Source organism: Engraulis encrasicolus, chromosome 24 (genome assembly GCF_034702125.1).
Source record: "Engraulis encrasicolus isolate BLACKSEA-1 chromosome 24, IST_EnEncr_1.0, whole genome shotgun sequence".
Lineage (NCBI taxonomy): Eukaryota > Metazoa > Chordata > Actinopteri > Clupeiformes > Engraulidae > Engraulis > Engraulis encrasicolus.
In genome coordinates this window covers 47,776,836-47,836,095 of record NC_085880.1, presented here as the reverse complement: position 1 = coordinate 47,836,095, position 59,260 = coordinate 47,776,836, and the positions used below count along the sequence as shown (strand labels likewise).

The 59,260-nt window shown below is 41.7% G+C and overlaps 2 protein-coding genes across 2 annotated transcripts in view; both read right to left on the bottom strand.

Moving 5' to 3' along the window:
* LOC134441462 (cerebellin-3-like) overlaps positions 1-2,483 on the bottom strand; it is an 8,046-nt gene extending 5,563 nt beyond the window's left edge. The window contains exons 1-2 of the mRNA XM_063191791.1: positions 2,364-2,483; positions 1,951-2,062 (exon numbers count right to left, since the gene is read on the bottom strand). Coding sequence (XP_063047861.1) covers positions 1,951-2,062; positions 2,364-2,483 — 232 coding nt within the window. The remainder of the gene's footprint in view (positions 1-1,950; positions 2,063-2,363) is intronic.
* A 5,983-nt stretch (positions 2,484-8,466) lies between these two features.
* LOC134441135 (uncharacterized) lies at positions 8,467-47,255 on the bottom strand. Its single transcript, XM_063191322.1, has 20 exons — positions 47,112-47,255; positions 45,623-45,659; positions 45,448-45,525; positions 44,764-44,890; positions 39,560-39,613; positions 38,971-39,179; positions 38,320-38,498; positions 37,655-38,049; positions 36,438-36,685; positions 26,282-26,662; positions 24,527-24,565; positions 24,101-24,127; positions 23,290-23,400; positions 23,029-23,109; positions 15,194-15,344; positions 14,739-14,947; positions 14,454-14,632; positions 13,799-14,193; positions 12,964-13,214; positions 8,467-8,682 (listed from the first exon to the last, which is right to left on the bottom strand). The coding sequence occupies exons 1-20, from the start codon at positions 47,253-47,255 to the stop codon at positions 8,603-8,605; spliced, it is 3,375 nt and encodes a 1,124-aa protein (XP_063047392.1). The 3' UTR covers positions 8,467-8,602.
* Between the last annotated feature and the right edge of the window lie 12,005 nt (positions 47,256-59,260).

Below are 59,260 nucleotides of genomic sequence, written 5' to 3'. Positions count from 1 at the left end.
TGGCCCGTATTGACTTCAAATCATCAAACGCTTGGTATCATTGAAATCCTTGGGTCAAGCCGAATCCAACGCATATTATGATGTCATATTTATCATCATGAATTTCCCGCCATTTTGACATATTCAAAAATCAATAAAAATGAAGCTCCGCCCACATTTTTTGTCTGTTCGTCCTACAATTTTTATCAGACCACCATTGGACTATTCTGCCCCTATGCTGAAGTTTACAGAGCAATAGCCGAAAGCATCAGCGCACAGCAGCCAATCAAAATTGACAACAAAGGCAAACTTACCGTCGAAACAGGAAGTTAACTCATATCTCAGCAACACTTTGACAGATCTGAACTAAATTTCTCACACATGATCTCCCGTACACCCAGAGGGTACGTACCGAATTTAGTGCAATACGGCCACTGGGGGGCGCTACAGTTAATGAAAATGTGTTTTTGCCAATATGATACATACCAAACAGGAAGTTAGCTCATATCTAGATGGTTAACTGTATGTTGTGCATGCATGAAGGGAAGCATGTGCGTTAAGAGCAAGTCATGCATGAAAGGCAAGGCATGCATGAAGGGCAACGAATGCAAGACGGGCAAGCATACTCCAGCATTTTCTGTGAGGAAATGCAATCTAGTTATTTTTAATTTTCATCTTCTGTCTACGAACGGTTCGTTTTGAAGAACCGCTCAAGATAGAAAGTCCGTTCAAAGACCGAAACGTTCGGCTTGATAAGACGACCAGGATTTGTATTTTTCACAGGGGTACCTCAAACTCTGTAGCGCCACCAGCAGGTCAAAGTTGCAAGTACATTACATACTGTAACTTTTGAACCGTTGGTCAGAATTTCATAAACTTGGTATCCCTGGAATCCTTGGGCCAAGCCGAATCCAATGCACCCTATGACGTCATTTTCCGCCTGGAAAGTTTTTCCGCCATTTTGAATTTTGTAAAAATCAATAAAAAAAATGCCCTGCCCACAATTTTCGTCCGATCGTCACGAATATTTTATGAGTGCATCTTTGGACTAAGATACATCTAAACTTAAAGTTCCTGGAACGATTGATTAAACCGTTTTTACACAGGAGCCAATCAAAGTTGGCGGCGGAGACCCCAAACAGGAAGTGAGCTCATATCTCGGCAACGGCTACTTGTATCACAACCTAATTTTATACACATATTCGGCACTATCCCCAGAGGACATGTTACGACTTTTGCGTAAATGCGCCACTAGGGGGCGCTACAATAAGCAAAAATGGTTTTTTGCCCATTTTGGCCCGTATTGACCTCAATTCATCAAACGCTTGGTATCGCTGAAATCCTTGGGTGAAGCCGAATCCAACGCATACTATGATGTCATATTTACAATCATGAATTTCCCGCCATTTTGACATATTCAAAAATCAATAAAAATGATGCTCCGCCCACATTTTTTGTCTGGTTGTCCTACAATTGTTATCACACCACCATTGGACTATTCTGCACCTATGCTGAAATTTACAGAGCAATAGCTGAAAGCATCGGCGCACAGCAGCCAATCAAAATTGACAACAAAGACAAACGCACCGTCCAAACAGGAAGTTAGCTTATATCTCGGCAACACCTTGACAGATCTTAACGAAATTTCTCACACATGATCTCCAGGACACCCAGAGGGTACCTACCAAATTCAGTGCAATACGGTCAATGGGGGGCGCTAACGTTAGTGAAAATGTGTTTTTGCCAATATGATACATACCAAACAGGAAGTTAGCTCATGTATAGATGGTTAACTGTATGCAGTGTACGCATGAAGGGCAGCATATGCATGAAGGGCAGCATATACATGAAGGGCAATTCATGCATGAAAGGCAAGGCATGCATGAAGGGCAACGAATGCAAGGCGGGCAAGCATACTCCAGCATTTTCTGTGAGGAAATGCAATCTAGTTTTGAATTGAAATCTTTTTACGTTTAGGAGGTTTCTTCAGCTGCTGAACGTCGCTCTGCAGTATCTTGACGGCGTTTTCATTTGCACGTGTCTTCTTCTCGCTGGTTTGCAGTCGTTTCTCAAAGTCCTGCACCTGAGATTAGGGATGCACCGATACACATTTTTTCACTTCCGATCCGATCCCGATATCTAAATTTGGATGTCTGCCAATACCGATACTACTCCGATCCAAGACCAAAATCACATATATGCATGGGTTTCAATTTGAGATAGGCCCAAGCAGACTATTTGGTCAGAAAAGGGAGTCAGAAGAACAGGAAACCAATTAATAAGCAAAGAGTAACACGTAAAAAAAAGTAACAATCCCATCCTGAAAACAAATATGCAAGTGTTATTGTTATCGTGATAAAAAGTAATCCATATCCCATCCCTACCTGAGATCTGATGTACTTGAGCTCCAGCTGGTCGATGTCATCCGCCTTTGCTGAGGCCAGCAGCAGCAGCAGACCCAGACCCATCAGCAGCAGCAGCACAGCCCCGGGAGTCTTCATCATCACCTCTTTATCACACGAATGTCCTCCTTGCTCTGGTTACACACACACACACACTAATGTCGAATGTCTTCCTTGCTCTGGTTACACACACACACACACTAATGTCCCTCTGGTCTAGCTAAACGCACTCAAAGGGTGGCATTTAAACCTCACAGATCCTTGAACGTTTTGGCACCACAACTACTTCCAAGAAAAATGTCCGTCGTCACAGTTGCTGCTGATTGGGTTCTTGGTAGCAAGAGATTGCGTACATTACAACACGCTGCAAAGCCGCTGCGGAGAGATAGAGATAGAGATAGTATGTCACCATACTGCAAAATCACCATGACTCTCTCTCTCTCGCTCACTCACTCACTCACGCAGGCACATATGCATGCACACAAATAAACGCATTTAATCTAAACCTAATGATGAAATTGATTCTACATCTACCATTAAAACATACATTTCCACCTTTAGACTGCTTATAAATGACATTTCAAGCCTTAGATATGTCAAAATCTCCAAAAGGTGGCAATTTTGGAGACCATCTTGAATTCCTCAGAGAGCCCAATTGGGATTCCTGGGGACTTTTGATTCCTAAAGGTATTCTAAACATATCCTGACATTTTCAGCTTGTTACTAATTTGTTCAATCCACCCACTGAATTGTTATTGAGCTAAAACATGAAAAATCATCAATTTTGGATCCCATCTGGGCCACCAGTTGCTGCTGTTTGGGTTCTTGGTAGCAAGAGATTGCGTACAACTCAACATACTGCAAAGCTGCTGCAGAGAGATCGAGGAGGCTGTAATTCACCATAATGCAGAATCACCATGACTCTCTCTCACTCACTCACACACACACACATGCACGAACGCGCACACGCACACGCACACGCACACGCACACACACACACATATGCATGCACACAAATAAACGCAAATCAAAATTTTAATTAAAAAAAAAAAACAGTGCATCTATTTCCTGTGAAGATTAAGATGCGTTGATACTAGAGCCCAAATAATCTTTTGTTTAATATGTTTCCATCTGTGATCCAGAGTGTTGTGCTTTACTGTAGTAAAGATTGGTAAAGTACCCTCTGTTAAACATAAAGTTTCTAGATTCAATTACTTCCGTGTTCATTTCCAGAGCAAATTAACTTGAACTTAATTGATAGCACTGCAAAGCATTGAAAATTTCAGGACTAATACACACAACAGCCATTAAAATGTTGTTCAGTATCTTACTGCTTGTATTGCCTCACGACTTGCTAGGCAGTTTGATAGAGTGACCATCACTAGGGTTGACGGTGTGTTCTGATTGTCATGCCAACGAGCCTGGCTCTTTGGTGTAGCGGTCAGAGCCCCAGTTTAGTACCCGGAAATATTCAAGTCCTGGCAACTCTACTCTCCTTCGCTACAATTGGTGTCAGACGTGGGATGGCTACTATGAGGCCTTCGGAACCGTACCCATTATATGTGAGCCGTAATTCCATGTGAGGGACCCCCAGGATTGGAGAAGCATTGATTATGGTGCACATTGCATGGGAGAAGCATGATGGGCAGTTGCATGATGGACACCATGAGTGTGTGAAGCGTACAGGTGCAACCACTATGCGAAAGCAAGCTATGGTCAATTGCTGACAGAAAGAATGCAGCTGAAAATGTTGCAAGAAATCAAACGTGTCTATTGTGTAAACTGAATTTGTCAAAACGGCACAAAATCCTCTGACCGCTCTCCTCACCCGCTGCACTAACTACCATATACAGTATCTGTGGCGCTATGAAGAAATGACAGAAAAACAACACAGCACCACGCACTGATGAAGGCTTGATAGCCGAAACACGTTTGCTTTTGGACATGGTGGTAATCTATAAATAAATTATGAGACTTAGTTTGTGAGTGCGGATTTTTCTTCTTTCAGTTGATACCTTTTATGGCGCACCCAAAGACATTCATTTTTTCCAAGAAGTTGAGCACGTCCTCCGACAAAACCAGAAAAAAACAAGACAGGCCATAGTATCACACGAGAACAAGAGTCTACAAAACTGAATTTCACAATAGCCTTGATGAAAGACGGGCAGTTTGACAGAGCTCATGGTGATTCATGTGTTCTGCTGACGTGCAACCTGCTATGGAGCAAGTGTGTGTGTGTGTGTGTGTGTGTGTGTGTGTGTGTGTGTGTGTGTGTGTGTGTGTGTGTGTGTGTGTGTGTGTGTGTGTGTGTGTCCGTGGGTGGGTGTGCGTGCAGTGTCAGTGTGTGCATGTCGGTGTGTGTGTGTGTGTATAGTGTCATGATGATTCAGCAGTATGCTGATGCACAGTACTACTACCTTGTAAGTGTGTGTGTGTGTGTGTGTGTGTGTGTGTGTGTGTGTGTGTGTGTGTGTGTGTGTGTGTGTGTGTGTGTGTGTGTGTGTGTGTGTGTGTGTGTGTGTGTGTGTGTGTGTGAACATTGGAGCTCTGCAGACTATTCTAAATATTTATAAATATTAAAAACTGTTCATCAGACATAAAAGCAAAAATCTAAATTAAAAAATAAAATATTTTATAGGTATAGTGTGTTGGCTTAACCTCTTCAAAAGATGCAACAAGGCAGAAGGGACATGCATATATTTTGGGACTGTAGACTAAAAAAATATTGGTGCTCAATCCACTCATTTATTGAAGTAGTCTTGGATAATAAACAGTTCGAAATGAACAGAAGTCTATATTTACTCCATGATACAAAGCCTTTAATGTTGGATCAGTCTAAACAAAGAATATTCATTTTGATTTTGCAAAGAGATGCATACTTTCATTTTGGGGGAAGAATGAGTTGTCCCCATCTTTCAAGAGATGTGTGGATCAATTATCTTCTTTATTGCCTTTGGAAAAATGGCTTTGGAGCGGTGGTTTACTCTACTTTTTTGTGGTGGGTGTACTGTATATTTGAGCATTTTTGGAAGTGGGTATACTGTATATATTTGTGATATTCTAAATAATGGATCAATCAATTTTAAGTGGGTATACTGAAACCCCAGAAATTTCGAAGTGGGTATACTCTGTATACCTGCGTTCTGCATAGACTACACCACTGCTTTGGATAAATATAACAAAGGTCTTTTAATTAACTTTGCTGACTTATAATTTCAGGTTTGATCATTTTAAACAAGTAGACGAATACATCTAGACATGATGTTGGTAAAATATGTGTACATACTGTATTGAGGTTAAAAGAAATTCTAGTTGGTTCAGGTTAGGACTCTGTGCAGGCCATGTAGGATACTAAAACATTTTGGACGATTCCATGCTCCCAAATCCAACGTTGTGGGGCCAGTTTGGAGCACGCACCTTATGTACAATTGCACAAAGCAAGGTCTTTATAGACATGGATGAGAGTACTGTAGGGATTAAATTGACTGGCATGCACAGAGTCTTAATCTGATGAGATCAAGGTGGAATTTTCTCAGCATTATTCCAGTCTCTGACGGAGGAGTGGGAACTTTATCATAGAAGAAATATAAAAGAAGAAAAGCTTGGTTTTCAGCTGTATAGAACACACCTAAGTACAGTAGTAGGCCTTTTCCCATGACTTTTCCAGAGATTTTCTTTCCATCACTTTATCAAGTCATTAGGCTTACATTATCAAGTCACCTAGAACTCCTGCCAATTTCAACATGCAGTTATTTTTGTGACGCTGTTGTTGTTTTTTTGTTTTTTTTTCAGGTTGCTTGTTTCAGGCTTTTTGGTTTGGTTAACCCCTGTGCTGTTTTCCCCAACTAGAAAAGGATGACATCTGGTGGAGGTGTAAGGTGCAGGATTCCATTCAAAGGGATTTGACAAGACAATGTTTTTCCTTTTTGGTTTTCCTCTATTTTTTTCTTTTTATTACAGTTCAGTTCAGTTCCAGTTCAGTGAAACGGATTTGGCACAAGAGAACAATCAAGGGCAATCAAGGCTCCAAGATGACATGTATGCCATTGACTTGTCAGTTTCTCATGCATTAACTGTTCGAACCCTTTCTGCGATCCTGTGGACCGTCACTGACAGATGAAGGAGAGGATTGTGCACATCTCAGGGAAAGGTGCAGGACGAAGGGCAACTGTAGTTTTCAGAGTGAGAAGATTCCTTTTTGTGGTATTTAATTTTTTCATGGCAGGATAACGTTTCGACCTCCAGTCTTCTTCAGATTCTTAGGTATCTGAAGAACACTGTTGAGGTCGAAACGTTATCCTGCCATGAAAAAATTAAATACAACAAAAAGGATTCCAAGTGTGCGGACTTCTCACTCTGAAAACTACCGTCACTGACAGAACCACCTCCACCTCCTATTTCCCGCCCCAACACACAGTACCTCTGTCATATGACTTATGCCTCTTTTCCACTGCCGTTTTTCTGGTAGGCCTAAAGCTTGACACAGCGCGACTCGGATGACACTTTTTTGCTTTGTGATTCGGCACGTCACAGCTCAATCGAAGGACAAAAAGTGGCGGCCGAGTCGCACTGTGTCGAGCTGTAGGCCTCCCCTTTAACCCATTGTGTCCTGGAGACACATATACGCTGCATTCATGATTTTGAGATTTGAGCTGTTTTATTAAATATATGGGTATGTTAGAGCTGAATGAACACATTATAATGCAAGAGGAGGGTCTTGGCTTTTAAATGTAACTCATTTCATGTTTGTAAGTTCTTCGGAGGCTGAGATATTTCGGATAGGGCACCCTTTCCCAAAAAGGGCTTAGGACAAAATGGGTTAAATAAACAGCTTTCATGTTCAGTGATTTAGTGGATTTTTCTTTTTATTAAAGTTCAGTGGAAAAGTTCCAGTTCAGTGAAACGGATTTGGCACAAGAGAACAATCAAGGCTCCAAGATGACATGTATGCCATTGACTTGTCAGTTTCTGATGCATTAACTGTTCAACCCTTTCTGCGATCCTGTGGCCCGTCACTGACAGAACCACCTCAACCTCCACCTCCCATTTCCAGCCCCAATATACAGTTCCTCTGTCATATGACTTACCTGCAGACACACCGCGGGCGTTGAACGTGTGGAAAGATGCGGAAGTAATTGACTTTGTATGGGAGAGCAGGCGGAGAACGAGGCAAATGCGTCGGGAGCGCTTCTAGAGGCGAGGGAGTCGAAAGTATCAAAAGCCGAGGGCGGCAGAAGTTGAACTTCATCTAAAAATATGTAATGAGCTCGGCACCAGCAGGGCGTCAGCCAATGGAATGTTCACATTTTTCTTAACACGAGCTTTGGTTGGTCGAGATTCCTGGCCGAACGCTTCAGGTTGAATCGTTTGCCTCGTTCAACGCCCCTGGCCAGTGCTTTCCAGGCAGGAGTCAGCAGCATTGTGGCTCTTTCAACGCCGGTGGTGTGATCACGGCATTATGCCTCTTTTCTACTGCCGTTTTTCTGGTAGGCCTAAAGCTTGACAGAGCGCGACTCAGATGACACTTTTTTGCTTTGTGATTCGACACGGCACAGCTCAATCGAAGGACAAAAAGTGGTGGCCGAGTCGCAGCTGTAGGCCTACCAGAAAACTGGCAGTGGAAACGAGGCATTAGGTACCGCACTATGCCATACTTCAGTGGAAACGAGGCATTATGTACCGCACTATGCCATACTTCAGTGGAAACGAGGCATTAGGTACTACCCTATGCCATACTTCAGTGGAAACGAGGCTTTAGGTACTGCACTATGCCATACTTCAGTGGAAACAAGGCTTTAGGTACTGCACATACTTCAGTGGAAACAAGGCTTTAGGTACTGCACATACTTCAGTGGAAACGAGGCATTAGGTACTGCACTATGCCATACTTCAGTGGAAGCAAGGCATTAGGTACTGCACTATGCCATACTTCAGTGGAAACGAGGCATTAGGTACTGCACATACTTCAGTGACTGCTTAGCGTTTAGACATCCCCTTTAAATAAACAGATTTCATTTTAAATGATTTAGTGGCTCACCAACTCTGAGAGAGGATACACACAATCAGCTTGTTGCTTTTGGAAAACTTTAATAATCATTTTAAAGTACATAGAAGGAAAAAAGCACAATATATTAATTTCATTAGAGTGTCTTTGAGTGTGATACGGCGCCTCTGTGTCAGACATGATTGGTAGATAGTTGAGGAGGAGAAGAGATGATTGATTAGTTGATGACATCATCAGTGGATTCTTCTGCCTTTGCCACCAAGTCCTCCAGCTGTTCCGCCACAGGCTTCTTAGGATCTGAACACACACACACACACACACACACACACACACACACACACACACACACACACACACACACACACACACACACACACACACACACACACACACACACACCAGGGGTGGAACTTATTTTTTTCCCCAGATTTTAAAATCTACCAGTCACTAGCTATTTTTACCACTCAAAGTGACTGGTGGTGGGTTGAAAGATGTACCCGACAGCCCTATACTTTTCCCGTCCTTGGCGCTTATATCCAACCCTGACACACACACAAATTTAATGTGTCAAGACAGTATAGTCCAGTCGTGATCCCCATAGGTCCCTATACTGAACCCAGAAATGTTGAGTACCCTAAAGTTTTATTGCAGAAATGTCATCTATAGGTCAAATGAAGGGGATTTAGCTTGGTTGCCCGAAGTTGCACTTTGGGCAATTTGCATAATTAGCATAAATATATTGTTAAGGTAAGACTATATAGGTGAATAGGCAAAAAAACGTAAATCATAGATATCACCTTGAAACTTTCTCAGTTGATTACTGATGATAAGAGAAGAAAAAAATGTATTGGATGTTTTTTTGTATTTTGATGTTAAGATATGCAAATGAGGGCATGAATCACCAATTATGCACTAATTTGCATACACATGAAATCAGCTTTGCATGGTAAAACCAGACTCAAAATTATTTTGCTGTGGATAAAATATGTATATTTCAGGGTTGAGTTAGTGAAAACCTTTTCAAGACCCTGGTCAAGAGACAGTTTTGACATGTACCGTAGATGGATGAATTAGGTGTTTCATGCTAAACAGCTGTAGCCTACATGTAGGCCTACATACAGTGAACAAATTCAAAAGACCTACGTATACAAACATCATACAATAGTATCAATTAATCGTTTATCAATTAATTGTGATGACACAAATCAATAATTTGCATCCCTCACCACACCATTTAAAAAGTGTTGGGGGGGGGACCTTATCTTACTACACAACAAAAATAAACCATTCATAGTTCATAAGGATGAATACCAAGAAGATAATGAGGCTGAAGAGAGTGTCAAAACAGAATATGGAGATGGTGAAGGCTATGTGGTCATCAAGACTATACTGTACTGTACTGTACTGTACTGTAGTATACTCTACTGTACTGCAATGTACTCTGCTGCACGGTACTGTACTGTACTGTACTGTAATATACTCTACTCTAGTGTACCATACTGTACTATACTGTACTCTACTGTAGTGCACTCTACTGTGCTGTACTGTACTGTACTGTACTCTAGTGTACTGTACTGTACTATACTGTACTCTAGTGTACTATACTCTACTGTACTCTACTCTAACTGCACTGTACTGTATTGTACTGTACTGTACTTTACTATAATATACTGTACTCTATGATACTGTACTCTACTGTACTGTACTGTTCTATACTGAACTGTATTGTACTCTATTGTAACATACTATACTCTACTGTACTGTGCTTCACTGTACTGTATGCTACTGTACTATTGTACAACTACATATGACTGAAACATGTAGAGCATTCTGAGGTCAAGTACAATATGATGCAAAAAGGTGGGGTGGGAATGAGTAATGTTACTGTTACCACTAAAAATCTTGAAGGTTAAAAAAGTCCTGTGGCATTTTGTTGGGGGGGGGGGGGGGGGTTGACCATCCTTCTTCCTGGACTATGTGTGTGCCTTGCATATCAAGAAAACAAGTAATGGTTCACCTTTATAATATGAAGAGTTCAGATGCAAAACCCCCTAAGTGCCTTTTCAGAAAATAATCTTAATTCATTTTTATTTAATACAAAGATATCAAAATTGCATATTTTTAAATTGTATTAATGTAATATAACTATTTATATATATTATCGAGTACATGAATGTAAACCAAACCAACAACTGGGTTCTCTAAAAATATAGAAGTGCAGGTCTTCAGAAATGGAGTTAGGGGGTTTTGCATCTGAACTCTTCGTATATTCCATATGAGAATTGTTGCTTTATATTGATATTTCTCGCTGTTTACTTACTGAACACCTACTTAGAAATAATTTTCAACAGAAAGTATACATTGAGTAATTTATAATGCCATTCTTAAGAATGACTGAAATGCACTCACTAGGCCTATATGCGCAACACTACCTGTGAAGATGTAGAATTTGATGATGTTATGAGTTATTCACACACATGGAGAGATCTTGTCCCTTACTCTATCTCGTGCAAATAAAAATATCTGTTATGGAAATTAGAAGATGGAGAAGCTGCTACCTTGGACACCTTGTTGCACTGACACCTCCCCATTCAGTATGCTGCTGAGTGAGCATTCGCAGCAGTCTATTCTCACCTTAGTTTCAGGGTGGAAAATAGTCATTTTAATACAGGCGAAGTATGAATCTTCTCAAATTGTTCACAATGTTACATTTGCTGTCAAGCATGTAAGCACAGACTCACTCATATAACATGTTAGAAAGTTTTTTTCAGAGGGCTCCTAGGCTAGAATTACAACACATACCCTAAGAAACACCATGCAAAGTCTGGTGCTTTTGTCACTTCCGTAAAGGTAAAACCCTTAACAGAATCCACGATAATCTATCCATGTCAAAACATCTTCTTGACCAGGTTCCTCAGAGGGTTTTCACCAATTCAACCCTGAAATATACACATTTTACCCACAGCAAAATAATTTTGAGTCTGGTTTTACCATGCAAAGCTGATTTCGTGTGTATGCAAATTAGTGCATAATTAATGATGCATGCCCTCATTTGCATATCTAAACATCAAAATACAAAAAACATCCAATACATTTTTTTCTTCTCTTATCGTCGGTAATCAACTGAGAAAGTTTCAAGGTGATATCTACAATTTAATTTTTCAAGCCTATTCACCAGTAGTAGTCCTTACCTTAACAATATATTTATGCTAATTATGCAAATTGCCCAAAGTGCAACTTCGGGCAACCAAGCTAAATCCCTTTCATTTGACCTATAGATGACATTTCTGCAATAAAACTTTAGGGTACTCAACCTTTCTGGGTTCATGAAATCACGACTAGACTAGTACCCCTTTTATTAGCCTTTTGTGATTAGAAAAGCAAATGACCAAGCCGTACTGTATTACTAAAAACTGTGTAGTGTAGTAGTGTAGCACTGAGCTTTATTTTATTATTTTTAAAAATATATGTTTTTAGGGGCTTTTATGCCTTTATTTGACAGGACAGTTGAGGATAGTGACAGGAAGCAAATGGGACAGAGAGACAGGGGAGGACTGGGAAATGACCCCGGCCGAATTCGATCCGGGATCCCCGTGGGTTGGCATGCAAGCCCAAATGTGGGGGGCTTAGCGCGCTATGCCACAGCGCCCCCACAGCACTGAGCTTTTTCAAAGAATAGTAGGGCACTCCACTGATGGAATGGTGAGCATTGTGAAGCTAAGAACCAAGAACCAGAGCCATACAGGAGGAGAGTCGGGCAATCTCCACTGTGTCCTAGGGCCGACTTCCGCATTAGCAAAATTAGCTGTTTAGTGTCTCAGAACGGCAATAGCGTTGTGAATGTTAGTGCCTAGAAGTGGGCGTAGCACACAGCAAATGCAATGTGATGCAATGCAGGGAATATGACAAGACTTGCTGTTCGTAGTAATAACTTCAGATAAACATCACAGATGGTAAAACAGTTGTGATTATCATTACCGAGACCGTTGATAGTTTACATATTTGTGGTGATTACCCCACAGTATAGTTCGTTAGTCCTTATTTTTGGATTTTTATGTGGTGGTTCTATGTTGAGTCTATGAAAAGACAGCCGCTTTAAGCACGACCTCGATCTCGTTGAAAGGCGGGGCTGCAATATATTTCCTGGTCCTCCATTTGCGTAACTCTCCTCCTGTATGGCTCTGCCAAGAACCAATCAGAATGGGGGATGTGTATGGATCTTACTCTCCAGTCATTAACTTCTGTATAATTTCTTTTATAGTCTGTGTCAGTTGGAACTTTCTTATCACCAGGTGAAAAAAAACCCCACAGTTTTCCCATAGTTACAGTTGTCTGTGTTTAGCAGGGAATACATAACTTCAGAGGTTATAAAATGCTTTGTGTAAAAGTAGTAAACGTGTTAGTATGTAGATTAAAAAAAAAACAGCTGGCATTTCACATCTGAGCTTGATGGGCCAGGGTGTCTGTCTGGTGTCCAGAGGAGGCCAGGCTTCAAGCCTCGTTATTCATGCATGTATGCTACTGGACACCTTAATTTCCCCTCGAGATGAATAAATTATACTCTACTCTCTTCTCTACCTCTGAGCTTGATGGGTCCCAGGACCAAAGTGTCTGTGTGGTGTCCGGTGGAGGCCAGGCTTCGGGTCTTGCGTCTCTGGCAGCCCTGGCGACAGCGGGACTTGTTATCGTCGTTGGCAGGGCAGATGAGGACCTTGCACTGCAAGTACACGGTGTTATGGGTCCGCAGGAACTTGAAGGCTTGGAAGGAGAACCTTGCGTAAGGCTGGGTGCCATTTGTGTAGACACGGTATGTGGCATCTCTGGGACACCTGGAAGGGTGAAACAGCAACAGCACATTTACTCATCAAAGACACGTCACCTGCTCAACTACCAATTAGACATTACATTTTTATTTTATTTTACCTTTATTTAACCAGGGAAATAAAATCACATTGAGAATAAAATTCTCTTTTACAAGTGACCCCTGGCCAAGGCGGCAGCACACATCACAATTACATTTACAGACCGGACACAGACAAAACAGAACAAATCGTGTTTCCATTTTACAACACAGTACACTGTAAACAGTTGAAGGCTCCACATAGAACCCTCAGTTTTATTGTGGGGGAACCTAAACCATTTCTGAGGAACCATAAAAGATCTCTGAAAAACCGTAAGATTTCTGGGAAGGAGGCCAAGGTTCCTTAGAGAACAGCAAAGGGGTTCTTTCTCAGTGTCAGTCAAAAGGGTTCCTAAAAATATTTTTTTCCTGTTTTCGTTGTTTCAAGAACCAATTTGCCACAAATAAGTTCCTCGGAAGATGCTTAGGTTCCTCAGGAGCAACCTCAAGATTCTTTGGGGAAATTTGAACTTTTACAGTGCAGTGAATAGATGAATAGAAAGTGGGTCTTACCCGTTCACGACGATGTCATAGGAGCGGTGATCGGCATGGTCGTGTGGATTTGGGGAGGCCACACAGGTATCCAGGAAGAGGACAAGACTGCTGTCAGGTCTCCTCAAACTCACCTGCACATACGCTTTCTCATTGAGTTTAACATAGTAGGGTCTGTCATGGACTTGCTGGCGGAAGCTGGACGAAGCGTAGAAAGTCATAGTGGTGTTGTAATGCCCTGTTCCAGTGATGGTGAAATTAGGTTTCTCATGGGCTATATACTTTGTCTGTGACACAGAGTCGGAATCCATGTGGCAGACGGCAGACAGCATGAATGTTGATTGACGTGTGATCTCCCCAGCGTTGGCTCGATACGCCCGCACTGCGTTATGGTAGATCACCTGACCACCTTTGACCTGAACAGAGAAGGGAGTGGATTTGTCATACTACTCATAACATGCATGTTCATAATCCCAACCCTAAATCACTACCATTTGCATATTTCATTGTAAAGATGGCCAGGGAGTATAGTAGAATGTCTTTCATTTCCACTATTCAGATGTATAAGTTATACAACAATCATGCGCAATGAGGTAGAGAAGAGAGAACATCTTCTACCTCTCTAGCAATAGTAGTTCAGCAATAGTAGTTATCAGGTTATGATAAAGTCCCAAACCTTTCTGACAGTTCCACATCGGTTGAGGGGGAAGTTGAAGATGACTTGGTTGCTGGTTTTGGAAGGTCTACAGTGTTCATCATTGACGTACAGGTCATAGTCATTGTCATATCCCTGAGAGCGCAGGAAAGCTCTCGAGATGACAATGTTCATGTTGTCGCCTGAACACTGAATTTCACCTAAAGACGGTATTGAAGAGTTATTATGTATAAGTTGGACTTTAAGTTCAACAAAAGCGATGTTATGGAACAGGACCCCTCAGGGTGGCTATGCAGTGTTACTGACCGTTGTCAGAGGACAGAGAGCTGATGAACTCAGCCTGGAAGCCACGACTGACTCCAGATTTGTCACTTCTGAAGACCACAGTCAGGTGGTTAGAGGAGGAGTGGAAGGCAGCCTGGGAGGAGTTGTGGCAGATTTTCACCAGCTGTCTGGAGCCTGTGGACGGGCCGTCGTGGACAGTGATGTAATCACAGGAACAGCAGCGATCCAACCTGAACACAGAAGCAATTGAAGCACTGGTTAGACCATGGAGCTGTAAAGACATACTGCAACAATAATGCCTTTCTCAGAGTCTGAATAGAGAAGAGCGTGACAAGCTTTCGATAACATTGTTTGGGATAATGCAAGTAATGGTACAACAATCCGAGAAATAGGGAAGATGGACTGTAATGGTCAGTCACTTTCCACACCATCCAGTCAGTGAAAGACGTTATTGTGAATTTGTTCCTGTGACTTACTCCAGGTCTGTAAAAGTCAGCAGAACCCTCTGGCCAGAGGGAGCAGACAGCCTCCACACACAGTAGGCGTTGCCATGGTAATAGTTTGGGTAGTAGGGGCTGGAGAAGGTTCCAGATCCACTGAGGTCCCCTCCACATGGCGGATGAGACTCTGGAAGAGTTATTTTGAAGTGTACAGCATATACTTAAAAAACGTAAATACATGTATAATTCACACATCTAAAGACCGATTCGGATGGGACTTTTATTACCTATGGACCCCCGGTAATTCGGCATAATAACGGAGACTGTCTGAGTTCTTAGTCCTGTGTGAATGTGCAATGTCGATTTGTGAGGTAATAATTCCGCCGCAAATTACCTACTGTATTTCGGCGAAACACAGACGTTCTGGGGTAATTTCACATAGGTGCGCCGTCTGCACCCCCTTATAATGTCTGTGAATTGAGTAAATAACAGACGTTTATTTATCCCGTCCGAATGTGCCCTGAAATCACGGAAGTCCGGGGGTAATTGCGAATTACCAGGGGTCCATAGGTAATATTTATCCCGTGCAAATCGGGCTTAAGTCATCTATATTTTGGTCACAGTTGGCATTTGAAATCAATGTTACTAAAATTCTGTACAACCCATTCACTAAATATTCCATTGCACTTTCAATGTCTCCAATGTTTTTCTATGTCATTCTCTGTTCATTTATTTATGTATCCCCTGTTTTTCTTCCATACACCCCGCCCCTTAGCTTTGTGTCTTTAGTTGTGTTGTTCTATGTGTGAGCACACCAAAAACATTTCCAACAACTGTACTTTTTATAAATGAACTTGAACTTGAAGATTATACATCTGCAAATGTAACTGTACTGGACACACTTAGTTTGTTGTGACAGACATCATTGAAACATCATTGAAAAATCCGCACTCACAAACTTAAGTCTCATTATTTATTTATAAATTACCATCATGTCCAAAAGCAAACGCGTTTCGGCTATCAAGCCTTCATCAGTGCGCACCAGGGTTGGAAATAAGCACCCGTCCACCCGCCAAGGACGGGTACATTTCATGGCTGAAGGCGGGTACATTTTTCAACCCATCAGTCACTTTGAATGGTACAAATGGCTAGTGACTGTAGATTTTAAAATCTACCTGCCACAGTGACTGGTGGGGAAAATGTTTAAGTTCCACCCCTGGCTCCATTACAATGGGTCGACACTCGTAGGCATGTAGCCAGTTAATAAAGTTCACAAAGGCTTTTTAACTTTAGTAAGGAGTGCCTCAAATAGTGTTTTTTTTAATCTGTTCATGGATATTTATGAAGTGTTTGACATTGACCATGTTTAGGATGCATGCATGACATTGACCATGTTTAGGATGCCTGCATGACTGTGTTACACTGTTATGTACGTTATATGTATGACGCCGTTGTCAACTCAAGATTGTTACTGAAAGATTGATTCTGTTTGTCAGTGTGCTGTTAACCTCACTGTCACCAAAATTGTAATGTCTATGTCTTAATCTGTTACTTAAGGCTTTCGGCACTGTCATAGCAATGTTGTTATGATGTAGTTGAGTATTTTCAGCAAATAGTGAATAGGCCCACCGGCGACCCCTTCTGCAGTAAGAGGCTACTATTCAGTGATGTGAAGTGAAACGTGCATCAAAATCTACCAAGTGCCACGCACTTGATTCATAACATTTCCAAGGCTACACTCGCCGAGACAAAATACCTAGGATTCTTCACGTCTCCACACAAGTGCTAGGCTTTCTTTATTACAGGTGTGGGAAAGCCATGCATGTTTAAGCCCAATATATGGTATGTTGCTATTTCCTAGATGTGAATAGCTTAAAATAACTCAACACAACTTGGTCATTGTTTGTGCCCATTACGCTTGTGTTGCATTTCACAGCTTTTGGTGTGACGTCCCCCTGTGCCCCCTTCAGGCTAGTGTGTGCCAGTGCACGGGCATGACTATGCTTGATGGGGGTTACCCTAATTATTTAGTGGTTGCACCTGTGGGGGAGGTATAAAGTCCTCCTCTCCTCTTCCGATGGCAGGCACTCTGACCTCGACCTCACCTCGACCTCACCTCTGGCTGCTTTCATTTCTTGCTCTCCTCTCACTTCTTTACCCTCACCCTTTTGATTCTTTCTTTACAGCTCACATTGATACTGACACATGCATTGCATACACCATTCACTCTCACACACCCATTCATTCATCCCCAGACACCTGTTTGAATTTATTATTGTAGTTCAATAAAAATACCATTGAACTTTCAATCTTTGTGTGGTCTCCTTTTCATGTTGCGCCCCTAAAACGAGCTGGGGTCGTAACATTGGCTACAGACAATTTGTGCTCTATTATGAATTGACATCAACATTCTCATAATTTTATTTCTATTTTCATATATATATATATATATATATATATTATTTTTCTTTTCTAATATCCCCACTACAGAAATACAGTCAACCGATACTGCTATGACGTTCACTTCTACGCTTCAAATATGTTCCATTCATAATCTTTTGCGAAGCTAGTGCGCAACTTGAAGGCTGTGGCATTGCCAAGGCAAGCATGCTAGACTGTGAGATATGGCAAGTGGGTATAGTTGAACTTGGGATTGGATATGGGATTCAAATCCTTTACCTTCTACCATTGCTACAACAAATCCCTAACAGCTTCCCCACATCAACTACATATGTAGGCTACATATACATACAGTATATACATTTTAAAGATATATAGATATGATATGTGTATATACTGTGGCACTGTGTACTGACGTTACAAAACCACTAAGATATCCTCCACATTCAGGGTGTTGTACATGATCAAGGAGATCAAGAAAATGTCCAGTTATTCTGAATATGAACTACTATCATTGTTTCTATCAAAACCTTTGAGGGCAGTTTACTCAGTTTATTCCATTAGAGTCTATACTGTACAAGCTGTTCATTGTGTTCTGTACATTTTTTGTCAATCTCAATTTAAGAGGCCCCAATTTGGTTGGTGCCCTAAGCACTCTGCGTACTCTGCTTATGTCTAGCGGCAGCCCTGTTAGTAGTGTTTAAAAGCATTCTGATGACAGTGTGTAATACCTGTTGTTGTTGAGCGTGGAGTTGTAGTTGTAGTTGTAGTTGTAGTTGTAGTTGAGGTTGGAGTTGAGGTTGAGTGTTGAGGTTGGAGTTGTAGTTGTAGTTGTAGTTGTAGTTGTAGTTGAGGTTGTAGTAGTTGAGGTTGGATGGCAGTAATCTGCAAAGAATGAAACAAAATAAATGATTAATGAGTTTCAAAATAACATCATCTGGCTGGTCAGTTGAGTGAGGGTAGTAATCTATAACAGATGGAATCAAAACAATGAAAACTTTTTTAAAAAGCACTCATAATCTCTTCATCTTTCCAGTGCTACACTCTAAAAAAGTACTGTGTCAGAAATGACACAAAATGTGTGTGGTCAGGGACAACACATTTGAATGTGTGTGCTCCGGGACAACACATTATGTGTCATTTGTAGATGTGTGTAACAAAGGGGTAGAAAAAGTGTAAGAACAAGGAATCAAATAAATAAAAACTATTTTTGTGTAATATTCAAACCAATTTGGCCACGTTGTAAATTTAAAATACATTTAGGATAAGAATTATTAATGTGTGTTTTTTTACACCAAATGTGTCAAACACATTTTAACTGAATAATACACATGTTGTGTCATATTCCACACATTATGTGTTAAAATCACCTTAACACATTACATGTGTCAAAAAGGACACATTCCTTCTTAGAGTGTAGGCAATCTGAAATGAATTTATTACCGTCGTAGTCAAAACAGCAGTTTCCCCGTTCTCGACAGCGGTCTGAGCAAGAGCACATGGCGTAGTCATAGCCGCAACCGTGTTGGCAGGTGTAATCATGGGTGGCACCAGCTGGGGAAGACATCATACCTTAACATTTTGGGGACAAAGTGGTTGGTGGCCCAAGCACTGATTGGTGCCCTAAAGCACTCTGCGTACTCTGCTTATGTCTAGCAGCGGCCCTGCTAATAGTGTTTAAAAGCATTCTGATGACAGTGAAATACCTGTTGTTGTTGAGGGTGGAGTTGGAGTTGTAGTTGAGGTTGTAGTTGTAGTTGAGGTTGGAGTTGAGGTTGTAGTTGAGGTTGGAGTTGAGGTTGGAGTTGAGGTTGAGGTTGAGGTTGGAGTTGAGGTTGAGGTTGAGGTTGAGGTTGTAGTTGAGGTTGTAGTTGAGGTTGAGGTTGAGGTTGAGGTTGGAGTTGAGGTTGGAGTTGTAGTTGAGGTTGGAGTTGTAGTTGGAGTTGTAGTTGAGGTTGGAGTTGAGGTTGGAGTTGAGGTTGGAGTTGTAGTTGAGGTTGGAGTTGAGGTTGTAGTTGAGGTTGGAGTTGTAGTTGAGGTTGCAGTAGTTGTAGTTGGAGTTGAGGTTGTAGTTGAGATTGGAGTAATTGAGGGTGGAGTTGCAGTTGTTGTTGAGGGTGGAGTTGTAGTTGTTGAGGGTGGAGTTGTAGTTGAGATTGGAGTAGTTGAGGGTGGAGTTGTAGTTGTTGTTGTAGTTGTAATTGAGGGTGGAGTTGTAGTTGTAGTTGAGGGTGGAGTTGTAGTAGTTGAGGTTGGAGGTGAGGTTGAGGTTGAGGTTGTAGTAGTTGAGGTTGGATGGCAGTAATCTACAAAGCATGAAACAAAAAATGATTAATGAGTTTCAAAATAACATCATCTGGCCGGTCAGTTGAGTGATGGCAGTAATCTATAATGGGTGGGATCAAAATAATGAATACTTTTAAAAAGAGTGCTCATAATCTATTCAGCTTTCAAGTGCCAGGCAATCTGAAGTGAAGTAATTACCGTCGTAGTCAAAACAACAGTTTCCCCGACAGTGGTATGAGCAAGAGCACATGGCGTAGTCATAGCCGCAGCCGTGTTGGCAGGTGTACTCAAAGGTGACACCAGCTGGAGAAGACATCATCACAAAGGTTACAGTATAACGACAACAACAACAGCAACAACAACAACAACAACAACAACAACAACAACAACAACAAGCCTACACACCACCACCAATCCCCAAAATAAAGAAATAGGCTGTAAAAATAATAAATGCTTGCGTTTATGAAATGTCAATATTAGAATATACTAACTACAACTTACTTTCTGGATGATCTGTGTTCGGCCTGTCTGTGGTCCACCACCAGACTGCGGATGAAATTAGCTGTCATGGTTACCATGGTTACCATCATATACTGTACTGAGAGTGGTGATGTGACGTGAGTTTTCTTTCTAAGGAAATGGCCATTTATTTGACTTTTTAGTCAAGTAAGGGATAACGGCCGACGAGGTGACTGGTTATACGAAATTAATGGCAAGGCGGCGGCTCCGAACTTTGGCGCCGCGCCCAGCGAGGAGACAAAGTTGCCTCCGCCAAGCCATTAATTTCTATAACCGGTCGACCTCGAAGGCCACTATCCCGCTCATCTGCCGTTATGGTGGGGTACTTTTTTAATCTATTATTGTCTGTAAAGTTGTAGGAACCATGTTCTATCAAGATAGAATGTTGCTGTGCGGGCGTCCAACTTGACGCGCCTAGAATCTTCGTTTGGTAGCCTGCCGACGCTGTGATTATTTAATTTTCCTTTGCCCATACCACGTCGGGATGAAAGTTTAAAAACAAAAACTTGCGAAGCATTTCTACATACTGAATCGACACATGTCGCATCACGCCTCAATTTCCCCCTGCTGATCATCACAGGCCACCTGTCAACTTCGTGGCTCTTGGCTTGACAACCAAATGCGATAGAATTAACGACTGACTCTTGACTTGATAAACAAATGCGACAGAACTAACGACTGGCTTTTGGCCATAGCAACCTGCAGTTTAGAATTAGTAACGGCAGTTCGCCTAACTTAGTCGCACGTTTGACGCCTGACAGGTTATAGGGAATTAGTCGGAACCCCATCAGCCAATCAGAAAAGAGGATTCAGTTGCGTAGGCAGACAATCTCAATTTAAAGTGATACTGTCCCATTTTTGGAAATAAGCTTATTTTACACCTCCCATAGAGTTAAATAGTAGGATTTTGCCATTCTCCTGTACTTTCAACCGTTCTCTGGGCAGTGCAAATTTTACCTCCAAGCTAGCAGTTAACATTGAGTCCTACACAGTAAATTGTGTAGTGTTAAAATAACACTTAAAGAGTTAAAATTAACACTGTTCTAGTGTCTATTTGGTCCTGCTCCAGATCAGTGTTAAACACTGGTGTTAGATTTATAGTGTTAAGCTAACACTATAAAGAGTAAAGCAGTTTCGGGGAGCACCCTACTAACAATTTTTAGTTCTAAGCAGGTTCCTGCCCCACTATCTCTCACCATAGTTGAGGTACCCTGATCAAGGTAATTAAGCACCTCCCATCCTCCACCATGACTGAAACACCCTGCGCCTGGCATCAGTTTGCCACACTGCTCTCTTAAGTTAATGTTGAAAGTTGCTGAAAACGTATAAAATGTCTATATTTTATATCACTCTATGCTGTACTGCACCACAATGTGAGAGAAACATCAACTGAGCATGTGTAAACACAATCTAGTGGGAACTAATACCAATTGTTTTCCTTCATGAAGTTCAAAATATAACCATACCATCTACATCAAGTGCACAATGGAGCAAGCAATGTAACATGTGCTGTTACTGACTAGCTCACAAAGCAAGGCACAAGATGTAGCTAACAAATGCCATAAGCCAAAAGCGCCTTTAGCTTACTTGCAAAGCAGGTAAACAAGCGCTATGCTGTGCCATGCTGACCAGCCAGCAGGCAGGCAGGCAGGCAAATATTTAAAGCACTGTGACAGTCCAGGTTTATATACAGGCTCAAGAGTACCATGTGACCAGATTGATTGGGGTTTTTCAGGTGCAAGCAATTGAGTCATGATATACCAGCCCTTAGTAATTAGGTTTGGCCAGGCGCTGATGGACAGATTGGTTGTGAGGGGCCTGCTTGTTACCGACAAAGGTGTAACAAGTTCTCAAGTTATTTCTTTCACTCAACACATCTTTTGTGTGATGTTGTGTGCACAGCCAAACCTTAGATCAACCCAACCAAGTTGAGTTAAATGAATGAAATGGAATAAATAAAAAAAAGATTGTGTACATGATTAAATCTGGAGGAAATAATGTTACTAATATGTAGACGTATATGATTTAATCGGGTGGACAGTCATGACGTGACCAGACCTATAATGTAACCATCAAGGTTATGGGAACCATATGAGAACGATGAGGGAACAAACATGAAAAGCAATAAAGGTACGGTGAGAGAATGGCGAGGGAATGGAATGGGAACCACACATATATCGTTCTGGGAACTTAAATTAAACTTTCCTGGCAACCCAGTGAGAACCGAAACAGAACCAAAAATGACGTATCCGAAACGTATCCAGAACCGAACCAGAAGCAATGGCTGCTTGGTTTTTACTGTAACCAAAGGGAACGTTTGTAAGTGGTAGATTTTGGTTTGGTAATAACCCCAACCTTTAGAGAACCAAAAGTCAAATGTTTTCTTTATGTTCTCTGTTACTAGGGCATACAATGGCGCAGACAAACTCCATCACCTCGAGGAGGCGGGGGCTCTCTGGAGTACTTCTAACTCCACACAATTTAACAACTTCATTTGTCACTGACACTGGAGAGCATCTCACTCCATTTGGTGTTGGAATTACTCCAATAGTGTTAATAAGCCTTAACACTGCAAAATTAACACTGGCAAATTTACTGTGTATGAGACCATTTAGCCGCCAGCTGCTAATAGTGTTTAAAAGCATTCTGATGACAGTGTGTAATACCTGCTGTTGTTGAGGGTGGAGTTGTAGTTGTAGCTGAGGTTGAGGTTGAGGTTGTAGTAGTTGAGGTTGGATGGCAATAATCTACAAAGCATGAAACAAAAAAAAAGATTAATGAGTTTCAAAATAACATCATCTGGCTGGTCAGTTGGGTGACGGCAGTGATCTATAACGGATAGAATCAAAATAATGAAAACTTTTAAAAACAGCACTCATAATCTATTCAGCTTTCCAGTGCCAGGCAATCTGAAGTGAATTCATTACCGTCATAGTCAAAACAGCAGTTTCCCTGTTCTCGACAGCGGTATGAGCAAGAGCACATGGCGTAGTCATAGCCACAGCCGTGTTGGCAGGTGTAATCATGGGTGACACCAGCTGGGGAAGACATCATCACAAAGGTTACAGTATAACGACAACAACAACAACAACAACAATAGGCGGTAACACTTTATTTTAGGGATACATCTATTAGCACTAAAACATACAATGTTAATGCCTGCACAAGTAACTTGTAAGGCATGTATTAAGCAAGTGCTAAGGCCTACTAGGTCCTTACTATGGTTAAATTCTTAATAAATCCCTTATTGTGCATGAACAAGACATTTGCGAATACATGTCTAACAAATGTTTTTTGATTTTGCTTTGTACATGCCTTACAAGTTACTTATACAGGGACATTGTATGTCTTAGTGATAATAGATCTATCCCTAAAATAAAGTGTTACCCAATAGGCCTACACACTACCACCCACCCCCACAATAAATGAATAGCTAATTAATAAAGCCTTGCTTTTATGAAACATTAACATTAAAATATACTACACCAGGCTGCGGATGAAATTAACTGTCATGGTTCACAGGACAAATGTAGCTTTACAATTGTACTAGTTTAACAGTCATGCGTAAGCGGTTAGAGCGCCAGACTTGTATCCCAATGGCTGCCAGTTCGACTCCCAACTCGCCAGGTTGATGGGGGGAGTAATTAAACAGTGCTCTCCTCCATGAGGAGTTTTAAACCAGTCCTAAATTATCTACAAGCTGTACGTGTAGCTGTACGTGTATGTGGTGCTTAGTACCTGTTGTTGTGGTTGGATCTGTAGTAACTGTGGAAATGAAAGACATGAGTAAGTGACATACTGGAGCCTGTTTCACTAAGATAGACTGTGACTATATGACTATAACTTAGACAGAGGGTATAGTCGGACTTGGTGATATGGGATTCTAATCTGCTACCTTCCGATTACTAGAACAAATCTTGATTATTCCTTTTATGTTCTTTGTTATATTCACCCCTGATGAACAGCACAGCTATGACCTTTTGCCATTAACATACAACATAATGACACAATCATTGAGACAATAACCTACTTTGTTTTTAGAAAGGAGCAAAGGATTTTTAGCAAGATACAAGCTTTTGACGTTTTGTTATTTGTATAAATTGTTTCATATAAATGTGCTAAATATTTTGTGAATTGCATGAAAAATATTTGAGAAATACTTACCTGGAGTTGTTGGTAGAGTGGTTGGAGCACTGGGCACATCTGTAGGAAACATTCAGAGAGGATATTACAAATGACAACACATTTATTATGATTATTATAAAGTGAAAATGGAAACCATGCTGTGCTACACTTGCTTAAAAAATATGGTAACACTTTATTTTAGGGACACATCTATTAGCACTAATACATAAAATATTAATGCATGTGTAAGTAACTTGTAAGGCATGTACTAAGCAAAATAAGATAGTTGTTAAGCATGTATTCACAAATGTCTTGTTCATGCACAATAAGGGATTTATTACCAATATAACCTTAGTAAGGACCTAGTAGACCTAGATTTCTATTTATGTGTAAGCAGTAAGGGCCAGAATACAATGTGTATAAGCTCCTGGTACACTGTGTGAACAAACCCTGAACAGTGTGAAAACAGATGTGGAATAAGGGTCCCTATTCTAAAGTGATGCATTGCTCAGCCCAGATGGCTTAGGGCCCCCGCACTACCTAGGGCCCCACCTCTATGTCCCCCGCCCCGGGAAGCAAAGTGTAAGAACATGTCAGATTCTACATTAGTCTCACTAGGTATGAAGATCTCATTTATACTACTCATTATGTCAATGAGTTATTGGAAGCATTATATAGCAAGGATTGGACGTAAAGTTATCAATGACGGTGGGTGGTGAGATGTCATTTTTTTCATACACCAATTAGTTTTAATTGTAAAAACCCTGCAATAAATGCAGAATATAACGATGAGTAATAGTTTGGAAGCGAAACGAAGCTATTCCTTTCTGATAAATAAGTTAATGTTTGAGAAACTTAGCTACAAGAAGTGCAGTGCATGATGGGTACGCCCTTAGTCAGAAATGCAATGCATGGCCAATGCAGCAATGATAATATTTCTGTTGTTACGTACATGGCAAATTGTTTGGATAGCAACTAAATTTCACAAGTGAGGGGAGGAGCTAAGGACGTAGGCTCAGAGCTGGGTAGGTTGTCTGTTGGCCTAGATTGCGTACCCATCATGCACTGCACTTCTTGAAGCTAATGTTCTCAAAAATTCACTTAATTATCACAAAAGAGTAGTTTAGTTTTGCTTCAAAACTATTATTCTAATGTTCTGCATTTATTTTGGGTTTTTTTTACAATTAAAACTCAGTGGTACATGAAAAAAAATTACATCTCACCAACCCACCGCCATTGACAAGTGTACGTTCAATCCTTGCTATATATAGGCTCTTGTTACCTCCCTCTCATTGATATGAACAAGACAAAACTAGATGACTCGGTTGGGTAAGCATTAATTATTTGATATACCCTTTCACTTTGTAGATCGGGGGGGCTAGGTAGTGCAGGCCTGGGTGGTGTGGGGGCCCTAGGAGGACTTTGGTAGTGCAGAGGCCCTGAGCCATCTGGGCTGACCAATGCATCACTTTAGAATAGGGACCCTTATTCTGCATCTGTTTTCACACTGTTCAGGGTTTGTTCACACAGTGTGTCGGGAGCTTATACACATTGTATTCTGCCACTTACTACTTACTAATAAATAGAAATATAGGCTTACTGGTCCTTACTAAGGTTATATTAGTAATAAATCCCTAATTGGGCATGAACAAGACATTTGTGAATACATGCTTAACAAATGTCTGATTTTGCTTAGTACACACCTTACAATTTACTTACACAGGCATTAATATTGTATGTATTAGTGCTAATAGATGTTTCCCTAAAATAAATTGTTACCAAAAATATATATACCTGCACAGTATGCAACATAGCAACCGTACGGGCTCACTAGTTCATAAACGGCGTAGTTTCCAGGACACATTTTCACCCGGATGGGTGTGGATTGGAATTGGCAACAGCCAAGGTCCCAACTTCCACACACCCTCCTGGTCACGATGCCATCCTCTGGTTTGGGGTGTGTGCCATTCAGCCACAGGGGGGCATGAGTTCCACATCGTCTTTTTGGCACACAGCTGTCTGGCATGCGGACACTCTGCCCCTCATAGAACATGCGGTACCAGCCGTGGAACTGGATGGAACCGTCACACTTGAGGACTGATTGGTCCTGGTTGGTGGTGGACCTCCAGGTGTCATTCAGCACAGTGTAGTGGTCACAAGGATCTGGCTCTTCAGCTGGTATGGTGTACAGGAGAATGGAGAACTTATTATGGGACATCAGATGTAAACTAGATCACATTGTAGCGAAGGGGAGTAAAGTTGCCCAGCTGGGACTCGAACCCAGACCTTCTGGGGTAGTAAACCAGGACTCTGACCGCTGCACCAAAGAGGCTCGTAGATGAGACAGTCAGAACACACCCACAACCCTAGCGATGGTCACTCCATCACAAACATACACACATGCACATCCAGGTGTCATTCAGGACAGTATAGTGGTCACATGGGTCTGGCTCTTGACCTGGCAAGGTGTACAGGAGAATGGAGAACTTATTGTTAGAGATGCACCAGATCCTGATTTTTAGGAACCTGCCGGATACCGGATCCACTGCTTAAGATCCTGCCGGATCCGGAACCGGATACAGGATCCTACGAAAGGGTTGAAACACATAGCCTACTCGCACACGTGGGCCCTTTTTAATACGCCGTCTCAAACAATTTTTTTAAAGACTTATTGGCTTACTGCCACACTGCCTGCAATGGCCGCTTCCAAAGGGCTTTCACTCCATGCAGCGGTTGGAGTGAAAGACAGACTGAAAAGTCTAGGATACGTAAAAAACTAGAGATACACCAGATCCTGATTTTTAGGATCCTACCGGATACCGGATCTACTGCTTAAGATCCTGCCGGACCCGGATCCTGTAAAAAACCCTATTATCCTGCCGGATCCGGACCCGGATCTTGGATCCGGTGCATCTCTACTTATTATGGGACATCAGATGTAAACTATGTAGGTCACATACACACATGAACATCCAGGTGTCATTCAGGACAGTATAGTGGTGGCAAGGGACTGGCATGCTGGAATGGTGTACAGGGACATGATTGGACATCAGAGAGATGCAGACTGTAGCACACAGACAAATGCACAGCTTTATACAGAAACACGACTGTATAACACACCTACATTTATTTTGAGGCTTACATAAGCCATCCTGCATATCAGAACTTATATATTATATAAGTTATTTTGCAAACCAACAAACATACAAATGAACAGACTGGTGAGACCTGTAAACCTACAGTAACGGCCTTGTTGGATAATAACAAGACCACTGTAATGGTTCATGTGCATACACAGTTCACGTGGGGGGGATGGTGACAGTGCGAGAGCGATAAGTTCAGTTGACGTTTTCACACTAGACAGCTTGCACGAGCATTCTATCCGCAGGAATCAGTCTTCAGTACTAGTGCAGTCTTATCTGGTCAGTGTTATATTTAAAGTCGAATTTAAAACATTCAATCTTAACAATATTTTGTTTCAGAAAAGACCCTCAGAAATGTGATAGTCAATTGACAACATTAAAAATCCATTTGACTATCTTGTCCACACTATGACACAATGACTAACCATTCTGATATCGCTGACACATTCATTGACATAAAAACTTGCTTTTGAGAGACAAAGTAAGAATATTGAGCAAGAGCCTGGGTTTTGCAGGTCATCTGTGGTGTTTGCCATGTGTTAAAACTGTTTTGAGAATGAATATTGTTTTTGGCAAATGACGAGAGAGATTCGAGAAATACACCAATTGAAAAAAAGTGTGTTCTATTTTGCACTGAGAATGCTTGTCAATAAATTAGTTATACTCTAAATGTATATCTAGTCGAGTCTTATCTGATCTATGTTACACAAAGTCGAATTATCAACATTTTTCATCAAATCTAAACAACATGTGGCATCGGAAAAGACCCTCAGAAGTGTACTAGTCAATTGACAACATGACAAATCAATTTGACCATTTTGTCCGTACTCTATGGCTAAAGCTGTTTTGGGAATGAATAATGTATTTTACAAATTGTGAGAGAGATTAGAGAAATGCACCAAACCAATTTCGAAAAGCTGCAATATATTGGTTCTGCTACATTGGAATAGGAATAGGGTAAGTCTCCTAAGTCGCCTAAAATTTGACTGGGTTGTAATGGTCTGGTCAAACCTATTTTCCGATTCAGCTCACATTCCCCCCTCACATTCACACATATGCTGTACCTCAGAATTAATGATAACCAATGGTGTGATTGTCGGCTTCACTTGTCAAGCGATTTTTGAGTTGTGTGAGTGCAAATTTTAATTTATTTGGACTGCACAACAGAAGTTGCATGTCTGACAGTGTTGCCAGATGTGTCTGACCAAATCCCGCCCAAAAGCTTCTCAAAAAACGCCAAAATGCTCTAAAGTCTGCCTAAAATTAAACAAATTACATTGACTTCTATGGGCCCAAAATGGCCAAATGGCCAATTTTTTCGATTTTTACCAGCAGACACTCATCCCAAGTAGCCCAATATGGCAACACTGATGTCTGATGTGCAGCCACTTCACCCTTGCTTCATGCTATCACCTGACTTTGCAGAAAAAGAATGAACAAAATCAACAGTCCCCTCCCCCTATGGAACAGTCTGTAACTTGGGAAGCATACAACTTCAATTTAAAGGAGATTTCAATCTTTTCTCTTGTCTGAGGAACGCACAGTAATATTTTCAGAATATTATGTGACACAAGTGTGTAGAGATTTGTTAGCAATTTTTGCTTCTGATTCTTAAGCAAAATGGCATCACAAAGCTTCAAGTTCATACAATGCAGTGCTGCTTTGTATTTATTTGGCAGTGCTAAAAGAACTTCCAAAACCACCATGTGTGGTGCCTTGAGGGTTTGCTGTATTGGAAAATAATCCAGTATTAAAACTGCAAGAAACTGATCCGGGAGTGTGGCTGTATGGGAAAATAACCCAGTATTAAAACTGCAAGAAATTGATCGTGTGCGGCTTTTTTACTACACAAGGGAAAATGAATAAAAACCACCCTGCCTACATCCTCTGTAAAGACGCTGAAGAAGGCTTAGTCCGAAAGGTCTGCTGTCTGCTACACTAACCCAGTAATAAAACTGCAAGAAACTGATCCAGGAGTGCGGCCTTTTTACGACACATGGGAAAATGAATAGTTATAAAATGGTGCATACTCGACTTATCAAAAGTAATACAAAGGTTACTCTAGATCAGTGGTCCCCAACCTATGGGTTGGGACCCAACGTATGGGTTGCCAAAGATCCACAGAGGTTTAATTTTAATACCATATATAGCCCATGTTAAATAAATGACAAAGCATTTCAACTATTTCAAATGAAGCAACAAAATGTAAGTGATAGGCCTACATTTAACATTTATTCTATCTTTGAGGAATAAAATGATAACTAAGGAGTTTTCACAGGAAACAGAGTGTCATGTGAATCCCTCTCATGCGATTGGGTCACCAAAGCTTACAATGCTAAAAATATGGGTCCCCGAAGAAAAAGGTTGGGAACCACTGCTCTAGATAACACCTGCACTGATCCAAAGCAGCATGTTCAGTACTCACCCTGAACGATGATAACAGCAGCACAAGAGCAGCAGAGCAGCAGCAATGTGAACCTCATTCTGAACTCCATCTCTCTTCTCAGCTGGAGAAGCTTCTGGTCTCAGGCTCCTCATGCCAGGACTAATGTACTCTTCAGCAGCAGGATCTTACCATACCGTGTTGCCAGATTGGGCGCTTTCCCGCCCAATTGGGCTGCTTAGGATGGCCGTCTGCGGGTAAAAATGGATTTGGGGGAAAACCTGCCCAATTTTTGGCCCATAGAAATCAATAGAATTGGGCGGGATTTAGTGCTTCGCGGCGGGGTTTGAGCATTTTTGGGCTGGAAATCATCCGCCTCATCTGGCAACCCTGTTCCCTTGTTCCCATATTACTGTAAGAAATTATCCCTAATGATGAGGGCAAAGCATACAGAAAAATACAAGCTGGCATATGTAGAGTTGGCATAAGGTGGAGCAGAACAAAGGGCCCTCTTAAACCTGTGTGTCTCTTGTGTCTCTTGTGTGTGCGTGACCAAAATCCAATAAATCCAAGACAAACAAAGGATGAAGTTTCAAAAGTTGTCAACATGTTCTTGTTTAAGTTAAATGCAAATACTGCACAGCCCTGCTTAGGAATGTCATATGTAAAAGGTATTAAACTAAATACAGCACATTGATCAAAGCCACAAAAGAACAGGCAAGTCACACTTAGCAAGCCAGATCAAACACTTTCCCGGTTGGTCCTCCGTCCAGCCTTCAAATTTACACACACCTTTTTCCTGCAGATCCTACGGGACTCGTATTCATTAAGATACAAAGGGAAGGATTTAATAGACATGCCATCAGGGTTGCCAGATGAGGCTGATGATTTCCAGCCCAAAAAATGCTCAAAACCCGCCTAGAAGCTCAAAATCCCGCCCAATTCTATTGATTTCTATGGCAAAAATTTACCGGGTTTTTCTGCTAAATGCCATTTTTACCCGCACACGGCCATCCTAAGCAGCCCAATTGGGCGGGAAACAGCCCAATCTGGCAACACTGCATGCCATATCTCCAGTGGCACGCTGTAATAGTCATTGGAAAGTGAACTACCACAGCACTACTACAATACTATGACATAACACTGGGCCTTTAGTAATGCACTATGACTTGGTCATTGCCATTCTGGTAACAGCAAATTTATAACAGCAAGGATTAATGCATGACAGGTACAGGTAAATACATGAAGCTACACAATAAGAGTTCCTTTTCCCTACAGCGCTGCCTATTAGTATTGGCACCTTGACGTTTTTTTTTAATACTTTATTGTGCTATAATGATGATTACATTCCATCAGACATTTGTTTTCCTCACCCAATGAGTGGAACAATAAAAGGATAATAATAATCGTCCATTTCATTGGTGGACTCTCATTGAAGACTATTAATTAATAATAAAAAAACATAGAAAGGAAATAAATAAAGAATAAAATGACATAAAACTTCATAAAACATATTCATTCTTTGGCTTTGTTGCATCTATGGCACTGTAAATACTGTTATTTGCGAAATCAAGACCTTCAAATGATAAAAGTAGAGATGCACCGGATCCGGTTCCGGTTCCGGATCCGGCAGGATAATAGGGTTTTTCACAGGATCCGGTCCGGCAGGATCTTAAGCAGTGGATCCGGTATCCGGCATTTACCTAAAAATCAGGATCTGGTGCATCTCTCGTTTTTACGTAGCCTAGGCTTTTCAGTCAGTCTTTCACAACCCCGATCACTGCATGGAGTGAAAGCCCTTTGGAAGCGGCCGTTGCAGGCAGTGTGGCAGTAAGCCAATGAGTCTAAAAAATAGTTTGAGCCAACGTGTTCCCACGTGTGCGAGTAGACTATATGTTTCAACGCTTTTGTAGGATCCGGTATCCGGTTCCGGATCCGGCAGGATCTTAAGCAGTGGATCCGGTATCCGGCAGGATCCTAAAAATCAGGATCTGGTGCATCTCTAGATAAAAGGTCATCCAAGTATACTAATTCCATGTTGTGAGTATGTAAATAATGAGTGTGAATAGATCAAGTGCTGGATGTGTAGGGTCAGAGGTCACATTCTTGGCTTTCCTGACAATTCTGCTGTTGTAATGTGAGTCATCCACCTTGTACAAACCCTAATGGGCCGTCATGGGTAAGTGGTTAGGGCGTCAGACTTGTAGGCCAAAGGTTGCCGGTTCGACTCCTGACCCTCCAGGTTGGTGGAGGGACAAATCAACCAGTGCTCTCCCACATCCTCCTCCATGACTGAGGTACCCTAAGCATGGTACCATCCCTTCGCACTGCTCCCTAGGGGCGCCATTGGGCGCTGTCCCCTTGCACAGGCGATCCGGATCATGAATTGATTTTTAAAAATAATATTCACCATTGCTTACCTACAAATCTAGACGCCCCAAATGACCACAAATTGAATTGTGGGACAGGGCAACTTTTGACATTGTTTCTAACTCCACAAAAAGAAGGCAAAAAGACTTAAAATAAAAACAGGGTGTAACAGTCAAGTGTTCTGTCAAACAGCTTCCTTGGCAGAGGTCGGCACTCTCTGAGTGCATTTCTAGTCTGGTATTTTACGGTACATAATTTGCATGGAGGGGCATCATTTAAGCAATAAGCCGTGGGTTTGTGTTCGATTTATAATGAGTAAGGTTGTGGGCGCGGCGCCAAGGGATTATTGTTTAGTGTGGTTGATTGATATGTGAGTACAGACATTATTTCCATTGAAACCATTCCATTGTGTTCATGCTTAATGCTTCACTTTACTGGATCATCAGAACTGATAGAAAATACACACAACCCAGTGTCATGCCTTTTGGGATGCTTTAATAATCATTTGAAAGTACAGAAGGAGAAAAGAATAACAATAATCATTACATAGAGTACCACGGGGTGCCTAAGTCTACACCCCTTCCAGACGGCTCATGGGGAAGTCAAAACATTTGATGGGTTCTATTGGACTGATGTAACCTGTTAACCAATCCATCTCACTTTCCTCCCTAGATCAGACATATGCTGTACCTCAGAATTCATAATAACCACTGGTGTAGTCGACTTCACTTGTCAAGCAGTCTGTGAGTTGTGTGCATGGAAAAATATTTAATTGTTTAGACTACACAAGAGAGATGGCATGTCTGACGCGCCTTTACGGAGGGGCACGTGAGGCGCACGTCTATTACTATTACCAAGTCTCACGCAAAAATGAAATCAGGGTTCCTTGCCTGCAAAAAATGAGTGGTCTTATGACGCCATCCAAATATTTAAAATTCAGTGCTATCATGTGAAATTCAGAAGCACATGTCAAATGGAATCAGGATTTAGCTTTACTCGCCCCATTCACTTCCATTCAAAATGTTTTCCCGTGGTGCGGAAGTAGAGGGGTGCAATTTCGGCACCCCATAGAGTCCCTCTGTGATAAGACATGATTGGTAGAAAGTTGAGGAGGAGAAGAGATGATTGATTAGTTTGGGCTGATGAAGTCATCAGTGGGTTCCTCAGGCGTCTGCCTTTGCCACCAAGTCCTCCAGCTGCTTCGCCACAGGCTTCTCAGGATCTACGCGCACACACACACACACACACACACACACACACACACACACACACACACACACACACACACACACACACACCAAGTAAAATATACAGAACTTCCATCCTGACAGTATTTGTGTATTCATGAAGGAAAACCAAATTTAATGTGTCAAGACAGCACCCCTTTTATTAGCCTTTTGTGATTAGAAAAGTAATGACACAAATGAGTGTTGTAGTAGTGTGGCACTGAGCTTTTTGAAGGAATAGTAGGGCGCTCCAATGGGGGAATGGTGAGCATTGTGAGGCTACCAGATCATCAACATACAGTATGCTCATTACATCTTTTACCACAATTTTTTTTTTCTATGTCTGGCCCCTTTATTGGGAGGAATTTGAAAATCTGGCCCTCTTTGACTTTTAATTGAATAGCCCTGCCATATCAACGCAACTCTACTACTACCCTACTACAACTCTACTAGTTGAGATTAGGTTTTTATCAAAAACCCAAAAGTGAGTTGTGATTGTATTGGGGTGGGAGATAATAAGCAAGGCTTCATCCCACTCCTTTTCAGATGCACTTAATGATGGTATTGGTATTTTATTTAAATGGCTGCTTATTGTTCTTGTGTTACATCTTAACTCATTGGCTGCCTTGGCCGTCGAATGACGTCATTTCAAATAGTGACGCCCCCTACCTTCGACGTCGTTCGCCGACAATTGCGTTTTTTTACAGCCAGGCCTCGAGGACAGTCTGACCTATCTTCTGTATGAATTTCAAGCCTCTAGGCATTTTCTAACTGTTCCTGTAGGTGGCAGAAGTGTCCTTAGGAACAGTCAAGGCAGGGCTTTAGCTCAGAGCAAGATGAAATGTCAAGACAAAAACACCCCTTTTTTACTATTATAATATAATCTCAAAAGTAGCATAGCAAAATCATTTTTGAAAGTAAAGCACCTGTGACAGTAGTCTACTTTCTTGCCCTCTGATTTTAACACAGGTAGGCTACTGATTTTAGTGTCAGAGCCTGACCAAAAAAAAACCTTCCTCTCATGACCAAAATACAATCCCCTGTTGCTATCTAGCTAGAAGGCATTGTAGCTAACTTGCCCAAAATACACCATGAGATGATCTGTGTGACAACCTTTCATTTTGGATAATGTGATCAGCCTACACAACATCAGGATGTTGCTTACAAAATATCATCTAACAGGAGAATGCACGGGACTAGTGGTGATGTGTCCCAACTGAGGTAACTTGGGTATAAAGTTTGCTACGCTAGCTAGCTAGCTAGCACGAAATCGCTAACAACTTACAACTAAGCCTAAATAAAGGAGCCTTGGTAAGTCAACTATTTTTTACTCAATCCACAGTTATTTTTATGGATCTGTATAGTATGATCAGCTTACTGTATCATCAAAAAAGACAGGGGGTTGCAGATTCTTGGAACAGAGTAGCCTTTGTGTCTGGTCAGATGCATTCAGCTCACATTAGAAAGCATTGCACTTAGCCTCAGACCAGCTAGCATTCACCACTCCAATCGGCTTGTGAAATGTTGGATGTGTGATCAGTACTTTATCAAAAGAAAATTCATTGAACAATATATGACAAGATCACTATAGCAGAACCATGATGACAGTAATCATCAATCTGCAAATTGTCCGCTCTGCCAAAGAAGCTGCAGTAAGCTACGCTAAGCGGTGCTGCCTGCCTACCTACCTGCCTCCCTCCCCACAAGACACAACACGGTACTATTTCTGGAGGAAATAAACCAGCTGTGATTCGTTCTCCAACGAGGGGAGAGAGAGAGGGAGAGGGAGAGGTAGGGAGTTACCGGAGTTAGGGGCAACTGCTGTCATGATCCATGCTGCGCGCCAGCAACTAAACCAAAACACCCTTGTTTTCGAGTCCCCCCGTTATATTTCAGTATATTAGGTTGAAAAGGTCATACAAATGATCTTTTTGTTCAGGCTACAGATGACAGAAGACTGTGTAATAGCAGCTGATAGGTTTGGAGTTGTTAGGACGATGCCATTACGGGCAAAAACGTTTGCAGTTATAGTTCTACTTCAAATAGCGTTTTCTCAGCTTTTTGGCTAGAAAGCAGCATTTTGGCGAATTCCACTTAATTTCAACAGATGATTATGAAAGAACGGAAAGGGGTAGAGAGACACCGTTTTTTTCTGATGACAGATGAGCGTCTAATCTGTGTTTTGATAGGTATGGTGTTGACATAGACACAGAACTCAATTTTCTGTGAGCCTCCAAAAAACACCCAAAATGCTGAAAAATCGCTGGCACTCCGAGGTACTCTTTTATGAAAATGGCTGGCAGCCAATGAGTTAAAGGGACACTGTGCAGGAAATGGTCAAAAAAGGTACTGCAACTATGCTGCTCATTGAAACTGGGCTGCCTATTGCCAAATTTGATCTTTACATGAAAGTTTACAAAGTAATAAACAAATATTTTCTAGTATGGTCCACGTACAGTCATTTTTGCAGCTAAAAATGGCTATTTTTGGAAATTCAAAATGGCGGACCATGGAGAAGATCCCCCTTTTCATGTATGAAAAGTGCAATTTTTCCAGTCATAATGAATACTTAGAATTTGATGCTGGTGGTAAGTATTCATGAAAAAGGTAACATTAGTGAATGGGCAGCATGAATTCTGGAAATAAACAACTAAAAATCTCACACTGTGTCCCTTTAAATCAAATCAAATCAAATACAAAGTAACTCAACTTCAGAAAGTGGAAGTTGGCACTGGCAATTTCATGGTTTGGGGGCTCGAAAATCCCAGTAAGCTGAACAATGTCAAGGTGTTGATTTGCAGCGTACATAAAAACATCTGGCATTTCACCTCTGAGCTTAATGGGTCCCAGGACCAGGATTTCACTGTGGTCTCCAGGGGAAGCCACATTTCGAGCCACGCGCCTCTGGCAGCCCTGGCCATAGCGGGAGTTGTTGACGTCGGCAGGGCCGATGAAGACGTTGCACTGCAAGTACACGGTGTTATGGGTCCGCAGGAACTTGAAGGCTTGGAAGGAGAACCTTGCGTAAGGCTGAGTGCCAGCTGTGTAGACGCGGTATGTGTCATCTCTGGGACACCTGGGAAGGTGAAACAGCAACATACCATACTTACTCACCAAAGACACGTCACCAGCGTGGTATTCCAAAAATATGCTTAAAGGGACACTGTGCAGGAAATGGTCAAAAAAGGTACTGCAACTATGCTGCTTATTGAAATTGGGCTGCCTATTGCCAAATTTGATCTTTACATGAAAGTTTACTAAGTATTAAACAAATATTTTCTAGTATGGTCCAAGTACAGTCATTGTTGCAGCTAAAGATTACTATTGGAAATTCAAAATGGCGGACCATGGAGAAGATCTCCCTTTTCATGTATGAAAAGTGCAATTTTTCCAGTCATAATGAATACTTAGAATTTGATGCTGGTGGTAAGTATTCATGAAAAAGGTAACAGTGAATGGGCAGCATGAATTCTGGAAATAAACAACTAAAAATCTCACACAGTGTCCCTTTAAGTGATAAACCTGGCTAAAGGAACCTACCGAAAGTGGTAAACTAGTGCTAATAGCTAGCCCAGATGCATAATTTACTTATAGATGCACTGTGTTAGGGCTGCACATTAATCGAAAATAATCGAAAATCGTGAAATCGAAGTCGTGATTTCAATCGTGATTTAACCGTGGCAATAGTGACCTACCTTTGAGAGCGTCTTTGAAGCCAGAACATACTCACAGGCTGGTGTTTCTGGCTAGAAATCTGTCCACCCAAGTTTCATGCTATTGCCTTTACATAATTATTACAATTCATTTTATTTTGCTCATACCTATAGTTCATTCTTCATCTTGCTATAATTTTCAAAAAAAAATCAAAAATCATGATTAATAATCCTGATTACGATTTTTTTTCCATAATCGTGCAGCCCTACACTGTGTTCTATTTTTAGTAGTTCACTTCCAGAATTCATGCTGTCCATTCACAAATGTGAACTTTTAACTTTTAATGTTTAACTTTTGCAGCACAGTGAACAGATAAAAAGGTGAGTCTTACCCGTTCACCACGATGTCATAGGAGCGGTGATCAGCATGGTCATGTGGATTTGGGGAGGCCACGCAGGTATCCAGGAAGACGGCAAGACTGCTGTCAGGTCTCCTCAGGCTCACCTGGACGTACACATTCTCATTGAGTTCAACATAGTAAGGGCTGCCATAGACTTGCTGGTGGAAGCTGGACGTAGCGTAGAAAGCCATAGTGGTATTGAAACGGCCTGTTCCAGTTATGTTAAAATTAGGTCTCTCATGGGCGATGTACATTATCTGTGACACAGAGTCAGAATCCATATGGCAGACAGCAGACAGCTTGAATGTTGATTGGCGTGTGATTTCCCCAATGCTGGATCGATACGCCCGCACTGCATTATGGTAGATCACCCGGCCACCTTTGAACTGAACAGAAAAAGGAGTCAAGATGGGTAAATTATTATTTTTTTTAAGTCATACATGCTAATCATAGCTATGTTCATCATCCCAATCCTAGGTGACTAACATTTTCATATTTCATTCTTAGTATGGTGTAAGAAAGTAGAATGGAATGCCTTTCATTGTCACTATTCAAATGTGGAATGTATACAACAAACATGCACAATGAGGTATAGAGGAGAGACCAGCAATACTAGCTCCCAGCAATACTTATCAGGTTATGATCAAGTCCCATACCTCTCTGAAAGTTCCACAGCGGTTGAGGGGGAAGTTGAAGATGACTTGGTAGCTGGTGATGGATGGTCTACAGTGTTCATCATTGACGTACAGGTCATTGCCATTGTCATATCCCTGAGAGCGCAGGAAAGCTCTCGAGATGACAATTTTCATATTGTCGCCTGAACACTGAACTTGACCTACAAACAGTGACATGAGTTGAGTAAGGATGTATCCCATTTCTTACACAACATAGGGCAGGGTTTCCCAAACTGGGGTGTGTGCACCCCTGGGGGTGCGCGGCCTGTCACAAGGGGGTGCGCGAGCTGAATAGGGCAATGGATGATCTGTGTGTTTTTATACCGCATTCATGAACATTATATAGTTTTTAATTGTTTGGTCAATTGTATGCTGGAAAGATCCATCTGAAGTGTAGTTTATAACTCCTAGACTTGTCATGCAACAAGTTCCATTGTAATGATGGCAGAAAAAACATAATGTCTATTGTAAATGAGGATTGCCCAAAATGTGTGGCTGTGCAACATAAGCTTAGGGGGTGCGCAAACCACATTGAATTGTAAAAGGGAGTGTGCGGGGGGGAAAGTTTGGGAACCGCTGACATAGGGTAAGGAGATCTCACTATTCCTCATCACATCATCTTCACCCCCTCACCGTCATCAGTAGATAGGGAGCTGATGAACTCAGCCTGGAAGCCACGACTGACTCCAGAGTTGTCACTTCTGAAGAGCACAGTCAGGTGGTTGGAGGAGGAGTGGAAGGCAGCCTGGGAGGAGTTGTGGCAGAGTTTCCCCAGCTGACTGTAGCCTGTGGACGGGCCATCGTAGACGGTGACGTAATCACAGATACAGCAACCTTCCAGCCTGAACGGAAAAGCACAGAGCTTTGATAGATGTCATCAGAAAATCAAATGTTGTCATTAATTATAACAACAAAAACAACAATAATAACAATATAATAACAATAATAACAAGAGCAATAATAATACAGTTCCTAGAGTTAAGAAGATGCTGACATTTCATCAATAATAACATTACTATAACCAATCACTGCTTATAATAAAATATATCAGTGTTTCATCAGCAGTATATTTAAAAGAAAAAAAGAAACAACTGTGCAATCACTATGCTGCAACATCTTAACAAATTATAAAACAAGAAAGTAAGTGGTGTTGCGCCACTTACTGTAGGTCTGTAAATGTCAGGAGAACCCTCTGGTCAGAGGGAGCGGACAGTCTCCACACACAGTAGGTGTTGTCATGGTAAGATCTTGGGTAGTAGGGGCTGGAGAAAGTTCCAGAACCATTGAGATCTTCTCCACACTGTGGATGAGCCTCTGGAAGAGTGTATATATACAGTCATCGGAAAAAGTTTGTACACCCTTCGAAATTTCTTACATTTCTGTCAAAAATGCACGTATTGTTAAAAAAAAGTTCGGGAGAAGTGTGATGACATTTGACACGCCCTAATTAACCACCTGCATTCTATTCTCCATTAAACTGTCATTCATCGTAATTCAGCGCGAAAAGATCCTGTTTAACCATCTGCGTTTCATTCACTGCTCGGCTGTCAAAGCAACGATATTTGGAACGCCCCTTAATTAACCACACAGCATTTATTCTCTGCTCACCTGTCTCCAGTTAGAAATTGGCCTTCTCACTCCCACCCACCTCCTCCCCGTTCACCTCCCTTCCGCCAATGTTTATTCGATTCATCAGCTTCGATACCACCTTTATAAACCCTGGCCAACGATTTTAACTGTATTAAGCCCCAAAATAGTGACATATTCCTTTAACAGTGGTGATGTGGTTTTGGTTAAGGTGTGGTTCTCCATTTCTCCTCCAAACATGACATTGTGTGTTCCCCTAAACCAGTGGTTCCCAACCTTTTTCTTAAGGGACCCATGTTTTTACTATTGTAAGCTTTGGTGACCCAACCACGCGAGCGCCCGCACGAGAGGGAGTCACAAGATGCCCTCCGTTTCCTGCGAAAACTTATTTTAGTTATTTTATTCCTCAATTCGTCTTTGGTCAAATATAGAATAAATATTTAATGTAGCACTTACAATTTGTTGTGTCTATGCATTTATTAGTTAAATGCTTTGTCTTTTATTCAACATGGGCTATATATATTTAAAACAAAACCCCTTAAAATCAAGAGGGCTCCGCGACCCCCTGTGGATCTTTGGCGACCCATAAGGGGGGTCCCGACCCATAGGTTGGGAACCACTGCCCTAAACAATTCAACTTTGGTTTCAACTTTGGTCTACAGAACACGTAGTGATTCTGTGAAGAAAATCGCAAAACCTGTGAAGAATGTCGTAAACCTTGAAGGTGCAGCAATATATTTTTTTACAGAAACCCCATTGTTTTTTGTTTGGCAGAATGAACCCCATTCTTGTCCATTTTTCAAAGTATCGTAGACGTGTCAAAAGAGATGGTTTCTGTAATTATTCAGCTGACCCTATATGGTTATTTTTAACCTCATTAAAGGGACAATGGTCAAAAAAGGTACTGCAACTATGCTGCTCATTGAAATTGGGCTGCCCGTTGCCAAATTTGATCTTTAAATGAAAGTTCACTAAGTAATAAACAAATATTTTCTAGTATGGTCCAAGTACAGTCATTTTTCAAAGATGTATGAAAACTGAATTTTTTCCAGTCATAATGAAAATTTAGAATTTGATGCTGGTNGTAAGTATTCATGAAAAAGGTAACATTAGTGAATGTCAATATTAATTCTGGAAATAAACCACTAAAAATGTCACACAGTGTCCCTTTAAGGACTCTGTGCTATGTCTTTGAATTATTTTTGTAGGGCGTTAACCACTTGGGAAAGAAGAAACACTGCCTCCTAAGTGTCAACATTCATATACACTTTCTATAGCCATGCACCTGTGAATACACAAGACCTTTAGAAATGTTTTTGTAACCTTTTATAGATTCATAAAAATCATTAATTTTTTATCATACTGTATGTCTTCAGAGAAATAGTTTAAGTGAGGCATGGTTCACATCAGACAATGCCTCTCCATCAAGACATATTTCGTATCTGGTGTGCATTTTCCACTGGACAGGGTAGCTTCAGTATATGCAACACCTGAAGGATTGACTTTGAAATCCCTCAAATTGTGTAATAGTCTGGTTTGTCTGAACTTCTCTAATTAGCTTTTGAAGGATTCTTACTAAGGGTGTTTCTTACTAATGCCTCCCTCTATAGAGTCAATGAAAATATAATGACAAGTACATGTGTGGGTGGAATTAGTTAAAGCAGACCGTGTTTGTTTCTTCCTGTGATTTCCGGGAAGATCAGACTATTATATTATGACCAATTTTGACAGAAATGTGAGACATTTGAAACGGTGTCTCTAAGTCATTTACGTATATTTTGGTATACTGCATTTTAAAACTTTACCTTGACAAATGACTGAGGCATCTTCAGTGTGGCTACAGTCATGGGTACCAATACCACGATGCCGACACTGAGACAGAGATGATTCCCTGCCAGTGCAGGCAACGTCATCAAGCCAAATCTGTCCGCTGCCTTGACCAAAGTGAGCACTTGATGGTGCACTTATGGCTGCTCCACAGCCCAGCTGTCTGCAAACCACTTTGGCATCGTTTAGGTCCCACGAATCATCACACACAGTGCCCCAGCGGCCACGGGCGTACACTTCCACTCTCCCAGAACACGAACTGTTACCAGCCAGACGTAGATTGTTGATTCTCCCTATGAAGACATGTGAAAGCACTGATCATTCCCATTACATTTTATGATACTATCTAGCAGGGCTTGACATTGGCACCGGCCAAATGCTGGTAAAACTTTGCTGGGGCTAGCAGCCATTTCAGTCTCCTTGACAGCTAACATATTCTTTGGCGTGACAAATCACAGTAGTTGTATCAATTGTTTGTATTTCAATGCAAGAAGATTCTAAAGAAAAATGACAGCAAAACTCTTACTAGCATAAAGGCTAAATGGCTAGTGACTTGGTAAAACCACTAGCCACAGTGCCGGGTGCGCTAAAAAGTTAATATCAAGCCCTGCTGTCTAGTACATGCTGATATCACCATTTTGGGTATTAAACTCAGTCAAACATGCCATTTTGATGAATGATAGTCTATGGGAGAGACCCCTACTTGTGAAGATAAAATGAAACATTGTGCCTATAGCATCTGTAAAACCGACAACCAATATCCAAAAAGTGCAGTTTAAAATTTCACATATCATGACTAACGTCCTCACATTTACAAGACGACGGTCCGATGGGACTGTGTGTTTGTGCTCCCACTTTATGTTTCCCGGGACTGCTTAAGGGCCACCATCAAATTCGAAGTATTCATTATGACTGGAAAAATTGCACTTTTCATACATGAAAAGGCGGATCTTCTCCATGGTCTTCTCCATTCAAGGTATTTTGAATTTCCAAAAATAGTCATTTTTAGCTGCAAAAATGACTGTACTTGGACCATACTAGAAAATATTATATTAGTACTCTGGTATACTGGTGCTCAAACTGTGGTACACGTACCTCTGGTGGCACTTGGAAGAATTGTTTTTGTGCATTGACTTGAAGGCTGATCAAGTTGTTGCAGCCGAAAATGTCTCTTTGATCTCACATTTTGTAATATTGAACTGTATTCATCTGAAAACACAATGCAGAATAATACTTGGCAGGCAAGAAATTTAAAATCAAGCTCAAATCAAGGTCAGATGCTTCTTTTAGTTGATGATAATGTTTGTGCATATAGTAGAAAATATGTTTGCCCATTTTTCTTTGCACATTATCTCTAAAATATTAATAGTTTGTGGCTGTAGCTTTGTAAATGGGAGGTTCAGTTCTCTCCATAGAATTATTAAAGGGTTAATATTTGGAGACCGTCTAGGCCACTTCACGACTTTAATATGCTTCTTATTGAGCTACTCCTTCGTTGCTTTGATTGTATGTTGTGTATTATTGTCATGTTGGGAGATCCAAAAATGGCCCACCCTTCAGTGTAGTGGTGGAGCGAAAGATGTTTGCACTCAGGATTGCACATTACATGTCTCCCTCCATCCATTCGTTGACAATGTCAAGTTCTCCTGTGCCTTGGCCAGACAAACACCCTCAAACCATAATGATACCACTTTCATGCATGATGGTGAGGAGGGTGTTCTTGGGATCATAGACAGCAGTACTCTTTCTCAAAACACATTGAATTGTGATAATGCCAAACAGCTTGATTTTGGTTTCATCTGACTACAGCACCTCCTTATCATATCCTAAACCAGTCTGATGTCCGTTGGCAAACCTCAAGTGGGACTGCACAGGTTCCTTCTGAAGTAGAGGTACCATGTGTGCACTACAGGATTTTAAACCTCTGTGGCATTAAGTGCTACCAGTAGTTTTCTCAGTGATTTTGGTCCCAGTAGCTTTGATATCATTGCCTAGTTCATCCCGTACAGCTCTAGGGTGATTTCTTTCTGTTCTCATGATTATCAAATCCCTACAAAAGGTCAAATCTTATATAGAACCCAGACAGGCTGATGGATAGTCATTTTGTATTCCTCACATTTTGGAAGAAATGCATCAACAGCTGGGTCATTAATACTCAGTCTCTTTCTTGTGGCTTTGCAGCCCATTTATTTTTTGTTCAGGTCTAAAATCGCGTCCCTGATATCATTTGACCACTCTTTGGTCTTTCCCATGCTGGTGAGGTTGGAGTGTGACTGATTCACTCATACTATGGACTGATTCTGCTGATTCAATGTAGCCTATCTTTTATGCATGTTAGTATGTACAGGTATCTTTAATTCAGATGACAAGTTGATCGGAAGTGCCCATCTGGTCTGTGGGCCCGGAACTGTAATCAGTTGGCAGGGGATCAAATACTTATTTTGCTCGATGAAATGGAAATAAATTAATATATATTCTCTTCAGTTAATTTCTGGATTTTCTTTTTGATATTCTGTCTATCCATATTAGAATACATATTATCATAACATTTATTGACTGATCATGTCTTTGTTAGTAGGCAAACCAACAAAATCAGCAAGGGATCAAATACATATTGGACTCACTGTAACTGTTAGTGCGTAGAGCCTTAAACAGGACACAGATAATGACACATTCATTGAGACAGTAACCTACTTTGTTTTTAGAAAGGAGCGAAGGATTTTTAGCAAGATGGAAGATTTTGATGTTTTGTTATTTGTGTAAATTGTTTCATACAAATGTGCTTAATATTGTATATTGCATGAAAAATGAAATATATGAGAAATACTTACCTGGAGTTGTTGGTATAGTTGTTGGAATTGTTGGAGCACTGGGCATATCTGTGGGACACATTCAGAGAGGATATTACAAATGACCACGATAACGACAACACATCGATAATGATTATAAAGGAAACCATGCTGGGCTACACTTGTTAAAAATATACCTGGACAGTATGCATAATTGCAAAGGTTAGGTCTCACTAGTTCATAAACGGCGTAGTTTCCTGGACACATTTTCACCCGGATGGACGGGATTTTCAAGCTGCAACAATTACTTCCTGCGTGCCCACAAACCTCCCTGGCCACAATACCATCTTCTGGTTTGGGATGTGTGCCATTCATGTAATGTAATGTTTTATTTTGTCGGAGCCACCTATTGATTATCCATCTGCTGTGGTAAAATTGTGTGCAGGTGTCGGAATTGTGCCGGAAGCGAAAGTGCTCCGCAGTGCTGTTGGAACCGATGTGCTGAGGTAGTTCTCTTTCAGTCGAATGGTTCTGCATCTCTATGGGGAGTGCCCTTGTCTCAACTGATCTCACAGGCTACTGAGAAAACATTTGTGTGAATCCATACTACCATTTAACAATCACCCTGAGCCGTGGTCACAGCAGTAGGAGAGCAGCAGAGCACCGGGATCACTGATCTCCACCTCGACTCTTCTTCAACACGATCTCTACCACCAGGGGCGCTGCCAGAAATGTTGGGCCCCATGAAAGATTCGAATTGTGGGCCCCCTTAAGGGCCCCTCTCAGTGCTTGGTCCCCCTTAAGGGCTCCTATCTGTGCTTGGGCCCTTAGAATCTGTACCACTTTTCCCCCCCTAGCGGCCCCCATGTCTACCACCCTACTACTGTCATATTTAGTACTTACTCACCTTGAACCGTGTCACAGCAGCATAAGAGCAGAGAAGCAGGATCACTGATCTCCATTTCAACTCCATCTCTCTTCTCAGCTGGAGAAGTTTTTGATCTCTTAACACTCTTTATTACACTGTTGGGAGAACTTCCTTGACTTTGACTGGGATTTCCCAGCATTCACATGTAACTTACCTTCTCTAACGACCCTCTGCACTATCAATATCCACTGCTAATGGTAACGAGTTTGGTCACTTTAGATTCACCAGAGATTGGATGATAATATACTTGCAAAGGCCATTTGGTGGATTTTTCGGCAGTTTTATGCCCAAAGAAATCAATGCAATTTGTTGAAACACACATTTGGGCGGGATTTGATCAGACACATCTGGCAACTCTAGTTCCATCACTGATATCTCTTGCCTTGCTGAGTGTTGCTCTGGTAACCAACCACTCACCATCAACAACTGAACGACTCAAGGGGAATGATTTATGACACTATTTGATGTGACCGGGTGTACTGTGAAATCTTTTTCTTTTTTTTAATTCACACATACACACACAGCATACAAGAATGAAAACCTCACAACAAACACTAAAGTGACTTGTTATACACATACTAAATCACAGTAATTAAGCATGCGTTCCATACTTACACACATCAACACCTTGTGATGACAGAAGTGATCCCTTGCTGCAGGTACGATTGAGGATATGGAGGTAGACGCTGTACTGTATGCTAGCCCAGACCCTCAACATGACAAAAAATATAAACAAAATAACATTCTAAATAAACGTGGCCACAAACCCAAAATACTATTTAAAAGTCATTTATGGCTTGGAGATGGCGCGAACACCTTTGGACACTCCGCCTCTGCCCCAATGGAGTCTTGTGCTGTGTGTGTGCTGTGTATATGTGCATTAAAAAATAATAATTAAAGAAAAAGATTTCACGGTACACTCCGTCACACTAAATAGGATCTGACTACTGTCATAAAGTCACCTCCAGAATGATGGGATCACTCACAGCTGTGTCAAGGTTAGTGACACATTGTCACCTCCGCCAAGGAGGTAATGTTTTCGGTCGCGTTGGTTTGTTTGTTTGTTTGTTTGTCAGCAGCATAACTAAAAAACTAATCAATGGAATTTGACGAAACGTTCTGGAGTTGTTGCTAATGACCCAAGGAAGTGATTAAATTCTGGTGGTGATCCGGATCACGGACCGGAACCAGGACTTTTTGAAAGATTCTGTCAGCAGGATAACTCAAAAACTAATCAACTGATTTGGACGAAACTTTGTGGAGTTGTTAGTAATGACCCAAGGAACAAGTGAATAAATTCTGGTGGTGATCCGGATCATGAACCGGAACCAGGACTTTTTAAAAGATTCTTCACCATTGCTGGCCTATATATCTAGATGCCCCTAGTGACCAGAAATTGAATTGCGGGGACTCAACAAAAAGAAGGCAGAAAGACTTAGGGTGTAACATAGTCAAATGTTCTATCAAGCAGCTTCCTTGGCGGAGGTCTGCGCTCTCTGAGTGCTTCTAGTTTTGTTCATATTATCAAGAAGATAGCCTATATTCCTAATGATTAAAACATTAACATGGAAAAAAATACTGTGCTACACTTGTTAAAAAAAATTACCTGCACAGTATGCAGACGAGCAACTTCTAGGTCTCACGAGTTCATAAACGGCATAGTTTCCTGGACACATTTTCACTCGGATGGAAATCCAGTGGAAGCAACAATTACTTCCAAAGTGCCCACACACCTCCCTAGTGACGATACCGTCTTCTTGTGTTGGGTGTGGTTCTGTCAGCCACATGGGTGCACTAGTACCACATCGCTCCATTGGCACACAGCTGTCTGGCATGCGGACGCTCTGCCCCTGATAGAACATGCGATACCAGCCGCGCCACTGGACACGTTGGTCACAGTGTTGGGGTTGCCAGCTCGGGACCCAGTTGGTGGTGGCCCTCCAGGTGTCATTCAGGACAGTGTAGTGGTCACAAGGGTCTGGCTCTTGACATGGAATGGTGGAGAGGAGAATGGAGAACACATTATGGGACATAAAATGTGTAGTGGTCACATGGGTCTGGCTCTTGACCTGGCATGGACATGGGAAACACATTATGGGACGTCAAACGTAAACTAGATCACACATGCACACATGAACATCCAGTCATCATTCAGCACAGTGTAGTGGTGGCAAGGATCTGGCTCTTCAGCTGGCATGGTGTACAGGAATAGGATAAAGTTAGAGAATAAAGTTATAGGACATCAATTGTGTATGTTTTAGTCTGTGTCTCTCTGATGTCCAGTCATGTTCTAGTTTGTACATGCTGCTGTTACCTACTACACAAACGCAGATGCAGACACACAAAAGACTAAAGCACACCTTTATACAGGAACACTTGTGTCTTCTTGTATGTGAAAAACCAGAAGCTAACATAGATGGCTACATATCATATGGATTGGATGGGCTACATCTAAGCATCATATCATTGGGATTTGTTGTCAATGTTGGGCTATTATTTCGGGAGTCCTCGGGAGCTATACTCATGAACGGCCATCCGGGTACTTTGCTCGTAAATGTGCGTTACGCCCCTTTATGGGTGAAAACAAACCGAATGTCTCATCAACTTACATGCTACATCGGCTTGTCTAAATGAACACAGTTCATGCTTTAGCCAAGACTGGTTGGCTATATTATTTCAACAGCCGGCAACACAACACTTTTTCGGCATGTTGCGCGTGAACAGCGCTAGTCTACAGGTCCGTATCTTTAGTTTATTAAACCCCAACATCACCAGTTGACTTGCATGGGTTGTTTTCCCCCACAAATGGGCGTAACGCACATGGAAAACGTCACGCCGTTCATGAGTATTTTAGCAAATGTCTCACCTTCTGCGTGTGTGCAAAGAGTTTGTATTATGTCCGCGTGAAACACTTGGATTTCGAAGGGCATTGATTGCCGATGTCGTATTGGAACAGAGCAGGAGGTGTGTCTTGACGAGCAGCAAGATGCGTGTAAGAGCTAACGTTGCACCAAATTGTGTTTAAAACCAACTCGTCCCCTTTCAAACTCGTGACATTCTGAAGCAGCGCACCCTTCACAAAAAACCTCAATATCTCCGATTGTAGCTGAATTCCATACCCGCTTCGGTTTAGCTTGGGTTTGCTCGGCAAAGCTCGTAGAGACATTACATTACATTACATTTGGCAGACGCTTTATAACCAAAGCGACACACAGTTTTCACCTACTAAGAGGGCAGCGTCTCCACTTTCAAACGAGCCATATGTATTGTATTTCAGAGGCCCTATCACATAATACGCTGTGAGTCTACAAGAAATGGCAAAAAAAGGGCTTAGAATGCTGGTATTCTACGACATAATTTACTTTATGAACCTTCCAACCTTCAAGTTCATTTGGAAAGTTTACACTGTTGTAGGACTGCACAATTAATCGAAAATAATCGAAAATCGTGATAAAATCGTGAGATCGAAGTTGTGATCTCAATCTCGATTTAATCATGGCAATAGTGACCTACCTTTTGAGAGCGTACTTGAAGCCAGAACATACTAAGGGGTGTGACACACCAAGGCGGTAAAGCGGCGCGGAACGGCCGCGTTTTTTACCGGCGTCAGTGAAAATACATTGAAACCTATCTGTCCTTACACACCAACCGGCGGTAGTCGGGCGTCAGCGGCGCGGGAGCCGGCTCCGCGCCGCGCTGAATTTAGAAAATAGAACTCGAGCGTATTTTTCACGCCGGCGACCGGCGGTGTCTCATTCAAATGAATGGCAAAGTAGCATGCTAGCTTTGGCTGTGGGGAGGGTTTTGAATAGGACTGGCCGTGCACGCCGATGCTGTCAGTGTGCAAGGCAGAGAAAAGCACGCCAGCCAAAACTAAGCAGAAAGACGGTGTCCGTCCTGCGACCGTTCCGTTCCGCCTTGGTATGTTTTGGCCCTAACAGGCTGGTGTTTCTAGCCAGAAACCTAAAGCCGGGCATACACTGCGCGATATTTTCGCTCGTGGGTTTTAAGCTTCTGCTCACACTGCACGATGGAATTTCACTGTTTAAAAGTTCACAACTCACGACTCACATCCTCACACTACACGAGCCGACAGTCGGATGCGAGCGAAATGCTTCCACCGTATGACGCGACAGGCATGTTTCCCCGGTCTGCAGAGGGAACATACGCACCTGAAGTGGAGATGGCCCTATTAATTTGTGCATGTGAAGTGTCAAATCGGGTCGTAGCACTGCGATTTACGCACGAGCCACGACCAGAATTTCAAACCGTTTAGATTTTCTTGCGACCCTGCGATTGCACGATTGTGAGGCGAAATCGCTTGTCGTTACCCCATGTACACTGCACGATGCGAGACTCACGATTGACCTGCGATTGAGCAAGAAATCGGCCCGACTCTCAAAAAGTCGTGCGAGTGCCAAATCGGGGCAAAAGTCGCACAGTGTAAGCCAGGGCCTAAGAAAAATAAGAGTTTGGTTCCGGTTGGTTGTCAGGTTTGGTCATGGGTCGGTCGGATTCATTTTATTTTTTTCCCCAAAATTTTTTTTCACTTTTTTTTTTTTTTTTATGTCCGACCCGCCCAACCCCCCATATGCACCAGATTTCGTCATAAACTTTGTTGAACAATGCCAAGGACGATAGTGGGGTGTGGCCTGCTAAAGCTACAATGAAATATAAAGTATTAATGAGCCAAGATACTGACCGTCACCGAAATGAGGATGATCATATAGCCGAATGAGGATGATCATAGGTCCTACAGCCTACCGTTTCTGGCAATACCTGTCCAGCTGCCAGTTGCCTGACACTGCTATTTTAGCTCCTGTAGGCTATGTCCCGTTTTCTTTTTTTTTATTCCTTTCCATCATCGGTTGTAGACCATATTTTCCTTGGGATGAAGGTTCTGGCTTGCTATTTACACACTTTTTTTTGTTTTACGCGAGGATGACGCCTGAGGCGATATGTAAGGGTTAACGTTCGGCGAGAAGGTCGCTACCGTGGAATAGCAGCACGACAGAGAGAATCTTTAGACCCCGACGCGGAGCGGAGGGGTCTTGTTCTCTCTGAAGTGCTGCTATTCCACAAAGCGACCGACTCGCCGAAAGTTAACCCGCTTATTATATGGATATACTTAAATGATTCACACATGGCGGGGACATTTCTTTAGACCTATTTAATGTTAAGATTGTTGCTGCGCAAAACAAAACAGTGCCGTTGTGGAACACCGCTAGGCAACAGCTAGGTAGCCAGGACAACAGGTGTTGTCTATCACAGCAGCTGATTAGAGTGACAAAAGACCGGACCCCCTGCGGAGTGATATGAAACATTCGCTTTAGCCACTGACTTGTATACAAGCCAGTGGCTTTAGCAGTGAACGTCTTGTTGCCATTGACAGCGGTCTGTTATAGACCAACCCGTCCGTTATCGAAAAATAACAGACGTCCGAACGTTGGGGAGCCCCGTTGAAATGAATGGAGCATTCGACAGATGACGTCACAACCATATAATAAGAATGTTTTAATGAAGGCTGATCGAGGGATAACATCGTCATTGCCATTAAATCATTATTGTAGAAAACTGTAGTAGTCCTAGGTCTTCATCGAACAGTCGTATTTGTGGCAACATCATCATTAATTTCTATTTCATTATTTGGAGGAGGTGCGGAGAGTGAGACAGGGCGCTGCGCGATGGTGGAGGGACAAGCAGAGAGAGAGCAAGAAAATAACGGGCTCGGGCCGACAGACTTCTTGGTTAACAAGGCCTTGTGGTAAATGAAAGAATGAAGGGAAACTTGGGCAAAACATTTCCCTTCTCTCGTATTAACTTACAATTACAAGGTATTGATACAGTGCTACTTTAGAATTGCTGTAACGAGTTATGCATCTCGTTCAACATGCAGCGTGACTGAATGGAAGCCCTGTTCTAATACGACGAGACAATACCAATACATTCAAAAATCGTGGATACTCAATGTTTTCTGTGTGTTGCATTTCGAGGCGGGTGGTCATCTGTGTCCGTGTCGGGTGTTGAGGTAAGGCGATTGACTTATCATTTGACAGGCATTTTAGCCAGGTTCCCAAACTACATCGTAGCCTATTAGTCTGCAAGAACGCTGTGAGGCAAGTTATTTAAAAACTTACGAGCGACAACGACTACCAATTAGCATGTTGTAGCATAATAATTAGCCAACAACGTGACCGATAGGTGCACAACTCTGCAGTGACATTTGGGGTTTTCTAATATCAAGCCGGGCGGCACTTGTGGCGCGCGCTTATGTTGGTCCTAGTGGATAGTCATGCGATGCAAATTCAGTAACTTGCAGGCAGGTGAAGTGAGAGATGGCGAGTTATGGGAATGAAGAAACGTGTTGTGTCTTGTCTATATGAACAACCCTCCAAAAAACATCGATATTTTTTTGAGGATTCCAAAAACTCAAAAAAAATATTTTGGGTCGCACAAAAAATGATAGGGTCGGTCGGCAACCGGAACCAAAACATTATTTTTTTTAGGCCCCATCTTTAAGGGACACTGTGTGAGATTTTTAGTTGTTTATGTCCAGAATTCATGCTGACCATTCACTAATGTTACCTTTTTCATTAATACTTACCACCAGCATCAAATTCTAAGTATTCATTATGACTGGAAAAATTGCACTTTTCATACATGAAAAGGGGGATCTTCTCCATGGTCCGCCATTTTGAATTTCCTAAAATAGCCATTTTAAGCTGCAAAAATGACTGTAATTGGACCATACTAGTTAATATTTGTTTATTACTTAGTAAACTTTCATGTAAAGATCAAATTTGGCAATAGGGAGCCTAGTTTTAATGAGCAGCTAGTTGCAGTACCTTTTTTGACCATTTCCTGCACAGTGTCCCTTTAAGTTTCATGCTATTGCCTTTAATTCTTGGTAATATTTCATCTGGTTATAATTTTCAAAAAATCTGCAAATAATCAATAATCGTGATTAATAATCGTGATAATGATTTTTTCCATAATCGTGCAGCCCTACGCTGTACTGTGTTTATTTGAAACTAGATTTCAGTTCAATAAAGACGCTTTTGCACACCTCTGTAGTTGGGCAGGTGCGTAGGATGTTATCCCAGCCGGGTTGTCAGTCAAGTGAAAAGAAATCCCGCACACTGTCCATTCCACCAACAAACTTTAATACAACGTTTCGGTCATCCGACCTTCTTCAGGTAACTTTACCTGAAGAAGGTCGGATGACCGAAACGTTGTATTAAAGTTTGTTGGTGGAATGGACAGTGTGCGGGATTTCTTTTCACTTGAAACTAGATTTGAAATTAGAATGAACTTACCATTGGGCTGTAGAGGAAATGAAAAGTCATGAAAGCCATCACAAATACTCACCCACATTAAAATTAGAATGAACTTACCATTGGGCTGTAGAGGAAATGAAAAGTCATGAAAGCCATCACAAATACTCACCCACAGACATTGGCCTATCAACGTATCAAAATCAATTAAAGTTTTGTTTCAACTCATCTCACATGCTACTAAGAAAACATTTATGTGAATCCGTAGGCATCTCTGCATCCATTTCCCTCCAGTTCTTCTAGAATTTTACTTGAACACTCTACAACTCCCATAAAAGTCTATATTAAAAACTCTTGCAAAGTCTTTATGACATCATAATTAGAACTAAATATTTTGGAAAAATTCTATTCACATATTTGAGATGGTACTCCTCAAAGGGTTACATCTCACCTTGAGCCGTGGTCACAGCAGCATAAGAGCAGCAGTACAGCAGCAGCAGGATCACTGATCTCCACCTCGACTCCATCTCTCTTCTCAGCTTGATCGGCTCGAGAAGCTCCTTATTATACTGTTGGGAGAACTTCCTTGACTTGACCTGGGATTTCCCCATGTTCGCAGGTAATTAATTTTCTATAACCACCCGCTGCTGCTATCAATGCCCGCTGCTAATGGCAACATGTTTTGTCACTTCAGATTCACCAGAGAGAGTGGATAATAATATACTAGCAAAGACGATTCTTTCCTGTGATCCGTCTCTGATATCTCTCGCCTCGCTGAGTATTGCTCCGGTAACCAGCCATTGACCATCAACAACTGAACATTGCGAGGGGAAGGAATAAGCCAACTACAACACTGTTTGATGTATCAGGGTGTACTGTGAAGTCTTTGTCTTTATTTGTAATGCACACACAGCAACACACAAGAATGAAAACCTCACAACAAACACTAAGGCGACTTTTTATACACATACTAAGTCACAGCAATTAAGAATGCGTTCCATACTTACACACATCAACTCCTTGTGATGACAGAAGTGATCCCTTGCTGCAGGTACAATTGAGGGGGACGGGGGTTGTCCACTTTGATGACTTTGTCAGACGATTTTGTCCAGGCCAGGCCAAAACTGTCCGCTACTGCCCTGTCTACAATCAAAAAGGATTTCAGGGTTCAGGTTTGTATTTAAGGGACTGCTTTCACATTTTTTTGACACTTTCCTTAAATGGGGCGTCATGATCCAATTCTATTGATTTCTATGGCAAAAATTGGGCGGGTTTTTCTGCAAAATGCCATTTTTACCCACACTCAGCCATCCTAAGCAGCCCAATTGGGCGGGAAACAGCCCAATCTGGCAACACAGTCCAGTGCCCAGCCGACTAAGCCACGGATGGGCCTGCTTGTGGGACTTCATATTTGGGGTAACAACTATGACATTTTTTTTTTTTTTGACACTTTCCCTAAATGAGGCGTCTTGATCCTCTGGCTAGAGGGAAGATCCGGCTGGTTCCGTATGAGTAAAATGTGCTGCAAAACTGCACTGCAGAGTTCCGTGTTTAGTGTTCTAGAACAGTGGTTCCCAACCTTTTTCTTCAGGGACCCATGTTTTTACTATTGTAAGCTTTGGTGACCCAGCGCCCGCATAAGAGGAAGTCACTCGATACGCTCTGTCTCCTCAGAAAACTCATTTTAGTTATCATTTTATTCCTCAATTCGTCTTTGTTCAAAAACAGAATAAATGTTTAATGTAGCACTTAAATTTTGTTGCTTCTATGCATTTGTCATTTATTCAACATGGGCTACATATGGTATTAAAATTAAACCCCTTAAACTCAAGAGGGCTTCGCGACCCCCCGTGGATCTTTGGCGACCCATAGGTTGGGTCCCGACCCATAGGTTGGGAACCACTGTTCTAGAACATAATGGGAGATTAGTGATCATAAGTTTATAAGGTCATGCAAGTTCAGCTTGTAACCCGAGGTGACATGTTTATTTCTGTGAGGTGGTAGAGGAGTGGACAATGAATAACTAGTGCTCTCCCCCATCTTCCTCGAGTGATGTGACACTGACAATGGGGCGAAGATCAGACACATGAATAGGAGGTGGATCTCACAAGGTCATTGAAGATGTGATCGGCATCGTCGTGCAGATTTGGGGAGGCCACGCAGGTATCCATAGCCTGATTGCCATCGACTTCCAAAGCCCTGTGAAATTTGGCTCGGACAGTGCAACGATGACATTTCATCCACCAAACGTTCAGAAACACTTTGGATGAAGGGCTCTACATAGCCTTCAGAAACACAAAATTCAAGTTGGTTGATGACTTTTAGGCATGTTAACGTTGATTCTCATGATGCAATGACCTGACAGTTCCAAAAAAGTTATAGAATAAGTCCATATCTCCCTAAAAAAAACATGTGCGTGAAACACATGAAGACAAGACAATACACACGGATGAGTTATTTGTGGTTGTGCATTAACACCGTTAGTTACTTATTGCCCACTTTGCTTCCTGGTAAATAGGGCAGCAACAAAGGCTCTCCATGCACTAGAGATGGAAATTATGGCTCTTTGACAGGATCCGGATCTTAGTGGCTCGTTCCTTTCAAAGAGCCGTTCAAAAAACTGTCTCTTTTTGCTCTTTTTTAAATTATTTATTCAGTGTTTAGAACGTAATATTTTGACTCCACCTCAGGGTACTTTTGTCCAAACAACTGATTATTCTCCTGATTCTAAAGACAGTTTTTGCCACTCTTTATGGCAAACAATTGTGTTTTTTTCCCAAATTTAATTACTCTGGTCGAGGTCACATGCTTAAAATTAATGAAAAATGAACGAAATAACGGTCGAGTGGCTCCCCCAGCTGTGATCCGGTTCCCATCGTTCACTTCAGGGAGCCGTTCAAAAGAACCGGCTCGTTCATGAACAACACATCTCTACCATGCACTCTAGTCTATTCTGAGGGTTTTCCTGGACATGTGAGCATGGCCATGAGTGCATCCCAATATGTGACCTTGCCTCCTCCACTTGTGCTTGTCTCCTCGTCCCGCCTCCTGGCCCCTCCTCCGTGGAGAAAACGATAAAGTTTCCCAGCTGTCAGCCTCGCCACAACAACTTTTGAGGGACTGTTTTTCATTCACCATCCCAATTGCAAATGAGAAAAAGACTTTACAATTGAGCTTTTGCAAGATATTGAAATATAATGCTGTTGTCAGTGATGTCATCATGACGAGAAGCAAGTGGAGGAGGCAAGTGGAGGAGGCAAGGTCACATATTGGGATGCACCCCATAACTACCATTGAGGAAACAGAGGTCATGTCCTCAGTATTATTTTTTTCAGTAATGTAAAATGTATCTATGATGAAAATCAATACATGATCAACAATGATAAATTCAGTCTGTATACGCAATACGCAAACAAGAGTTTGGCTGAAGCGTTTGAAGCATTCTTAATGTAAAGTATGCAGTACAGCACGCCGCAGTATTCGACCCCGGTATTTGAAAATGTCTGGTTACGGCCCCTGCAAGTGAGGGTCATAGATGTCATTACATTACATTACATTGCATTTGGCAGACGCTTTATAACCAAAGCGACTTTCAAAAGAGGCCATAATCAAGCCAACATCACAAGCAAATACAAAGTGCACAGGAGATATACAGAACAACAAGTGCAGTTGCAAAGAGGGGTTAGTTTTTTTTTATTATTAATAAAGAGTACACCCACAGCACACACACACACACACACCACTAAACTAAACTAAACTAAACATCATGTCAAGAGTCTGCCCTTGTGTCACGTCATTAACGCCATCAACATGGCATTTTGAGAGACATATCCAGAACAGCATTTCCCCATGCCCATATATTAAAAGCAAAGAAACGTTTCGGTCTACTGACCCTCTTCAAGCTTCAAGCAATTCCTTCTTGAAGAAGGTCAATAGACTGAAACGTTGCATTAAACCATGCAAATGTGAACAGTGTGCGGGAGCTTTCTTTGCTTTAACGTTGGTGACCTAGGGGTTCCACTCCTACGCACCTGACCAAGGAGGTGTGCAAGAATTCTTCACTTACCCATGCCCATACACAAAACTGGTCCCGTTCAAATTGGGCTTTAGTTAATAAACCTGAGAGAAAAGAGAAAACAAAACCTTTGTTCATAACTGCAAACCGATGTGGAAGAAGATTTATGTTGGAATAACCTACCTTTGTTGACTGTGAAGTCCTGTGAAGAAGATATATGCTCACTATAGGGGCGCCATTGGGGGCTGCCCCCTTGCACGGGTGAGGCATAAATGCAATTTCGTTGTGTGTAGTGTGCAGTGAACACTTGTGTGCTGTAGAGTGCTGTGTCACAATGACAATGTGAGTTGGAGTTTCCCAGTAGGGCTTTCACGGGCGTTCGGCTTTCACTAGTCTATGAAATGGCCTGTCTTGAAGAGACCACTCTTAAAGGTGCACTGTGTAATATTATTTAGCATTTTCTTTCCAGAATTCATGCTGCCCATTCACAAATATTACCTTTTTAACAAATACTTAGCACTACCATCAGTATTCAATGTGACTGGGAAAATTGCACTTTTCATTCATGAAAAGGGGGATCTTTGGTAGCACTTTACTTTACAGATCGCTAATAAGGTGGTAATTTCGTGTTAATTTCATAGTTATTTCATAGTTTTTTCAGGGTAATAACTGTTTGTTTTTAGTAACAACAGCAAAATAACCATACCATTTCCAGTGCAGTCATGCTATAATTTTTAGTTAATGAAAGCAAAATAATCATGTGGTTTCCAGTGCAATTACACTGTAGTTTCTAGTTAATTAGGCCTGAACCTAATGGAAACTAATTGCATAGAAACGACCATCAAGCATCCTTGCATTGTTTCTGCCTAATTACCTTGGAAACAACTGCATAGTTTTATGGAAATAGGATAGAATCAGGGCCGTAATATGCATTATCTCTTATTTCCACTCAATTACTTATTTATTATCAATTTTAATACAATATTGACTAGCATACTATGAAATTATTCAACTAAACAGACAAACACATTGTGTGCAAAACTTTTTTTTTTTTCCAATCAGTAATTATGAGATTCACTGATGTGATGTCATCAATCTGCCATCTGAAGGATTGGAAGTCCTGTGAACACAAAAACAAACAGAGAAGTCAACTGCAGGACCGAGGTCCGTGTAACGCTTTGCAGTGCTTTGATCCATTTTCGGAATTCACATGAAAAAGATGAAAAATGGGTTCAAAACTGGGTCCCCGCGCATAGACAGTATAGACATAGACAGTACTTATACATGGACATAAGACAGTATGGACATAGACAGTGCTCATACAGACATTTAAAGTGCAAGACTGGACAACAGAAGACTTGTAGAGAACATACATTAAGAGGAGGTATTTGTTGTGCTTTTTCTAATAGTCCTTTATAGCGTTCTGACATAGCAATAGTAGCATTTTGAAGAAAAATCAGTGTGCGTGTGTGTGTGTGTGTGTGTGTGTGTGTGTGTGTGTGTGTGTGTGTGTGTGTGTGTGTGTGTGTGTGTGTGTGTGTGTGTGTGTGTGTGTGTGTGTGTGTGCGTGTGTGTTTAGTGCAGGTAGAAGGTGCGGTGTGCGTCTGTGTGTGTGTGTGTGTGTCTGTGTGTCTGTGTGTGTGTGTGTGTGTGTGTGTGTGTGTGTGTGTGTGTGTGTGTGTGTGTGTGTGTGTGTGTGTGTGTGTGTGTGTGTGTGTGTGTGTACTTCTGCATGCCGTTTCATTTTCAGAACAAACATAGGCCCAACACTAAAACACATAAAACATGTTTGTATGAGGTTTAAAGACTAGGCTATATTAATTGTAATAATAAAAACATATATTATGTAAGACTGAAGTGTGTGTGCGTGCGTGCGTGCGTGCGTACGTGCGTGCGTGCGTGCGTGTGTGTGTGTGTGCGTGCGTCGGGGATGGAATAAGCACCCGTCCACCTGCCAATGACGGGGGAATTTGGCCTTTGGTAGGTGAAATATGTCAACCTACGTCACCTTGACGGGTGAAATGTTTCTACAGTCGCCCGGGTTAAGGTTGAATTTTACGCAGCATCCAACATCAAAGTTTAAGGTTTAGGCAAATTGGTAATGAAAAGAGTTATTGGCATCACAATAATTGAATATATGACCTCTGAAACAAAAGTAATTATTTGAAAATTATCTTACTTGCCATTACAATCTTTGGTACGGTTGAATATGAACTGGTAAAAATGGTGACTGGTACAAATTGTGAGTAATCTACCTGCCACAGTGACTGGTGGGAAAATCTTCAAAGTTCCACCAGTTCCACATCTGGTGTGCGTGTGTGCGGACTGTGCGTGTGTGTGTGTGTGTGTGTGTGTGTGTGTGTGTGTGTGTGTGTGTGTGTGTGTGTGTGTGTGTGTGTGTGTGTGTGTGCGCGTGTGCGGGTGTGTGTGTGTGTGTGTAAGAGAGAGCGTGGGTGAGTGAGAGTATGTGAACTAATGTAAAGCATTTTGCTATAGTCCTACT

Bases quoted from the DNA above. Each gene is read 5' to 3' on its own strand.
- LOC134441135 (XM_063191322.1), bottom strand. From the start codon at position 47,255: ATGTGGCTGACAGAACCACACCCAACACAAGAAGACGGTATCGTCACT. The intron at 14,633-14,738 runs GTCAGTAACACT...TACCGTCTTTAG, and splicing joins CTCTCTGTCCTCTGACAACG to GTGAAATTCAGTGTTCAGGC. The intron at 14,194-14,453 runs GTTTGGGACTTT...TTCTCTGTTCAG, and splicing joins GATGTGGAACTGTCAGAAAG to GTCAAAGGTGGTCAGGTGAT.